This window comes from Neltuma alba, unplaced genomic scaffold (genome assembly GCF_004799145.2).
Source record: "Neltuma alba isolate B1F8T4 unplaced genomic scaffold, ASM479914v2 tig00010374_pilon, whole genome shotgun sequence".
Taxonomy (NCBI): domain Eukaryota; kingdom Viridiplantae; phylum Streptophyta; class Magnoliopsida; order Fabales; family Fabaceae; genus Neltuma; species Neltuma alba.
Window position 1 is genome coordinate 61678 of NW_021635279.1, and position 70811 is coordinate 132488.

The following is a 70811-nucleotide window of genomic DNA, read 5'->3' on the forward strand; positions in this document are numbered from 1 at the left end:
TTTTTTTCAGCACTTAATTGTAATTCTCCGAGTAATATAATAGGGACATGTTATTCCTAAAAAAAGTTCTCCTCGATGGGAGGGAGCATATAATATTTGGACCTAACGTTTTATCTTTAGATTTGTCAAATATTTAAGAAAAAGTTGTTTGTTCTAATATTGATTTTACTTAAAACATTTTTCATTCATAGAACTAAAATTAATGTTACAACAATTAATTTCATGTGTATATTATTGCACTTGTCAACATGTAGAAATTACAAGATACTCCCTCCGATTCAAAATATAAACTAAACTTTGTTGGAGGGGCTTTTTTTATAAGATAACATTTACTTTCGTCTAAGCATTTAATGAGTTTTTTTTTCAATTTTATTCCCAAATATTCTCTTTTCTTTTTAATTCATTTATTACATATTTTACTTATTCTCTTTATTAATAAGGGCATATTTGGAGAAAAAATATATGCCTTACATATTTATTGTTTTAAACTGATTTTAACTAATTTCTTGATAAACATAAATGGATAAAGTTTAACTTATATTTTGAACTGGAAGAAGTATAATTTTAATTTATTTAATTAATTATTCCAAATCAATTAAATTGCATTCTAAGAATTATTTTTTTTAACCTTGGCTAGCATTCTAAGACTTAAAGTTCTATTAAATCCTAAACTTTTTTCAGTCCAAAAGAAAAATCCTAACGTTTTAATAGTGAGAAAAGAATCTCTAATGTGAAAAGTTGAGGCAATGAGAAAACCCTTCGAGGGTGGGAGAGAATTAAAAAGATGCTTATAGAAAACTCTTCAACCTCAAATCAATTAAAATAAAAATTTGGGTTAATATAATTTTTAGTCTTTTAAGTTTGCCCTCATTTTGGTTTTGTTCTCTCAAAGGACAAAATGATCTAATTTTTTATTAGATTATAAAGATCAATATTTTAAATAAAAAAAATTTGAATATCCAAAACCTTAGGATTAAAACTTGATGGACCAAAACCAAAATAATAGTAAATTTGAAAGATCAAAGTTTGTATTAAACCAAAAATTCATTAAGTCAAAATATAAATATAAAATATGTAAAACAAATATGTGAGGTGCACAATAAAATTGTGTGATGCATATATTATATACGTGCGTACGTGTTGGCATTGAAAATATTTTTAATTGTTAATAATATCACACAAATCATCCAAATTACTTGAAATTGTCTCATCTTTCTAAAAGTATATTCATTTAATACTTTTTTCTGTTTCATTTTATTTCCTAATTATTTCAAACACTTGTTTTATGAGATATTTAATATACATGCACACACACATATATAGTTATTACTCCTCTAATCATATTTATAAGAAAGTAGGAGAGAAAAATTTTTCATTCTATTTATAATGCAGAAAGAAAAAAAATTTATGTGAATATATAATTTTACCTTTCATCTATTATTATTTTGATTTTATTCATATTTAGTTTATTATAAATTAAATAGAGATAAAATTGAAATGTTGTTGAATTTTAAATGAGAATTAATAAAATTTAAAATTTATATTAGTGTTAGTAAAATATGTTAAAAATAATTTATAAATAGATTGAGGAGAGTATAAAAATTTGGTATAGGATTAATTAGAGGCTCCCAGTGGCTTGGTGAGTGCCAGGTAGATCAGATACACTCTCGTCCCTCTCCATGTGCACTGGCTGGATTTGGAGAGAGAGGTGAGACAGAAAGCACTGGGTCCAATGCAGTTGACGCTGAATTTCCATAAAAAGTAGCAATCCCAGTGGGACTATGTGAGTGAGACAATAAAAATAACAACATATGTATATAATACCAGTTTTATATTATATTGAACACTATATAATGTTCTCCGCCATGTGTGGGATCTAAACCTCCCACATGCACCCTTCATACCTAATAAAACAACTCTTGCCCTCCTGGGATGATGCTTCTCTTTTGCAGTGTCTAACTTCCCTCATTTCCTGGATCCTTCACTGCCCAAATCCACATTTTTCAATCTGGGTCTCTTTTTCCCGAGAAAATATTCCATCTTTGACATGAAAGTTTCCAACTTTCTGTGTCTCAGCTAAAGGGTCGGTTTCTTCTTGTGATGTGAGAGAGATGGCAGAGGTGCTTCAGCGAGGGAGGTCCCTGGCTGAAACGCCCACATATTCTGTTGCCTCTGTGGTCACTGTCATGGTCTTCGTATGCTTCTTCGTCGAACGGTCAATATGCAGATTTGGGAAGGTAAAGGGAAGTAGTTTTTCTGTTCTTAAGGTTATTGCCTGAGGAATAAAATGCTAAATATAGCTATTTACAGTTTAGTTCCTGTTCCTGTGATAGAACTCTGAGAGAAAGACACACAATGTTTAACTGCTAAAAGCCAAAGTGAAAATGAATTGAAGCTTTGTCCAGTGATCTGGGCATATGTATGTTCACATGCCATTTCTCTAGTTGCTGAGAGATTCTGGGAAGTTGGTTTTATGTTTTTCAGATATATTACTTTAGGAAATGCTAAATCTATAATGGTTAAACTTAAAAGTTGATGGAGGGTCACTCTCTATTTGAAAATTTTCCTTGTAGCTTATATCTACCTCTGCTTGCCACATCTGGAACGTGTGATTGGAGTTTAATATCAAAATAGCAGTGGACAAGAAAACTGAAGACTGAAAATAGCTGTTAAACCTCATGAAAGTATGAAGTGTTTTTTTTCCCTTGGCATGCAGTGGTTGCAGAAGACAAGAAGGAAGGCACTTTATGCTTCACTAGAGAAAATTAAGGAAGGTAAATACTAAATAGTGCTTTAACCCTTCACAAATACAAGAATAAAGATTGAGAGTTTGAATACTCTACATCTTATTATGTAATCGATTTGGAATGATCCGAAATCCCTAAAGTGACTTTACATAAAGTAAGGAGAGAGATGGACACACAACAGTTGGCTTACTTTTTATGGGGCCTATGTGTCAAAAGTGGGATCCACTGTTATGTGTCTATATCATTTTTCATTATAGGAAACCTTAGGATTCCCATGCTTGAGAGGATCCATGCTCGATTTGGTAACCTTAGTAAAATATTTTTCCTTGACTGTGTAGAGCTGTGGAGTTGATATATGATTTTGTCTCTTATTGAAATTGATTCTTCCTGCTAGAGCTGATGCTGCTTGGGCTAATCTCTTTGTTGTTGGCACAATGCGCACGGTGGATCTCTGAGATGTGTGTAAAATCGTCTCTTTTCAACAGCCAATTTTATATTTGTTCTGAGGAAGATGGCCTTGAAAAGAATGAAAGAATCATGCTTGAAAGTCCATTCCCTTTCGCTAACAACACTGATACCTCGAAGGAACTTATTACCAGTGCATTTCATCAGTGTCCTGAGGTAATATCCTTTTCTATTTGGCGTTGCTTTCTCAGTGTGGTATACTAATCACGTGTTTAGGAAAATTGATTTCCACTGAATAAAAAGGTGCTTGATGCACTTAACCAATAAGTGGGATAGCCAGCAGATTGTGGAGGAGGTAATCACTTGATGTACTTAAATGAAGTTGCCATGAATTGACAGCACAGACACAGAGAGAGAGAGAGAGAGAGAGAGATTTTAGAGCCAGCTGAATAGAGAGGGATCAGAAGGAAAAACTGAGAAAGAATGACAAGATTAGGTGTGAACTGTCTCAGAACAAATGGAAAGGACCGATATAGATCATCTCTAGAATAATCCCCTGAATCATACAATCAATATACTCCCTCAGGTCCTTATTACAAGGCACCTTCTAGAAGAGATGGATGGTCCTTATTATGAATCGCTTGATAGGGTGTTAATTAAGTTTTCCCAATATCACTCCTATTTAAAGTTATTAAGAATGAGAGATAACGTAATTTAAATTTGAAATTTTTTATTTAAATATAGGTAAAATCAGAAATTTATTCTATTTTCAGATAAAGTTAATGATGTAACTACCTTTCCTTGGTTCTGGTGAAGTGGTTAGAGGTGCTTTATAATAGAGAGGAAGTATCAACATATACATAAAATCTATAACAAGTCATGCTATCTACAAACCAAAATTAGTGTAATTCATTCTTTGAACTCCATACAATGATAGAAACATGGATGATTCCCTTCATTATGATTCTTCTTTGTTTTAAAAAAATCTTAGATAACTCTCTTCATTATGTTGGAGTCACCTTTGATTAATCAATACTTGAGATCTTGTCTTAATTTATAAATAAATGCAGGGGCATGAACCATTCGTTTCATATGAGGGTCTTGAGCAGTTGCACCGATTCTTGTTTGTGCTTGGGATCACTCATGTTCTGTACAGTTGTCTGGCTGTTGGTTTAGCAATGAGCAAGGTCAGTAGTAGGCATCAAAATTTTTCACTACTGCAAAAACCAATTCTGTGAGTACTCTTACATTCACTAGTGACAATAACAATACGTAGCACCTCATGTGAGCCCCCCCCCCCTCCTGTTTTTAATAATTTTTAGTATACTAGGCACAATAAGAATCATTGTCTTCATCAAAGAGCCTTGTTCCAACCCCTCAGTTTCTCTCCGCTGCATCTCCCTTTAATGCACCTCCGTTATAGTTTTGAATTGTTCAGATCAAATATAGATTTATTTATATAAAATTGAAACCATTAAATTCAATCAGCTAGTCCACCTACTTCTTTGGGTTCAGTGGCTTTTTTTCTTCATGTCTGGTCATCAGGTCCATTATTTCTGTTGCTGGTCAATAAATACTCTTAGGTTCCATTTGGTATTAATCATTGAGAATGAGAAGTAAGGATTGGAATTGAGATTGAAAAAACCCATTAAAAGAGTGTTTGGTATGAGGGATTACTTGTTGCTTGGGATTGAGCAAACCCATATCGGTGGAATTGAGAAATATCATGGGCAGAGGTAGTATTTTACTATCCTACCCACATGAGTTTGCTTAATTCCAAATAACAAACAATCCCTCATGCTAAACACTCTTTTAATGAGTTTTCTCAATCACAATCTCAATCCTTATCTTTCATTCTCAATGGTTCATACCAAACAAGACCTTAGAATTTAACAATTGATTACATCATCATGCCATCTGACCATTGCTCCTCTGGTTTATTTTCTATTTACGATGTGTTCTCATAGATCTATAGTTGGCGAAGATGGGAAAACCAGGCCAGCATTGCAGCTGAAGGAAATCTACCAGGTACATTAGCAAATGAATCGCTAAAATTACAGAAACCTTCATTCTGCATTGTGATTTAATGCTAGAGCTTTTCCAGTTTTCTGTAATATTTTTCTTTTCTGGTTTATCTTACACTAGAAGATTTATGTTCTTTGTCAATATGACTACTTTTTCAAACATGGAGTCCCAGTGTTTCTCTATGATGCGTTTAATCATCATTATTAACATTTTATTAATTTTATTTCACAGAAAAGAAAAACAAGGTGATGAGGAGACAAACAACCTTTGTTTTTCATCACACTTCTCATCCATGGAGCAGGAGTCCAATATTAATATGGATGGTAATGTATCATCAAATATGAATCATGCATACTCTGAATCTTTATCACTTGTAAACTTTTTGCTGACTTCTTGATGTTTTGCATTGCTTAATTAGCAAATGATCTTTTATATTCCTGGAATCAAATACTTTGGTTTGGAAAGTAATAATTTTCAGAGGGTGCCAACCTCACTGGAAAAAATTTTGCAGCAACTTTTCTGCTAAATATCAGACTTATACAGGTTCCATTTGTTATAAACTGTTGGTAATTTGTAGCTTGCTCTTGCAGCTTTGTTTTCTGCGCCAATTTCGGAGTTCCATACAAAAATCTGACTACCTTGCACTTCGTCAGGGTTTCATCACTGTAAGTATCTAATTTGTTAAGAATATTTTCTTTTTTGTTCTGATTTTTTAATGGATTATAACAAAATGATACATACCTTGTGGTTTTTTGTCTTCATCTTTTGCTTCTCTTAAAGAAACCTATTTAATCATAAGTAGTTCACTGAGTGGCCATCTTGCTTTCTGAGAAAAGAAGGAAATAGGCTTAGATTCAGCTGCATTCATAGCATATAATCATCAATTTGCTCGTCTTTTGGATAACTGAACTTTGCACCAGTGACTAACTTGCTTCCTGCTTTGAAATTTACAGAAGCATAAACTACCACTTTCGTATAACTTTCATAATTACATGGTTCGCAGCATGGAAGACGAATTTCATGGTATTCTAGGGATAAGGTAAGCATTCTCATACAACAGTTTTCTTCTTTTTAACTTTCAAGTGATTTTGCAATGCTAATATCAATTTCTTATGCTTTCTAATGTCAAGTAAAATGTACGGGTGCGGGAGCACAAACATAAATTTTCGCTGCGATGTTGAAACAGTTCACTAGCTTCAGTTAATCAACATATAATTTAACATAATGAAGACTTCCAAACGATCCACCTGTAACATAAAAATATTTACAAACATTAGCAAAGTGTTTCTATTATGCTAAATGAGCAGCTATTATTGATGAGATGAATAAAAAATAATAAGAACATACCTGTAAACAAAAAAAATGAATGACTACAACATGCAGTGGAAAATATCATCAGCACTAGAAATTGTCAAAACTTTCCTGGAACAAGACGTTCTTGGTTATTGTCAGGTGTTTTTTAACTTGAAATCTTACTAACACTGTAGATCAACAGCAGTGACAAGCAATTGATGATTCAACATTTCCTAGTAGTAGTGTGATCGTAGCATTAACAATTGCCATTGTTGACTTGCAGTTGGCCACTTTGGGGTTATGCCATAATCTGCATTTTTGTGAACATTCACGGTAACTTCTTTTCTCCCAATCCAAATCTATTAGTGGAAATTGTTCTAGTTTGAGCTTAAATTTCTCAGATATTAAAATTCCTAAATCGCAGGTCTGAATATTTACTTTTGGCTCTCTTTTATTCCTGTTATTGTAAGTATATTCTGGTTTCATTTTTCTTTTCTAAGTGGAGCTAACAAAACACAATAGTTTCAATGAAACAATCTATCAAAATTTTTATTACAATCCATGTCTGATTATTCTACATGTAAAAGCTTGTCATGTTGATAGGGACAAAACTTCAGCATGTTGTTTCCACTCTAGCACTTGAGATTAGGGAACAAACAGGTCCATCAGATGGGACACAAGTAAAGCCACGCGACGATCTATTTTGGTTCAACAAACCTGAGATATTGTTATGGTTGATACAGTTTGTGATATTTCAGGTAAAAGTGTGTTCAAACTTAAGATTTCACATCGTATCTTTTTCAGGTTATTCTACATATTTGGTTCTTATTTTCTTCACTGTTCATGCAGAATGCCTTCGAAATGGCAACATATATATGGTCTTTGGTAAGTTTTAATCCTTCAAGGGGGTGTGGCTATGGCTGCATATTTACATGTGTATTTTATCTTTCACTGCTAGGATTAATCTGTTCTATAAATCTTCTTATCTATAATTTCCCCTTGAACTTCTGTTTGTATAGTGGGGTCTCAAAGAACGATCATGCTTCATGAGAAACCAATATATGATCATCATACGGTTAGCATCCGGGTAGGTACACTTATTTTAGAAAGTATAGTGTATAGTTTGTCTTGGCCATCTCTTGACATGAACTTTCCAGATTCCACAATAAATTAGTTGCAGCACCCCCTCACATTTTTCTTATTATGGAACTTGCAGTCTTATTGTTCAGTTCTGGTGTAGCTACATGACAGTACCCCTGAATGTCATAGTTTCACAGGTTGGTTTAACTTTCTCTCTAATCAGTTCGTATATCTAAATATATGAAAATCAAGAAATATAACATTTTCAACCATTTCAGTCCAAAGTTTAATTTTTTTTTCCCATTATTACCTTTCGTTATTCATGGAACTTTGACTAATTCATTAAAGTTTTTTAATCAATTGTATAATCATTATTCTGTGGTGTTCTCCCCCCGTTTTTTGGGATCAACTGTGTTCCATCGTGTCTGAGATTTTATTTGGCCAGACCCAGAAATCCATGTGAAAGCTGATTTTTTTTTTTTTAATTCTGATATATCTGTATACAAGTGGAACACACATGATCACTAAGTCAAGACAGTCTTATTGTTTAACATGATGAATTTCATATTGTACAATATTACAAGAGGTGTCCCTCAATTAAGCATTTCATCTCGTCAGTTATTTCTATCCTTTCTTCAAAATGGTCACTCTGAAACTTGCAGGATTCCAATCCAAAACTAATAACAATAACTAGTTAGTCCAGAATTCTTACATTTTTCTCTGACGAATCACTCCAGATGGGATCTCGCTGGAAGAAGGCGGTGGTAGCAGAAAGCGTTAGAGAATCACTACATAGTTGGCGCAAGAGAGTGAAGCAGAGATCCAAACACGATTCCGTGCACTCACATGCCACAAGATCAGTGTGTTCCCTGGAATCGACCATTGACGAGAAGGACGAGATAACGGTGGTGTCCGGAACCCTAACACGGAGCTCGTCGATGGAATCGCTGAATCAGATAACGGTGACTTCGGTGGATCAGCTCAAGATTGAGGATTCAAAGAAGAAGGCTGATGAGTACCTGTCTAAATCAATAGTAGATTTTGGTCCACGGCCACAAGATAACTACAATGATGATGATGATGATGGAGGAGGAGGAGGAGGAGTAATTTGTATTGAGAATGGCTATGGTGAAGAAAAAGTCGAGACTCTTCTTGATTTGTTTCAGAAGACGTGAACCGTGAGCAGTGCTTAAGATGTAGAGGACGAGGGAAGCAGTGACAACTATGTTCAAAATTCATCTTATTAAAATTCTTATTCATTAATCTAATTTTTATGAGTAAAAATCATTTAAAAAAACCCTAAAAATTAAAAAATTATACAGAGGAGCTGTTCACAAAAATTGTTATCAAAATTGATATTATTATTGTCAAAACTCATACTAATGTTGTAATAGGTTTCTGTTTATAATTTTTCTATTTCAACAGTTTTTTTTTTATGAATTTTTAATAATTAAAGTATTTTAATGTTTAAAAATAAGAAAAATGACAAAAAAAAAGAATTTGAAAATTGTTAAATACTAAATTAGGTTTGGTAATAATAGTTTATTTGGTATTGATAACACTAAATTTATCAATGACAATAAATTTTTATTAACATTTTTTATTTAGTATTTAGTAATTTTTAACTTATTTTTAAAAAATAACTAATTAATTCTTTCAGAAAATAAACTAAAATATATCAATTTTTGAAATTAAAAATAAAAAGAAAATATAAACTTTTAGTTTTTAAAGTCTTACTTAGTTTCCAATTTGGCCTCTATATTTTAATTAGTACTACTCTTGCCATTCTGTATCCCCCCCCCCCGGTTTTATAAAGTTAAATAAATAATCCTCATAATGGAGAAGCATTTGAGTTGAATTGATTTTGCTACTAATAATTTATTTGTCAGTGTTCTAATAATTATGGGTTTGCTTTTGATTAATGCTTTTTGTTGTGAAGGGCAGCAAGCATGAGGACTATTTATCAGACATTATGAAACAAACCTATCCATATTAATAACAATTAAAAGTATAAGTATCGAAATACAAAATAAATTAAACCTATCAGACTATTCAACATATTCTGCTTTAATATTAATTAAGTAATTTTATGATATTATTAAAGTAGATTAGTTTGTGGGGTTATGAGGAACTAAATTCCTTTCGCACACAATTTTCGTTGTTAGGAAAACTATTAATGAAAGCCGAGCACATAACGGGCATACACAAATATGGGCCTGATTCAAGCGGAATAAAATATGGGCATTTTGTCATCTAAGCCCAAATACTATATGGACTCTCCAATATTAGTCCAATGGATTACGTTTAAATACTACTTCCAGTCCCAAATATAAGAGCTAATTAACTAATTTGAAGAGATTAAAAAAAATTTAAGTTAGTTATTTGTAATAAATATGTATTGTCTTTCCTAAAATATCATTACTAATCAAGTGTATCGGTTAGAGCTACTATTGTTAGAAAGACTATCTTGGGAAAAAAATACATAAATATGATAAACAAAATGAATTGAGATCTTATATTTAGAACTAAAATAAAAGTCAAACAAAATCTGATAATAAGAACTAGAAGTGCTATATTTTAACAACAAAATTGGTCCAGCAAAAAAGAACTAATTCTTCATGACGAACTAGAATTTAAATTCTGAGTGAGAGAGATGCTCACTATGCGTAGCAAAAAAAAATATACTTTCCCTCATGAAAGGGATTAGTCCCCCGTCCGTATAGGTCTCTGGTAATGTGCTCACATTTTCGTACCAATTCCGCTGTTTAAACTTGGTGAAAATTTTGCTGCTACACATCTTATAGCTACTTGAGCCTAGGGTACAAATTATCTTGAACTTATGAGACTTGTAGATATTATATATGCATGTGCTTCGATAAAATCTGACACATTAAAACTAATGACACATTAAAAGCTTGGGTTCAATGACACTGATAGAGAAAAAGAGAACTACATGAATTTCCAGAAAAGTTAACGACAAGGAAAAAGCTGGAGGAACAAAGAAAATTGATATGAAAGAGTAAAACTAATGAGTAAGCGAAAACATTATTAGAGTTGCAACAATTTCAGTTGTTTCTTCTACTAGAACAGAAGCAGGTCACTGGATTCTTCTTCAGAAATACGAATTAAACAAAAAGGAGGAGGAAGAGGAGGAGGAGGAAGAAGAAGCAGCAGCAGCATCAGACATCAGGAAGAAGATATAACAGAGACACAATAATCGATTAACGACATTCAAACTTAAGCGGTGAGCTCCTCCTCCTTGTGAGTCTCAATGACGACATTAGACTGAGGGTAAGCGACGCAGGTGAGGACGAATCCGCCATCCATTTGCTCGTCGTCAAGGAAACTTCCGTCGGACTGGTCAACCGTGCCTTCGACTACTTTGCCGGCACAAGAAGAGCACGATCCGGCCCTGCAAGAGTAAGGAAGGTCGATTCCGAGTTCCTCCGCGTGGTCCAGAATGTAGACGTCCTCGGGGCACTCGAACTCTTGAGGTCCCTCAGGGGTTATGAGCTTCACCTTGTAAGCAGCCATGGCCGTGATTCTGCCGGTCTCCTTCACGCCGAACAGAGCCCGGTTGACTTGAGGAAAAGCGCGGAGGCTCACCGCCGACTGCTGTCGCCGGAGGAAGGAGGTGCTGAAGACGGTACCGGAGAGAGCTGGTGCGGTGGCCATTGACAGAGGGAGGGATTGGGCCAACTGTGTGATAGATAGAACAATTAGAATGGTGAGATCTGAGAGGGGACGGGGTTTTGAAGTGAAGTGGCATGGAAATCCTATCCGCCACGTGGCAGGACGAGGTTCGTCGGTTTTTATCAACTGTTATCGCCACATCTTTATTGGTGGTCATTGAGGTGTGTGGCTGCCACAAGCCCTTTTATCCCAAGTTCCTCACGCACTCAAGTGGCGTGACCCCAACCTTCCAAACTTAACATTTCAAAATTAATAATATGAGTAGGAATTAACCACCACACAAAAAAGAAAAAAAATGAAGGTAATTTAAGAGGTGTTTGGTATTCTCAAAACCGCGGTTTCAGAAATACTTTTTCGCAAAACGAGATAACCTCCTTCACATATTTATTTCGTAATCCGTAAAAGCACTTCTGAAACCATGGTTTGGTTTCTATCCAAACACCTCTTATTTCCTAAATTACCTTTTAGATTTGTTTCTTATTGAATGATACTCCTCTGGTCCTATTTATAGGGCAGAGAGAGAAGGTATTTTTTGGTCCTATTTATAAGGTACTGAGAGAATTTTTTGCATAGATATACAATTTTACCATTCATTTATTATTGTATTGACTTTGTTTATATGAAGTATAATGTATATTAAATAGGGATAAAGTTGGAAAGTCATTAAATTTTAAATGAGAGTTAAAGAAGTTTAAAGTTTTTTTTGGTCTGTGTGAAACGTGTTGGAAGTGCCTTATAAATAAGACTAGAGGAGGAGTATGTAAGCAATCTAGCCTGCAAGTATAGTGACTGTTTCAGAATTTGAACTTATCATCTCAAGTTATATGCCAGCAATATTTATCATTACTCCAACATTCACCCTTTTATATTAGATATTATCCCATTGATGAAAAATTCTCTTAAGACGTGCAATTAAGAGAGAATTAGTAAAAAAAAAAAAAAAGATAAATTTAAAAGATAAAATATATTAAAATCTTATATTTAAAATTAAAATAACTATTTTACGAGTTTTTATACTTAGGAGTAGGAAATTACTTAAGGAGGGTCATTGACCAAAAAAATCATTTAATAATTCACATGTTCTCTTATATTACTTATATTTTCATATTTTGGACCTTAGGAACCCTCTCTAAAATGATTGATATTGGATACCAAAAAGAGTATATGTAACTTAGACCCTTGGCTTTATTGTCGTGCACTTGCCGGTCATAGTAACTTTTAAAAAAATTATGACCATGCGATTTGATTGTTACATTAACACATTAAGGTATTAACTTCTTTGTTGATTGTTGATATTTTAAAAGTGGACTGGTTATTTCATGGACATGGTTCTTTCTCCTTCATTTTGAGGTCAACAAAAAGAAAAGAGGGTGATTAGTTATTGAATTAATAGAAATATTAATATTAGTTTGAAGTTTATTGGTTCGACTCTGATAAAATAATTATTAATATATTTTTATTTTATTTTATAGGAATATTGTCTAAAAATTTAAGGCATTGATTTTTAACAACTTTTCGTTAGTTTTTTTAACAGGTTTTTGACTTATTTTTATTTCTTTTGATTATTATTTTTTACTTTTTATTATTTACAGTGGTTTCAATTTTTCCAGTGTTTCATCAAATAATAAAATTACATTGGTTTCCATTCCATTTGTTTGATGGCCAAAAAAATTGTAATTTGTAATTATATACAGCATAATATTTGGTTTAATAAAATAATATAATATATAGGAAAACAGAAGAAATGATAAAATCATTCATGATAGACAGAATATTAAATTATTTATCTCTTTCGTTTTGGTTTTTTTTCCTGGCCTGGAAATACTTGGTATTTATTATTTGCACAAAATTTTAAAATTAACATCTTCATAAAAACATAAAAAATTGGAAATATTTTCGTTTTATTTAAAGTTGATAATATGGGTTGAACTTGCGGATTCAACCTGCTAACCTGTAAAAAATAACTCGCCAGTAAACAAGACTTTTTAACCCTCATCGCCAAGCCCGCCAACTCACGGGCTAACCCTTATTTTTTTAAAAAATTAATTATTATAATTATATTATTATATATTATATCCTATCTAAAAATTAAAAAAAATTATCTATATAATTTATTTGGCACTTTTAATCAAATATTTCAAGGAAAAAAATTTTATTATTATTTTTGGATTTTGTATAACAAAAAATATTAAAAAGTAAAAAAAATTCAAAAAAATAATAAATAAGTGCTGGCAAGTTATGGTTGGCTAAAAGCCAACCCGCCTTCAAACAAGCTTTTTTAGCTTGATCCATATGGGTTCAACCCGTCACGGACCAATCCACGACCCGCGGATTGGCCTATATTACTAGCCCTAGCTTTATTGTCTTACCTGCTGAGGCAGCCTAATTTAGACAACGCAAAGGCTCTCGATTTCATAAAATGGAAGGCACATGGGCTTTTGGTTGAAGGGCATTTATTTCTTTTTATCGATATTTCCCAGATTTTTAAAAAAATTGTTTTCTTTTAATACACTCTTTTGTGAATTTTTTGGGAAAATTAATGAGAAGGACCTAAAAAAATTAGTATTTATTAAGAGGGATCTTAAAATTGTAATTAATTTGAAGTACCAAAAATTAAAATATGAATTTACAATTACGAAATTATCCCTAGCCAAATCCTTATATTATCTCCAACACCCGTCTTAATATTTGACTGTTAGTTATCAATTGAAATATAAATTTATAATTACTAAATTGCCCCCATTTAAAATTAAAAAATGAACACAGCAATTAACCAAAAAAAAAAAATAGAGTCCTATTTTTCAACCATTCATATCAACATCTACTAGCCTTTTATTCCGCTATGGTTGGAAAAATTTCCGGCTTGCATGACTGTGATTTTGCCTTTCATTCTGATGTGGTTGGAAAAATTATTAGTGAAGCTTAGGTTACGAAGCAGTAGTATTTACCTGATTTTCATATTTTTATTAATGGAAAGAATTATATTTTTATTCATCTGAGAAGCTTTGTATAGGTAGCATGATTGTGTTCATATGTATGTATAGTTGGGATTGAATGAAGTTACAAATATATACTTTTATATTCATCCAAGAAGTCTTTATATTAGATGCTTTTAATCAAATATTAGCAAACCAGGATGCTAAAGAATTAAAATTTAAGTAATTATAACTCCTCATTAACTTAATAAGGAAATTTGAACAATATCATTGCATTATTAAGGAAAGTTGAACCAAATATTATGACATCAAACTGATGCTCAAAGATTATAGGTTTCAACGATACATGGTTAATATCAAGTAAATCAAGCAATTAAGAAAACATTAAAAAGTTAAAAGTTCACTTTAGCAAAGCATATATAAGCGATCCAGAACCTTGTCTTCTACATTGTCTCCATCACCATAAAACTCAATTTGAACCTGGATATATAATTGCACAAAATGCCGTGAACAGATCAAATAGCTTATCATAATGCAAACTAGAATATCTATGCATATATTGCACAATAATATTGACTTCAATCAAGAGCCTATGTTATTAATGAACTAAATATCTATCATATCCGCTTGAATTCTATGACACTACCTATCTTATTATCACTGTCAGTTCATATTCATATAAGTAATGTAAGTATATTACTAATGTTTACAGTTCACAGATTGAACATTGGGATAGAGGCCACGAGAAAATGGGGAAACATTCGATACAAACAAATTAAAGGAGGGAAAATAATACTCAGAATACATGTATGGTCTAATAAATAGTTGATTCCTTTTAATTTGTCTTCTTTGTTCTAGATTTACAAGAAGACAATTGCTATTGATAGAAACTTTGTGTGCATAAAAAAAAGATACGCTCTGAGAGAGAGAGAGATTAAGTTCAATTGATAACTAATCATCAAATTGAGATAGGAGGGTGTTGGAGATAATATAGGGATTTGACAAGGTATAATTTGGTAATTGTAAACTTTTATTTTAATCTTTGGTCTTTCAAATTAATTACAATATTTAAGACCCCTCTTAATAAATACTAATTTTTTTAGGTCCTTCTCCCTAATTTTCCCTAATTTTTTTATTTAAAACAATTAAACACACATTTTCAAATATGTCAACACTGAATTCAAATACAAGATCTCATCATTTTTATGCGAGGGCCTGCGCACTGTCAATGTCCCCATGGAAAGACACTTATATTAATTTTATGTGAGGTATCCAGCATCTTGAGATTTTTTTTAGATGTATCTAACGTTTTGAAGTGTTTTTTGATGCATCCACCACCTCAAAGTATTTTTTTAGTTAGATTCAGCACTAAAAAATTTTAGTGCATTCAGTACTAAGGCCAAAAAAAAAAAAACTTTAGAGTGTTGAACGCATCTAAAAAATATTTCGAGGTGCTAGATACACTATAAAATATTTTAAGATACTAAATGCACTTGAGAAGATACTTCGAGATATTAGGTTCATCTTAATCCTTAATTTTATTATCAACATTTTTATGTAAGTCTTTTATATTTTATATTAATGCATTATTTTCTTCCTTTTTTTCCTAACAAATATATTACTACTTGAGGCAATCTTGCTCGAAATATGAATACCCTTCTCAACCTGCATTCAAATTTTAATTCACTATATTATGAAGGGCCAGGCCTTTCACTAGATCCAGCTCCATTGATATTGATTCGGTTCATGACAGATGACAAGAAAAAACTGAATAAATTTTCTCTTTTTCTGAGAAGAATATTGTGCATTGTATTTATAACAACTCTTCAGTCTCAAATACATCCTTCGGAGAATTTGTTACGATCCATGCCATGCACATGCTATAATTGTCACCCCTAGTTAAGAGAAAATCGAGGAAAATGAAGGAAAACAAAGAAATGGCAATAATCAACCCACATTCCATGTTTGAATTGGAAAACGAATAAATTTACAGCCAGAAAGAAAAAATGCAGAACAAAAAGAACTTGAAAAATAAACATTCAAGAACTGTAGGGACTTAAATTGGAACGATATGATGATAATCATAATACAAAATTCATTCCCGAGACTTCATCCTCTCTACATACAATGATTGAGTAGCCAAAACCAAGTAATTAAGATTGAACGAGACATAAGAGCTTCAATGGGGCTATACAGAGGGGTGAAAATGCAACAGAGGTTTTTTGTTTCTTTTTTCAAGCTTTCCAGGTAGAACAAAAGTACAATATTTTTGCTATCTGTTCAGATTACAAGGACAATTTTCTTGCATTCTAATTTATGGCTTTCCATTACAGCCAGGGAAAAACATATGCAAGGCTTCCACAATCCGAAAAAGAAAGAATACATCACTTCATACCCAAAACCCAGTGAATCTACCTGTAACCCTTTTTTGGTCCCTTACACAAGACCAGGGGCTTCGTCAAAATTTGTTGTCTCCAGCAACAAACTTAACAAGAAGTGCTCAGGTCTCAGCTCACTGAAAAATCCCTAATCGCGTTTAATGTTTCTATTAATCATTCTGATGAACAAATTCGAACCGAGATAACCAACAGCCCCTGCACACTTAGAGGAGCAATATTTAAAGCCAGTTCTGCACGGTAAGAAAAGGACAGTCAGTATTATAGGTATGATGTTAACTTGGACTGAAAGGTGAAAACTTACCACATAGTACACCTGTTCGTCACAAAGGAAAGGGTAATAAGACAAATGTGTTCACAGCAAAAAAACTAGTAGTGCTTACAAGTTCACTGAGCTTCGACCAAATACATGAATGTTGACTTAAAAGACAATTCGAAGAAACAAAGGATAACAGACAAGCAACAATTAAGCACTAGCAGAGTTTCCAAATCATGACCATCATGAAAGAGTTAAAAGTGAAGAACCAGTGGACCTGTAAAAATCGAGAGAAATGTGATTATCTTGATGAGAAAACCAAGAAATGATCCACGTGGATGATCACAAAGACATAAGAACCACTTTCTAATCATATATTAAATTTAATACTTAATAAAAAATTGATTAAAAAAGTTTAATTAAATACTTAAAAATATTTAAAAATATTAATACTTAAAATAAGTTTAAGTATTTTTGTTAGTTAATACTTGAAAATTATCTCATTTACCATATTTACCAGAATTTGTTTGTTTCATTATTTGTCCTTACGTAATATAATATTGTTATACAGTAGCCTAGAAGGGATATAGGGTTAATGGCATAGTATGTCTGCATAAATTTGTAAGAATAAAGTGTTGCTTTTGCAAATTTTTTTAATCAGTTGCCCTTAAAATTAACCAAATGGATGCTTTTAGACCAAATGTGAGATTGATTAGAATTTAGAATCACATGCTGAAACAATTATATTCAAGTGTTCTGGTTTGGTAGTGACTAGCCAGGCTTTATGTGGGCGGACTTTACTTGTTAAAAGAGATCTTGAGGAAGGCTCTACTTGTCGCATGACGCGATTCAGTTTTGGTTTCTTCTTTAAAAAAAAAAAAACAATTATCATTTAAAAGATACTACCCTCCGTCCCTAATTATAAAAGCTAGTTCACTAATGTGAGGAAATTAAGAAAAACAAGTTAAGTTAGTTATTTATAATAAATATATGTTGTCTTTCCTAAAATATCATTGGTAATTAAGTGTGTTAGCTAGAATTATCATTCTTAGAAGGATTATCTTGGAAAAAAATATATAAATATGAGAGACAAAATGGATTGGGATCTTATATTTAGGACCAAAATAAAAATCAAACAAGGTCTTATATTAGTATGACACAATTTATCACATGGGGATATTAATCACTTAGTCCTATTTCATTTAAACTTGAGAAAGATATAGCTGGCAGAAAATAAAGGTTTGCAACATTCCGTGTACTCTTGTTCTTAAAGGGAATATAGGGGACAAAAATATTTATTTCCATTATAAATTATTTTCTACCACATTTCATCTTTGCATATTAAATGGATGCTTTTATAAATGACTGCAATGACAATTCAGAGCTCCTTAGGGACAAAAATTAAGCATTTTAGTTTCTATATATTATTTTATTTTATTTTTGAAAAAAACTACATATGAATATTTAAGAGAGGTAAGGTAAAATGTCTTTTCCAAACTCTTTATGTGATGCTTCATATGGGGGAATCACATTTGTGCCCTAAATATAAATAAAAAGGTCACTACTATAAACTCATTTGATTTTATAATATTTATATATATAGATATGATATAATGTAATTGTGCATTTTTTTTATGTATAATACAAAAACAATTCTAAAGAAGAAAGCATATTGTCCATGGCTTGTGAATATGTAAGCGGAATTTGAATGTCTATTTTTTTTTGCTGTACATTTTTACATTAAACCTAAGTGCTATATTTTATAAAGTAAAAATATAATTGAGAATTATTGAAGCATTAATAATCCAATTATGATAATTTATTTTATTAATAAATCTCTACTGTGTGTGCAAAATCTATTTGATTATCACACGATTAATTATATTGCATTAAAAAAAAACAAGTGGCACTGTAAAACGCATTAGCATCTAGAATCTATAATTAACCTTACTTTGAAATTTATTATTCCTCTGTTCCTTAATATAAAACCCATTTAACTAATTTGATTAGATTAAAGAAGTTAGGTAAGTTAGTTAATTATAAAAAAGTGACACATTTTCCTAAAACACCATAATCATCTTTCTTAATACCTCCTCTCCCTCTTCTACTTGATTATGGTGAGGGAGTATCCATAGGGGTAATTTAGAAAAAATTGATAAATATGAGAAATGGGTCTTATATTTAGGACCAAAATCAACTCAAGAATTGGGTCTTATATAAGGACCGAAAGAGTATAAACAAAATAAGTATGCATTCCCTTGCCAAACTTTTAATCTTATCATGGAGGCTTTTTTAAGATTCCAATTTTTTATTCTGTTTAAAATTTTAATTTTATTTTATATAACCTGATATTTTGTTAAAAAGTAATAATGTATAACAACTGAGCATTCCTTGTATCAAAAAAACAACTGAGTGTTTATTCTTTTGATTCTGAATTTTTTTTGCCATGGCTGAAATTATTTTTTTTAAAAAATTATATTTTACATGTGAATAATTTATACTTGTTGTTGGTGATAAAATCATTTTTTAAAAAATTAATATTTTTCATTATGTTCTTTGGCAATACTAAACATGGCTCAATCCAGTAAAGGTTCATACATACATGATACAACAAACAGTATTTATCAATTATCAATATATATAATTTATAAAAAATTGCATAAATAACTAAATATATGAGATGTCAAAAAATCATGTTCCAAATAAGAAGATTAATTATTATCTAAATTTTATTTATATATGAAAACCTGTTTTTTTTTTGCCAGAAATGAAAAATCTGTATTTATATCTACTTATGATCTATAAGTAATTAATTTTTTTTATTAAGAATACTATGTAATTCTAAAGGAAATTGGGGCTTATTCATCATATGGGAAGTATCATATAGTCGTTTTTGCCACCAGAATCATATAGTTATATATATATATATATATATATATAAATAAATATATTTGTTGATATATGCCGTTGCCAATTTTTTTTTCCTTCTGCTTCCGGTTTAAAAAAAAAAAGCTACTATTTTTTGTCTTAAATATAAAAACTAGTTAACTAATTTGAGTAAGTTAAGAAATAAGTTAAATTAGTTATTTATAATAAATATATATTTTCTTTTTTCAAATATCTTTGGTAATTAAGTTTATTAGTTAGAACTATCGAGGACTATTTAAAAAACAAAAACATAAAGTGAATCAGAATCTTATATTTAATATCAGAATAAAAATTAAATAATATCTTATATTAGGAGCTGAGGTATTGCTTACTTTTTTCCCAAAACGATCAGAGAATTTCCAGTCATTATCATTCTCCTGTGCTTTATCATGTCGACGAAGGTGCAGTGAGATATTCTTTCCTCTTTTAATTTTTGTTTTTTTCCCCTAAACTTTTAGTTTTATTCTTATTTTTTATTATTTTACGCAAACACTATTAATTATAATTTGTCTCTTTCTTTCTCTTTCTCACGTTCCACTGCAAAATGTGCCCATAAGCGAGCGTTAAAGTTGTTTTCATTCTCATTCCCTCGATGGAATAAATCGAAGTTTCACCTTCAAATTCCCCACACGTTTCCTTGCTTGCCTTCGAAACTCTCCCAAATTTTACACCTTTTTTATTTTTTTGTCAAAAGCATTTGATGTACCTTATTTGCCATTTGCCATTTCAGATTTTTCGTTTTTCTTCTCTTATTCGCGCTTTCTGATCTTGTTTGCTGTTCGGGAATCGGAATTTTCGTTTAATTTTGAGGAAGCGAGGAGAAGAAAGAGGGAATGGAGAAGTACGAGCTAGTGAAGGACATAGGATCTGGGAATTTCGGGGTGGCCAAGCTGATGCGAAATAAAGAAACCAAGGAGCCTGTTGCCATGAAATACATTGAACGAGGTCACAGGGTACGTACAATTTCTATACTTGAATTGAATTGTTCAGTTGATATGCAAGAGAACTGAGGAAATACAATGCCTTTTCAAGTCCAGTAGTTTGTTATTAGGATAATGTAACGTTAATACGTGCATGATGCATGTCATCGTGTGATTGTATCATTTTTTTGTTTTGCATTTCTATGCGCCCTTGTCTGTGCCGATTTGATTTGTGTTTTCGTATTGATATTTCCAGATCGATGCAAATGTAGCCAGGGAAATCATAAACCATAGATCTCTTTGCCACCCGAACATAATACGGTTCAAGGAGGTCGGTACCTTTGCGTGGTTGTGCCTACATATCTTCTTTTGGCCACGACTATTGGCTGGACTCGACTGCTACTTTTTTTCCCCAGGTTTCTAACATGTGATTTCAGTTTTGCAGGTGTTTCTGACTCCGACACATCTTGTAATAGTCATGGAGTATGCAGCTGGAGGAGAGCTTTTTGATCGAATTTGCACTGCTGGAAGATTCAGTGAAGATGAGGTTTTTCCCCTGTTTTTAATAAATTATAAACGACCAAGGAATTATTGTGGAGCTCCAATTCGTAAATGATAATTTTCCATTGTTTGATGAGGGAAGGTAGCCTGAAGAATAAGAGCAAATGGTTCATAAATCATGACATGTAACAATTAATTCTGAAAATTTGCAGTTTTCCAACAGCCGGTGGATTTTCATGTTGTATTTATTAATGAAAAATCCAACTAAAAATCTTATGGTGTTATTTAAGAGGGTAAGTTAGCGTCAAATCTTTTGAAAATACTGAGGCTTAATAATATGTGTGTGCATCTGTGTATGTGTGAGAAAAGTTGGTATCCAATCTCAAAGAAATACATTTTGAAGTAGTCAAAGTAACAGAATTTTACTAATTATTAAATGGGAAGGCTCAATTAGTACTTAAGCTTTATGGAGAGCCATTCATTGCTTGTTGTTGATGCCTCAATGACAAAGACTAGCCACTTATCTGTCACCTTCCTCTGGCTTTCTGCTGGCAACCAGATGCAGGAAGAGTTATTATTTTGTTTCTTAATTCTTATTCTTATTGTATTCTCTGAAATATTTCAGGCTAGATATTTCTTCCAGCAGCTCATCTCAGGAGTTAGCTACTGCCATGCTTTGGTATAAGATTTGTTAAATTGATTGTGCGTATCAGAGTGTGTCAAATACTCTGTTTCATTGCCTCATCTCTTTGGTCATTTTTCTATGTAATCTTTCTTCTTCGCAGCAAATCTGCCATCGAGACTTGAAGCTGGAGAATACCTTGTTGGATGGCAGCCCTGCTCCGCGTCTGAAAATTTGTGATTTCGGTTATTCTAAGGTTTAATTATGGCTTGATATTACATTGAATGTTCTAGGGGTGTAATGGACCATAACCACTTCTGATCAGATTTATTTTTTATAGTCATCTCTACTTCATTCAAGGCCAAAATCAACAGTGGGAACTCCAGCCTATATTGCACCAGAGGTTCTTTCACGTAGAGAATATGATGGAAAGGTATCTAGTTTCTGTTATGCAGAAGATTTAGTTCGTGACAGAGAGCTTTGACATGCCTGCATGGCACATGGACTCACACAAACACACATGGAATTCCTCTTATAAAATATAAATATACGTAGGAATATGATGGATGATAAGAGTTTCTTTTGTCCAAAGGAAGAAAAGGTATATCCTTCTTGTTGCCGGTATCATGAAAGGAAAGAAAATAGTTATTTAGAATGTTATTTTTTAAGTAGACGCTATCTAGCATTTTTCATGTCAAGATAGTTTTAGTTCTTGAGGTATTTTAGGTGTAAATCTGCTTTAGGCACATTTCTATCAAATAGCGAACTCACTTTTTGAACACTTGAAACCGTCTTTTATGGCTTTTATAATGCTTCTTGTGTTCCCACTTCGTCAAGGGATTGTCTGTGCCCCAGTTTTTTCATCCTTTCCATCCTTTGTGGCTTGTAAGTAGCCCCAAGTAAATTGAATGAAACACATGAAAAGCTTATACGTTGCTGTGAGCCCCATTGTAAAGAATTAAAAATGTGTTGGCTGTTTGTAGCTCGTAGCCTCCTCTTTTAATATGTTTACTCATATATAAAGTTTTGACATTGTGTGACGAAGTTTTATAAGTATGATGCTGTCGTCACTGAAATCAATGTGCAATCAAAGTGTCTTGCGTTTGAGTGAATATATTTTATTTGCATGAGACGAAACAAGCAACATTGCATGCAAAATGAGTTCAGACTTACAAATACTTGTAGATGTGCATGGTGTTTGATGACTCTGAATCTACATTTCACTGGTACAATGTCATGAGCAAAATATACATGAAAAAAGCAGTTGGAAACTTATGATGCTCATCACATTTATGTTACTTACTGAAGCATGGGTGCGTAATGGTGCGATGTTCAAATGTTCTCACAAATTTATCCAGATAAAGGAGAGGGCTTTTATTTTGGTTGCCTATGATTGTTATGATTTCCTTATAATCTTTTGACTTGATCATATGATTTCCAGTGTTTGCATTATAATCAGCTATCCATGTTTGGCATAGGAAAAGATGGATATTTTTTATTTTTATTAATATAACTGGGGAGATTCGTATTGCTAATTACTTATGATGTTGTCAATGATGATTAATGTCTCTCTCCATCCATGCATGACCTTAATGGGCCCTGGAAGGAGTAAATGTTGCTTGATAGGTTCTTCTATTCTGCTTGCTTGTTTAGTTGGCTGATGTATGGTCCTGTGGAGTAACTCTTTATGTGATGCTGGTGGGAGCATACCCGTTTGAGGACCCAGAAGATCCCAAGAACTTCAGAAAAACCATAAATGTAATATTTCATTTATTTTTACCAAATTTATATAACATTAAGTAATGTGCACTCTTGCTGATTCTCTACATTCTTATCCAGCGGATTATGTCCGTTCAATACAAGATCCCAGAATACGTGCACATATCTCAAGACTGTAAGCATCTGCTATCGCGCATTTTTGTTGCAAATCCAGCAAAGGTATGCATTTATGTTAGTTTTGTTTATTTAATAAGTGAATCTCAAGCTATGGCATGAGGAAATACGTAATATCCCTTCTAGTATTTTCATAATTGCAATCACTTATGGTTGACTTGGTTTTTTTCCTTTTTTGGGTAGATTACCCCCGCCTCCTGGTACTTCCCTTAAACTAACACTTATCTTCCCTCTGTTTTGAGAAGCTACAATAAATCTCATTCGGACATGGGAGGCATGTGAGGAAGTAGGAAAATCCAGGGTAGTTTCATATATGAAAAAAAAAAAACCTTGTAATTATTTGCTGTTAGTTTTTTTCAATATAAATATACTAAATGGGCATTTCTTACTGCCCAACACAACATCATTAGGTCTTCCAAAATAATTCCTCTACATGTGATGTAGGACAATGTAAATATTACAGATAAAGGAGGCAGGAAATGTTTGAGGAAATAAAGGGAAGGGGGGAGAAAGTCAAGTGAATTATTTTATAAATGTTCAACTTTAGTAAACAATCAGAAGTCATAACCCTAATGACTAATGACTTTATCTAGAACTTAAAGATAACTCCTAGTATTTAAACATAAAAGATAATATTAAATTTCAATTTTAATAAACACAGTTAAATGTATTTATACCATTTGAATAAGCCAAAGCAACTAAAACATTATTTTTTGTCAAAATGAGTTGGTTTAGTTGATAAAGACGCGTGTTCAAATCTATGTATAGGGCACCTTGTTGTTGCTTTGGTTTTGGTGATAAGCTTCCAAGATCCGACATAGTTAATTTCAATTGGAAAAAATAAAAACAGTTCCTAATCTTTAATCCTTATGAATATGCATTTCTTATGCTTATTATTAGTTCCTAATTGATAAATAAATAATAATACCTTTCTAATTCTCTTCCCATTCTTCATTATCATTTGCTATGTTATTATTGGAGAAATTGATGCTCCTATTCTGTAAAACAGGGGTTTAGTGTGTTGTATCTTTTATTTTTATTTATACATTGTTTTTTATTCAGAAAAAATGTTATTATTAGAGAAAAGGTTTGTCCTTCCATATAACAGCGAACTGCAAATAAGTTGTTTTTTTCACACCATATTACAATTGTATTGCAGCGAATAAACATGAAAGAAATCAAGTCCCAACCATGGTTTTTAAAGAACCTGCCAAGGGAATTGACAGAAGCAGCCCAAGCTGTCTACTACAAGAAAGAAAACCCAACATTTTCTCTTCAGAGTGCAGAAGACATTATGAAAATTGTTGAAGAGGCCAAAACTCCACCCTCTGATTCCAAGTCAGTCGGAGAGTTTGGCTGGGGAGAGGAAGGAGGTGAAGGAGGAGAAGAAGAAGACAAAACAAATGAGGTGGCAAATGGTGAGGGAAAGGAGGATGAAAAGAGAGTCAAGGAGGCACAGGCCAGTGGCGATGTTAATGTAAGCTAAAAATATATTCAAGATGTTAGATAGTTAATTTGATTTTTTATTTCCATTGCTCCTGGATGGATGACTTGAAGTTGAGGGTTTTCCCCTCTGTACAAAATTTGATTTTCTGCATAGGACCCATAGTTGAATAAATGACTGTAAATTTTTCGTGTTGTAGAAGGTTGTGATTTGTAACTTCATGTTGCAAACCAGACTTTGTGATCTTGGGTATGAAAATAAAAATGGAGGTGTGTTTCATTTGTTTTCCTCTTTTGTTCTCTGACCTTTGGTCCTCTCGCCATGGACTTGTAATAATTGGGTATGATATTCTTGTTTCCTTTGGTTTTGTTTGGGGAATATTTTGTTTCTAGAGTGCAATGGAACATAAAGAAAAGAAAATTAGAATTAAGAAGTTAGTTTTGAAGATGAGAAATGCCTCTATGCTCATATACTAAAAATGTTGATAATAATAATAATGATAATAATAATAATATATAGTTACTTTGTAATAAATATTTCTTATCTTAGTTTTTTGTGTAATGAGAAGAACACTATTAGCATAGCATGACATTATCATAATCTACAGCAGAATCAAATAGATGTATCTTTTGGAAAACAAAACAAGTATCTTTCAAGAATTAAAATGATAGAGCACTTCCAAGAACCCAAATTTTAACCTTGATACTACTTATATTTTTGGAGAGTTAAAGGCCTGTATAAATGATTATATGTAGTTATTTAATTATGATTTACAAAATACGAAATAAATACATAAGACTAGTTTTATCTCAACTTATGTGAAACGTGTTTATAAGTTATTTTAATCATGATCCCAAATAGGACAAAAATGTTGGTTAGCTTTAACTTGCATCCATGAAAGTATAAAATAAATTTATATTAGAATCATAAGTAAATTACTAAATGTATCTTTTGGAAAACAAAACAAGTATCTTTCAAGAATTAAATGATAGAGCACTTCCAAGAACCCAAATTTTAAGCTTGATATTGCTTATATTTTTGGAGAGTTAAAGCTTGTTTGAAATGACTTATATGTAATTATTTAATTATGATTTACAAAATATAAAATAAATACGTAAAATTAGTTTTGTCTCAATTTATATGAAATGTGTTTATAAGTTTTTTAATCATGATCCCAAATAGAACAAAAATGTTTGTTAGCTCTGCTTGCATCCATGAAAGTATAAAATAAATTTATATTAGAATCATAAGTAAATTACTAATTTTTTTGTTAATGAAGTTTGGTCAAAAAGGTAAATACACAACACATAACACGTACGTGTGAGTTTAAATATCATTACTAAAAAAATTGCTGGTATATAATTTGTAACAATCATTATATGCATTTTTTTAAAACCGTAAAATCTGCCAAATTTTGATGAGTTCTTCACTTTTTAAATCGCATCAATCAAAAATTTATTCTTTATTGTTGCTTTGAATGAAAATTTGACCATATCTGATAAAATATGTGTAGTACGAAACATACTAAATTTTTTTACATGTATTTATATATTATTTAAATTTTTATAATTTAGCAGATATATATTTAAAATCTTATTTTACCATATATATGTCGGCTTTATTTTAATATATTTTATATTTGCATTTATTTATATATTATTTAAATTTTTATAATTTAGCGCATATATATTTAAAATCTTATTTTACCATATATATGTCGACTTTATTTTAATATATTTTAGGTACACACATATATGCTTCATATATGTGCATGCATGTATTAATACCTAAGCTAAAGGGGATTTTTTTTTTCCCTCGGCACAAGGGGGAAGGTCAGAGTTTGATTGATTCTAATGAATGTGGCAATAATGATTCCTAAGGAATGTTGATGGTGGATGATCAAACTTATTCTATATGACAAAGCAATTTGGATTCCTTAGAAATGGGCTTCCTGGAATCCAACCGAACAATCCCTTAATTTTGATGAAAGCATCAATAAAAGTAAGACTGAAATATTATTACTACAAAGATTTTATGCTTTTTTCCCTCATCAATAAATGGGCTTCCTGTTATTAAATTGATCTTTTCGTATCGAAGCGTCATTTTTCCGAAATAAAAAAACACCTAGTATTGCTTTGTTTTGCAGAGTATTGAGCATTGCAGGCATACTTAGACTTTAAAAGAATCATGTCCAAAGAATCTGCCATTCCATGTTTCTATTAATGAAGTTACTGAAACTCTTCTAATCTTTCGTCCATCCAAACTCTGAGCACAAATTGCAAATCTCAATCTGCAAGCATTGCTCCCATATCTGCAGAACTTGTGCTCATTTCTTCTGTAACACTGCCTTGCTTAATATAGTGTGCAAATTTTTGGTTTCTGTCAGAATACACTCTCTGTCAAATAGGGCTGAAACAACAGCAACACCCTTCAAATTTGGCATGCCGGTTTCCATTACAGCACGTGCATTCGACGGTCCAATGCCGCCAATTGCGACCACGGGCAGTTTAGAAGCCAGGCATACTTCTTTTAACCCATCTACACCTATAGTGTTATTGTTTTCCTTGGTGGTTGTGGGATATACACCACCACTACCAATGTAATCAGCACCATCAATCCATGCTTGTTTGGCTTGCTCTGGTGTCTTGCATGATACACCGATTATCTTTTCAGGACCAAGAAGAGTTCGAGCAACATGTGCCGGCATGTCAGACTGACCAAGATGAACACCATCGGCATCACAAGCAAGGGCCACATCAATGCGATCATTTATGAGTAGAGGCACCCCATAGGAACGGCATATTTTAAGGCATGCTTTGGCTGCATCCAAGAACTCTCTAGTTTCGGCATGCTTTTCCCTGTAAAAGAATAAGCAGTGTGCTATGAGATATAATTTTATCCCAACTACCCCAACTACCTGTGTTCTTTTCTTTTCTTTTTCTGGGCCACACCTAACTTCCTAAGTTCATGAGATAAACAAACAATAGTCAAACATGAATCACAGACGATACTTCAATGAGAGTGACTCAACAAGCACTTCAACGTGATTGGGATGCTAGAAAACATTCGTCTCAACCTTCTTAAGTTGGCAAAGCAAAGCCAGAAGTACGATTCAGAACCTAGGGACCGTTTGAGGATAGGAGTATTGGCTGAATGAGATCCATACATGATGCTTCGCAAAAATGAAGAGACTTGGTGGAAAAAATTATCGCATATGTGAGCTTGTCTACATGATATGCAATTCAACAATACCAAAAGGAGATAATATAAAGCTTAAGAAGCACTCCCTTGACTGAAAATATTTGATGTGAATCACGCAAAGAGTGAGTGAGGGAAAAAGAGAGGATAAAAGAGCAAAACTAGGGATAAGATAAAAGAAAGCTGAAAACAACAAGGATACTGACAATAGATCAAAGAATAAAGATCCGCTGTTTTTTGTTCAAGTTCAACTATTCAGACCCGAAATTACATCCGTCCAGAAGGGATAGGCAAAACAACAAGAGGTATTTGGTCATAATTCACGAATCCATGACCAAAAAGAAAAAAGAACATTTTCCTTATGATTTATACTCCACACAGATTACCAGATCTTTAGGATAGTTGACTGGGAATATTAAACCATAGCCAATGATATCTACTACGAAATAAAGATGGGAAGGAACCTACTTTTCTGTATCACAGTGATTATATGACTCAAAAAGTAAAGCACACTACAAGCATTAGATGACAAACCTTAATTGAACAATGGTAGCGCCTCCTTCTACAGCAGCTTTAACAGCATCGGAAATGGAACGGCCCCACTTTCTGTTCATGCCTGAATCCGTTACAGCATATAGCAGTAAGTCATTTGGATTGAACTTATCCTGTCTGCAAGAATTCTGATTGGCATTTTTAAAGGCAAAAAAATGATCAAAAGGGCCTTGGGCTCCATTTCCAATCACAATGTCTTTGCTGTAATCCAAGGCAGTCTCGATGAAATGTTTAGCCACCTGACACAACCCAAGAGGAAGAAAGAACTTCATGGATTTTGCTATATTCAAACATGTAACTGCCCCAGCACAGGGAGGACAACTTGCAAAGGCCTCATTAAACTAACATGAACTATCTTCATCTACAACACTTGCAAGAGCTGGGGATGGAGAATTCCTAGAAACTTGAAGGCTGGGTTCAACTGTATTCTTCACAATACAATTTTCATAGAAAGGTACAATCCCATTAATTGCATCAGCGGATGAGAATTATACTGACTTCAAATTTCCTACATTCTAAAACATACTAACCTGGAATTGTGCTACAGACGATACTGTTTTAGACCAAGGTGAAGCCATTAAAAAAAAAAATGCCAGTTCTCCGTAATAATTGATTCTAAATATCCATTCCCCCTCCTTAAAGCATACCCACACAAAGCATGCAAGTATAAAAGAAAACCATTTGTAAATCAATCACATGTTGGAAAGTTAAAGTAGATCGTTACAGTCATGCTTATTAAGACAAAAATAAATTCTGTACACTCAAACGTTATTTGGTTAAGATTCAACTCCAAAGCTAAATATGGACTCACTAAGTCACTATGATCATGTGCAAACATAAATAAATGGTCAACAAGTCAAACAAACAGAATATTAATAAATACGATATCTCTGGATATAGTGGTTAACAAACTGACCCTAACAGCTTCAAGTACCGAGGAACCTTTCGCCAGTTCTGCAGCTATGCATGATGCCAGAGTACAGCCAGTACCATGAGTGTTGCGAGTATTCACACGTGAAGAACAGAGCTCATAGAATCCCTCACCTGCAAAACTCAAGACCTAGAGATGGAGTTAATTTTAAACATGAATTTGGGCATACATCTTTGAGAAGGAAAAATAATTTTAAAAAAAAGAAAAAAAAAGGGAAAGGAAGAAGCTGCATCTCAGATTTAACGGCTTCAACCTTACCATCGAATAATACATCAATGGCGTCTGATGAATTGGGCAGGTCACCACCTTTGACAAGTACATTCCTGAAGTGAAAATAAATTATTTGCCAAATCACACTGTTCTTAAATTAGAGTACCCTACAATTATATTCAGCACCCCTCTCAATGACAAATATGCTTATACATCTTAATTGATTGTCAAGAAGCCAAACCTTTTTACATACACAACATTAGATACTCAAGCTAGAGTAAAATCATTGTTGGACGTCATACTTTTGAAAACAATTCAACAAATTACTCTATGCTATACACTTTAATTCACGCTCATATGAAAACTTTCAGTAAGAAGACCAATATGGCAATTCATTGTTATAGATTTGTCCTACCAGTAATATACAAATGGCTATTTTATTTTTCTCGATTTCACATTTTTGTGAAGCATTAAATAATTCTTTATAAGTTCCATGCATTATATCTCGTAAGCTCAAGCAGTACCAAACAAATGGTTTGATGTCCAAAGTCTACCTCTCATGAAGTGGAACTCTATGTACGAAGTAAATGAGCATTCATAATAGATGAACGATAAATGTTGATGCAGCAACTAACCTAGGACCCATGTCATGTATTAATTTTGCAGCAGCACGCATATCAGAAACTGATCTCACTGGCACGCCACCAAGTAAGACTGATGCCTCTTTTATATTGGGAGTTACAATGTTGGCCAAGGGAAGAAGTTCCTCCCTAAAAGATAAAAGCAATAACAAGCACAATAAGTTTCCATTCATTTTAAGGTAAAGTTAAAATAAATATAGACGCAGATTTTATCCTTTTATCAGGTATTATAGAAATACGATGTATGTATATTTCATGCCTTTTCTTTTTTTTTTTTTTTTTTGATCTTATACTTCATGCCGTAAGGATGTTTAGTAAAAGTTCAGGATCAGCAAACTAACCGAAATCCAGCTAGGACAGATGGACCAGCAAGTACATCTCCACTGGTAGATACCATGACAGGATCAACAACCAGAGCTGCCTTCAGCAACAGAACTAAGTCAGTCAGAAGCAACTCCACTCTCCAATAAAATAATAAACATAATTGTCACCCAAAAAAAAATAATAATAAACATAATAGCAATTTCTGTAAAAGTGAATACCCTTGACAGGAAATTCCCTGAGACTCTGACAAAGGACCCTCACTATGCCAGGAGACGGCAGCATGCCTGTTTTGACCTAGGCACATAACATTTAGTTTAGGAGGGAAATAAATCAGCATTTGAGTAACGAATACCTCACGTCATGTCAAGAAGAAACAGCTACACAAAAAAAAAATCTTTTATTTCAAATTTTCACAATGAAAGAGCATTTAAATACAATCATAACTTAATAAGCCACTGGGTTTAAAAATTATATTTCAAGATTACCATATAATTTAACTTTCACAATATGCCCACAAATTCATGACAACCATTTATTCTACTTCACTCTTGGAATGCAAACATTTGCATACAGGCGGTAACATCTTTATGCTTGCTTTATCAAACCTTTCTTTCTCTGTTTGTCACCTGTTTGTTCCTTAATTCTTTGGATACTCAATCCTATGAGATTACAACCAGCAAAATACTTGCAGCTAACCACTGTAGCACTCAGTATTTTGACTTACCACATCGACATCCATGTCAGAGAGCACAGACTTAAGCTGCTCAGCCACAAAATCCTCACGCATGATGTCCACCCCCTAACAATTTTAAGTTATTTGAGGATGGTTTTATCAAAAATTAGTGTCAAAAAGTAATTAAACTAAGCCAACTTACTAATTGTGTAGCCTAGTAAAAATATTTAGCTTAACACTTCTGTTTCAATTAACTTTATCATATAATATTTGCGAATTGTGAATTAAATTCTTGCCTTTTCTTCTTTAATTCCTCAGAAATGAACGTAAGCAAAAGCAATGGAATTAATATGAAACTTCAACCTGGACTCCAACAGTATTCTGTGCAGTGACAGCAGTGATCACGGTGGAACAGTAAACCATCCTAGCAGCACAAGCCTTCAGATCAGCTTGAATACCGGCACCACCCCCGGAATCAGAGCCAGCAACTGTCAGTACATGAGGAACTTTCATCTCTCGTTTCTGCATGGTTGCTGAAGATCGATCTGCTTGCACGTTCAAAACCACCTTCCTTGGATTATTCTGATTAGTTGTTGAATTATGAAACAGGAAGCTTGAGCTCCTTATTTGTTTAAACAGCAGGGGAGGAAACTGGATTGGATTTGGCTTGCGACAGCTCTAGAGAAAGAGAATAAATGAGGGGAGGAACGCAAAAGCATGAAATGTAAGCCTCAGTACACGGGAAAACGGAAGAAAAAACAGAAAGAAAGAAAATAAAGCATGCTCATCAGAAAAACCGTGACGTACAAAAGTAAAATGTTACTCTCCATTTGATTACTATAGAACTAGATGCTTCAGTCTTCAGCACTGAAATTACACATCGTCTAGTCTAGAAAAAGAAAATGCTTACGTAGTACTAATACTAATTCCCGAATGACAATGGTTTTGACTTTATTTTGGTTGCTTATTTCACAATCCATGCGTTCCTCTCGTCTACCAGCTGTCAATTTCTTACCGTTTACAGTGACGGCTCCAGAGAAAAACAAAGAAATGGACAGCTCGCCCGCCTTGGTTGATATCAAAAGCACAGAATTACATATATATTATCTCTACAAGCTCAGCTAAATTAAGCATCAGAATAAGGGGCAACAAAACAAGAGGTTGATACAGTTTCCTAGGTTCCTTCGTATGATCATTTTCCATTATTTTCCGAAGAACCAAAAAACTAAATGAAGAGAAGAGGCGTACCTGGGAATGGAAGTGCGCGGGGAGGAGCTGAGCGGAGGCCATGAATTTCCGACTGAATCGGGTCAGAGTTTTCAATTTCTGACTACTTTTTTGTTGACTGCGACCCGACCCGACGCACGGCGTGATGATGTGAGCCGTTTTTTTTTGAAAAAAAGGTTATACTATCATAAATACTCCTCCGGTCCTTAATATAAGATCCATTTAATTAATTTGATTAGATTAATGAAGTTAGGTAAGTTAGTTAATTATAAGAAAAGTGACATATTTTTCCTAAAACATCATAATCATCTTTCTTAATACCTCCTCTCCTTCTTCTACTTGATTATGGTTGAGGGAGTATCCATAGGGGTAATTTAGAGAAAATTGATAAATATAAGAAATGAGTCTTATATTTAGGACCAAAACCAACTTAAAAATTGGGTCCTATATTAAGGACCGGAGGAGTAGTATTTTTCAGAAAATTATACTACTTGCATGAATTTTTATTCAACTCAAATATTACCTACAATCCTAATATAAAATCTTGTTTATAAATTATAAATAAGGTCTGATATTTAAAACAGGAAGTAGTACTAAATTTACTAAAATGACTTGTAAAATAACCTAAATTATTATATACTCTACTTTTTGCCCGGTACTGTATATTCTGCTATATTAATGTTTGGTGTTAATTATAATTGTAATTTTTGGTTACATCTCCGTTTTTTTGAAACCCACTTAATACTATTTGGGTTTTTTAACTCCTCAAAATCAAAGTTAAAACCTCCCTTCTATTTTGAAAACATATATAAACCTCATTTACAATTAAAATATATGTTACATAAACCTTTCTTCTATATTTAATATTAAATTTCTATCCATCCAAATCGTTAGTTGACCGTTAAGTTTAATTTTAAATTATTTCTTTGATCAAAATGCCTCTTTTTAACTTAATAATTATTAGACATTTATATTTTGCAATACGTATATTTTATAAATTTCTAATATGTTACAAAATTTATTAATTTTGATCCAAATTATAAAATTTTATAATTTTAATATTTTATCACATTCATTAGAAATTATTTACTTTGATTTCTTTTAAATTGTAAAAATGTATTCTAAATACATAGTTTTTGTTTATCGTAGAGTTTAAATAATATAAGTTTAAAAGGTTTTATAAATTATTTAAACTTATAATTCAAAATTTTTGAAGACATTTTGTTACAAAAATTTATAAACATGTTTTGTCAATATATATTTATTGAAAAAATTAGTTAAATTTTTAATCAAGTCTTTTATGTTCACCTTAAATGAATGAAATTTATATGACTGTAAATACATAATTTAGAAATTTATTAGAATAAAGGGTAAAATAGTAAGTAAAATTTATTTTAATATAAATTTCAGTTAAAAATAATGTTTTTAGAATGTTTTTAGAATATTCCTAAGGGTGTTAACTTATTGGATTAAACTATATATTTTTAAAATAAAAAGAGAGTTTGTATAATTGATGCAAATTAAAAAAGTAGTCAGAATATTTTACTCAAAAAATAATGAAACACATTTTACATCTCCCGAAAGACCTCAAACAATAATGAAACACATTTTACATCTCCCGAAAGACGTTGGATAGTTAAGAAATTTTAACCATTTAAACGTAAGGTTTTAAATTTGAATTCGTATGGATACAGAAAACATCGAGGAAGGAAATTGCCGCTTTTTTTTTCCCCTAAATTATATTACCTATTGATATCAACATTAATGTTAATCTCAATATTATCATATTGAGCTTAAATAAAGGGAAAATTAGGGTTTGTTCGGTCTATTGTCTTGAAAATAATTTTTTTATTTTAAAAACACAAAAGCAAAAAAAATTGTTTAATAATTAAAAAAATAGTAACATTTTTTAAAAAAACTAAAAGCTCAAAACAACCTTTACATATCTTCTTGTCTTTGTTTTTATGTTTTTTTTTAAATTGGAGAAATTATTTTTCTCTTCTCATCTATTATCCGTTACCTATTATTATCGATGACAACTACCACTTATTTAAGTGTTATTTTTTGTTTTTTCAAATGTCTTTTTTTAAAATTATTTTCCGAACAATTTTTTGTTTTATTTCCAAAACTTGTTCTAAAAAATACTACCTCCGGTCCTTAATATAAGATTTCGTTTGACTTTTATTTTAGTCCTAATATAACACTGCAATTCACTTTGTCTCTCATATTTATACAATTTTTTTGAAGATAATCCTTCTAATAATTGTAGTTTTAGCCAACACACTTGATTAGTAAGGATATTTAAGGAAAGATAACACCTATTTATTACAAATAACTAACTTAACTTATTTTCTTAATTTTCTCAAATTAGTCAACTAGCTCTTATAATTAAGATCAAAAGTAGTAAGAAGCAGCCTTATCCCACTAGGTAGAGTTGGCTACATAGATCGCATGATGCTATTATACTCTATCAACAACCAAGTTTTTAGATATGTTATGGACCATAAGATCTCATTGAGCGTTCTCCTTGGTTTTCCTCTGCCCCTTTTTATAAAGCTCCAAGCTGTATAATCTACCCTTCTCATCGCACCTCCAATGATCTTCTTTGTATATGCCCAAACCATCTCAAATAATATTCAACCATTTTCTTTTTGATAAGCACCACACCTACTCTTACTCTAATATTTTTATTTCAACTCTTATCTTTTCCTATATAACCACACATCCATTTCAACAATTTCATTTCTACTACCCTAACTTATAAGCTTCTCAGGTACTTTCTTATCACAAATAACTCCTATAACCTTCCTCCACTTTAACCACTCAACTTGTATTCTATAAAAAACATCTCCCTCAATTTCATTATCCTCACATATAATGAATTCTAAATATTTGAACCTTGACATTTGATGAATAATTTAATCTCCCATCTTCACTTCCAAATCACCACAATTGATTTGCCTCCCCCAAAATTGAGAGCTATAACTTTTTTAGGAAATGGGATTTTACATTAGTTTTCCCTTAAATAAACAATAAAATAGAACCTTCAAATTATAGTGAATAACTAATCAAAATTTTAGAGACTAAAAGATTAATTTTCCTTTCCATAAACAACGGAATAGAGAGAAATACAAGACATCGACCAATTGCGTGCATTGTTTGACTACAACTACTCTGCTGCGAATTTTTAAGGATGTCTTTCTAATGGCTCCGCAAGGAATTTCCTTCTAATGGCTCTAAACAAGAGATGTTCGGGGGGAGCCACCCCCGGAAATCAATTTGACATGAAACACAAGTTATAGAAAAACACTGGAGTTGTCTTTCAAGATTCGTGTGACCCTTAAGGCAGAGAGAGAGAGAGAGAGAGAGAGAGAGATAGAGGAAAACCTCAAACAATTCAGAGAAATAACATTCTTAGACAAATATATACATCTCATTACTATACACTAAAAGAATTCAACAAGCTCAACAACAATCGATATCACCTATCACTTTACAACCCTAAGATACAGTGACAACTTCACGCTGCTATGTACAACCGTATTTTATTATTCCTGTACTTCCTGATTATTATTATTACTCATGTTATCAGTCAAATATTTATACCATGGTCCATGAACACTTACGGATATAGTGGCAGCCACAATCAAAACTTCAGCAGCTTTCACCACCCTTTCAGTCAGTAAACCAGCCCCTACCTTTCGGAGGGCCATTTCTGCTAACTTACTACCCTGGACCCCATTTCCGCCAAGCACGACACCTCGAACGGCTGTATAGACTGCATTGGACACCCTCTCAAACACTGCATCTCCAGCCTGTAAGCTCTTTGGAAGCATCCTGGCAGCAACTACCTTCATTTTCTGTAGTTTTCCTGCATCAATGTCTAAATCGCCACCCGCAGAGAAATCACAGATTACTTCAACGATATTGTCAACACTGACTTCTTGATCCCGGTCCAAGAGATCTGCAAGTTTTTCAGCACACTTTGATACTATGCTTTCCATTCCCACGGTGCTACCTACTGCCTTTTCACTCACAAGAATCTGGCGGCAAATAAGGATGCTGCAATTCCAGATAAAAATGTTCACCACTTAGAAACATACACAACATACTCTCTTAAATAACGGTTCAGATATACGATTTTTTGCGCACAATTTTTTGTGCCGCTTACCTAGTGGAAATAACAATAATCCTCTGAATTTGAGACTGAACAGACCTCAGCCTGAATAAGTTAAGTGATAAAGTTTCAGGTAGATCTTCTTGAGTCAGACCAGATATACCACTAACTAACTCTAGCAAACCAAGCCTCACAACTAGATCAATTAATTCTCCTCTGCATTCTGGCAGCTGATCACCTGTTCAAACACACGGGCATGTCTCAGAAAATCATGAACTAAAGCAACAGATGTGAAAATAATAGCTCTAAAAGCAATTTTTTCTGCTAAAAATGTTCTATCCATCTACTGATTTTGAACCTGTAGTAGTTGCATCAGCAGCAGAAAAGGCTGTTTGGCTGCCAGTTGCTTTAGACAGAATCCTTCCCCCAGTTCTGAGAGTGGTGGAAGGCAGGCATCCCTGGGAGGAGGAGCTATTAACAATTCCCAAAGCTGAGGAGGAGTTCAAGTGTTCTTCCCAGTCCTGATCTTTCGATGTCCTAACAGATGAGAGCCATCTCAGCGTCGAAGGCAAAGAGGTTTTAGCATCAGATGGAGATCCATAACGGTTAGCAAAGGCATTCTTAAGATAATCAAGACCAGCAGGTCCCTTTAACAAAGGCTCCATTAATCTTATGCGGGCTTTGCTTACTTCTTTCTTAAGAATCTGTCATAAGAGCTTAGTTAAACATAAAAACAATTAAGGAAAAAAACAAAATCTAGGAGGTATCCAATCTCTAAAACATACCTGAGTCTGTTCTAGGACAAACTGCAAGCCCTTGATTAGAGCCATGACACATGAATTTTTTGACTCGTCTCTTAATTGGCATATTTCATTCAACTCCAGAAATAAATTATGGTGTTTGGCCTTGATTGTCTCCTCGTTGGCTGGAGCGGAAAGCTTTTGCAAAGTGACCAGTGAAAACTCCAGAATCTTTCCAAGGTAATCGACATCCAGGTTACCACCTGATTGCAGAACCTTCAGAAACAAAGAAGAGAGACACGTCAGAAGTGGAAGAGTTAAGATTCAATATTCCAATTTAGAAACTAAATAATCATCACACACCAAAATTATAGACAGGCTACTACCTGGGAAAAAATGTCTAGATCAATTGCTGATAGAATATCCTCCTTCCAGCTTTGAGGAGCCATCTCACAAATTTCATCCCTGACCTCTCTCATGAGTTGAACAACTCGATCATAGTTTGGTTGTTCCTGATTTATGGATTCCATGATGCTATCCCAGAAAGCCTTTTCCATTGTCTGCTTTATTTTTCCCTGAAAACACACAAGCAAATCAGGACTCAAAAATTTTATAGACTGCCATCAGCAGGTGCATTTTCTATATATTTCTGCGTGAGAAAATTTATCTTCAAAATGACTCTAAAAAGATAACTTCTGGACATAGACATCCTCAAAGGCCAAAATATTATTTCAACAAAAATAACTGCCAGATGGTATTATAACAATAAAATTACAATGATGCACCAACCTCGATGCTACTTTGGCAGTGATCAGCAATACCTAAGCCATCAGAGAAACTATGGTGACGTTCATGGAGAAACTCATTCACAAAGAGTTCGTTCTCAGTTACCAACTTCTCATCAGAAGAGCCCAGCTGACCATCTGAATTGATTCTACCTGCAGACAAGCTGGACCCTCTAGGCAAAGAAGGTTCAGACTCATTAAATAGGGAGCGAACCACACGACTAGGCTTTCGGTTACTCTCAAGTGGAGTGTTTAATTCTGTGGAGCTAGCAACAGGTGAAAGAGAAGGTGAGAAGTTGAATGGGCTTGTGCTAGTACTTTCATTTGCTTTGAAGAATTTAGATCGTGTTTCAGATAAAGCACTCTCCATACGCTCAATGCCAGCATCTCCACTCAGGTGCTGCACCTTTTCTCTTAAAAGTTTTTGATCTTCAGAGACCTGCATCAAGAAATATATGTAAATAAACTTACACAAGATATTTAACAGAACCCCTTTTTGTTACATGACAGCCACCTCACCAGAGCTCAGTCACAAATAGAAACCTTTTGAAGAAAAAAAATCCGATTACAAAGGTGCTTAAATACATATAAGAGGAATAAAATGTTCAAGGCAGGAGACAAGGCATGGAGAAAAATTGGATAATAAAAGAAAAAAATTCATCACCAGGAAGAAGAAGAAGAAGATTCTGTAAACTGGTATTCAATAAGAAAACTCAGAATTGACATGGGTAATTACCTGATGCTGAATTGCTTTCATATCATGAGTAAGCCTATCATTATCTCCTTCTGGAGTCAACTTGCAAGTTTGAATCATAGACGCCTCAAGTTGGCAAGCTGCCCTAACCAAATCCTTCTCTAATAATTGAGCATCTTTGACCTTCCAGACCACAAAACAATGCAAGTACGAGCACCATGCTCTATCAAAAGCAGCAAGCTGAGACTTGAAGGTGAAACGTTTTAAAGTTGCTGAATCAGACTCTTCATCAGAACTCAGTACAGGCCCCTCTAGTATAATTTTTACCAACAACTCAAACATCTGGACAAATTCTTCGGCAGACTTAGCTAGAGAAATCTCACGCTCTCCCATTCCACTGAAAACAGCGTCTGGATGGCCCAATATCATATAAGCACAAAGAACAACTCTTACTGGATACCTTGATGACCTAGCTGGGTTCCTGTTTGATTCCTTGACTGAGCTTACTCTCTTTGTCTCCCTGCTTCTTGTAGAACTCCTAGGAGTCACCTTCTTTTTTGGGGTAGCAACCCGTTTAAGCAAGTGATCAATATTATCCAAACTAGATAAAATATTAGCAGGGTCAACCACTCTTGATACTTGAAGGCGGCTCTCAACCCGGTCAAGTAAAGCTTTTGTCGTCTGAATTGTGGAAATTGATTCAATCAGACGGGCAAGCTGCTCAAAAGGCATTGACTTGACAGATTTCTGATTAATCCCCAGAGCATCATAAGCCTTTGCCAGGGCAAAAGTTGTTTTCGTCAGACTTCGGAATTGCCTCCAGCACCTACAATGAGCAATGATGTTTAGGTTGATGATTTTGAGTAATTTCAAGCAAATTTAGAGGAAATAATTGAAGAATATAATAGCTACACGGAATAGGTGAATGATGCAAACCAGAAAGAAACTCAATAGGAAAATTCACTATACTTCAGTTTCGAAGAACAAAAAATTAAGCTCCAAAGAATCTTAGCACATTGCTTGGCATAAAAAGTCATCCTAGATTCTAACACTAGCAACCAAAAGATTCTAATTTAAATGCAAATAACCTTGCTAATTTTCTGGAAAGAATCTCTGCTTGCTTTGGCATTCTATTCCAATTCTCTCGCACGTGACCACGCAACCTTCCTCTGTGCCTGAGATATTCTGCTCTTTGCCTTTTTGCCTAATTAATGAGTAATACCGTGAAACATGAGTAAAGTCATGGACAATCAAAGACAGTGAGTGACATAAGAAAATTTTGAATGCAAACAACTTCAAGCAACTATTATACCCTTTGTAATCTATCTTCCAACTGGTCCTTCATTTTCCTTCTCTCAATCTCTCGCTGGTTGGATACAGACTTAGCTATGTGTTTCACTTGTGACACTCGAGCATGTGCCCTCTTCTTCTCTGCTTCCAGCAATCCAAGTCGCTTTGCTTCAGCAGCAACACGTTTTTGGTGAATTGCAGCACGTACACGCTCCTTATATTTGCTCTCTCGAGCCATCCTGCGTAACAATGATTGAGATGATCTGTCTCTCAAGGTAGCCCTTCTTTGTCTGCGAGCCTTGAGTATAAGCATCCTATTAACCTCTGCCTGCTGAACACGAGATTCCACTTTTGTCCCAAGCTTCACACGTTCATTCTCATAACGCATTTTTACTCCTGTCTTAGCTGCTTGCCGCAATTCATCTAACCTTGCCAAGCGCCTCTGAGACTTTGCTAAAATGCTCAGTCTGTAGATTTGCCACAAAATTAGCTCAATGGTCCAAATAAATCAAAATCCAAATTCCATTGGCATATGAAAAGAAATCTTGTTTAACTATTAATTATTCCTGAATAGAAGCAAATTATTTATAAACATATTATTCCAACTACTTTTATCATGAAATGACCGTAAAGAGTCTCAAGCTTAAAAGACTATCCTATTTCTCGGTATATGAGAGAAACTGGTATAAACCAAATAAGTCTAACCAAGATAGGTAAATCGCAGCGTGGAGAAACTTGGAAACTGTGACTTTAACAGTACTGTACATAAATATTTATTACGGTAAACTACAACTATAACGTCGGCTATTCAACATCGAGAACCAACCTCTTCTGCTCGGCGGCTTGCAGCTTAGCTTCTAGTCGCTGGCCAAGATCCTCCTCCTGAGATGAGGACCTGGAAGGGCTTCTTGGTTTTGAACGTGCCTTGCACGAGAGTGTCTCATAGTGCTTCTGCAACAGGTAAAAGAAAGAGGGCACTCATGAGCATCCGTCTGAAGGGGAAAAAATTTGGCAAAGCGAACTTCCAAAATCCTCAAACATGCCTTGAAATTTAATATTTGTTGAAAGATGAAAATTATGGTTAAGGCAACATTGGGAAAAAGTAAGAATAATTAAATTTAAAAGGGTAGAAGTATATATGACAAAAGAAAAAAGACTTAGGATTTATGTAAAAAGGAAAAAAACATTACAAAGGAAAAACGAGGGAAGGAAAGAGAAGAGGAGCGCCCCGGGGGGGCATCCGTGTCGGGTGGAGGAACCATTGCATGCCATCAGTACAGAAGTTCTATTTAATTCCAACAAAAACGAACGCCGCGATACAAATTTAAAGAATTGACGGGAAAACATAACAAAAACGAAAATTCAGCATTGAAAACCATGGGAAAAGCACCACCGTGAAGGGGGAAACAAATTTCGAACGGAAAAGCATCCTCTCCTACCTAACATAGAAATAACCTTGTAAACAAAGCAAGGGAGACTATGAAAAGAACTGACGCGGAATGAAAGAAAAGGAAGAATTACTTTTCGAAACTGATTGATATTCTCCGCTCTACCTGGAAGCCGATGAATCCAATAGAAAAATAATTATGATCTTGGTGCTTCATAATCACCAAACTTTCCAAAAGAGAATTCATCATAACTCCAAATCACGAAGCGAAAAAAGCGGAAGAAAACACATAATTTTGAAGCCCCTCCAGTGTTAGTTCCTAAAATCAGTAAACTGCTTCACCAACCAAACTTAACTATTCCGAAATAAGAAATTACCTGTCTTCGAAGATCAGCATCTCGAAGCTTCGCTTCAATTTCCTCAACAGTCCTCGGAGACTTGCACTCCACATCAAGAAACCGTCGCCGGAGCCTCCTCGGAAGCCTCTGCGGCGACAAACAAGAGTTCTCATCACCGGCCGGGAATTCCATAGCAATCCCACCACCAGCGGTTCTGCCCGCCGATAACTCCACTCCGGCAGCCATCCGTCAAAACGACGCCGTACGTGCGCGCGTGAGTACGTGGTACGTACAAATCAATGTATGAACAGTGATCCACAAGGGAGACGAATATGAGGAAGGTGAAAACGATGATGAAGGGACGATAGACACAAATATATATACAGAAGAAATATTTCGAAATGATTATTAAAAATTAAAAACCGAAAGGTTGCGACGAGCCGACGAGTGGACACAGCTTTTTGAGCTTGAGTAAGAGAGAGAGAGACTAAAAATGCTTTTGTGAGAAAGAAGAAGAAGAAATGGAAATTGGAAGTGAAAAGCGACGATGGTTTGGTTTTGATGGCTTTACACTAATACAATACAAATTTTCTTTCTTTTTCTCTTTCATTTTCGCATTTCCTGTTCTTGTTTTGGGTCACATTTACTCTGAGTTTTTTCTAAGAAATGAAAATCGTACCTTCTTCCCGGAAAAAACCAAAGAATAATCCGTGCGAGAAATTGCTTGTTGGGAAGAAAGTTGAGAAAATTGATATATAAAGATAAATAATTTGTATCGAAATATAAAAAAAAGTAAAAAGAATTTAAATTTGTAGAATGCTCACAAATATACTTTTAGAAAATATACATGATTTCTTAATTTAATTTAACTGGATGTTGATTTGTATTCCTCCGTTTCTAAATATAAGACCCATTTTATAATATAAATGTTACACTACAAAATGGGTCTTATATTTAAGACCGGAGGAATATTTTGTAATGACAATGGTAAATGATAACTTTATATTTTATATTAATACTTTTATAAAAGGGATTAAGTCCAATTTTGTATTGTTATTATCTTATTATTTTCTCGTTATTGTTGGTTTTTTCAGCTGATTTATTTTTTAAAAAATTTATAAAGTTTTAGAAAATTATGAATCCCCATAACACATAAAATTATATGTAGTTATTGTTATTATTTACACATTACCTCCTTTTTTTTTATCATAATTCATATTTTTTTACACTTATTTTTATAAAAAGTTCGAACATACATTATCTCTTTCTTTTTTTATTTATGAAAGTTGTTAATTGACTGTGGTATTTACTATTTACTTGTAAACAATAAGATTATATTTCATACCCAAAAAAAATTTGTCACAATTTTTATAAACATATAGATGATATTAAGGCTTTTTTATCGGACTACTATAAATGGTAAAAGAAAACAATAAAATGCTATAATATTTAAAGTATTTACTGAAATACTATATTCAAAATTATTATTTATAAGAACTAGTTTAGAGTTATACACAAAGCGTTATCTAACAAAAATAAAATCGATTTCACTATTTTAGCTTGCGTTTAATTTTCTTATTGATTTATATTAAAAATAAAATAAAAATGGACTTGTCAATGTCATTACATCATAACATCAACATGTTTTACGGGCGGAATGCTCCTCCTTTTCCCAATTTATTATATGAAATGAATTTACAAATTAATTAATATGGTAAGATGACATTTTTGGCATACAATTTTTGTTTTGAATTCTTATTAAATGAAATAATTCATAAATCTGAACATTTTTTTGCCAAAAAAATTCTAGCATATTATTCATGTTATATTCTAGTAAATTGATTTGGCATAAAGTGGTTAGTTGATTGTAAATTTACGATAACAAGTTAATATTAATATTTTCAAACATGACATATAAGATGGTAAACATACCCAAGTCATTGAATCCTTAATAGTACTCCCTCCCATCTTAAATATAAAAAATATATAAAATTAATTAAAAGAACTTTTTTAACTTTAAATATAAGATTCCAGTTCAATTTATCTTTTAACTTTATAATTTTCATTGTAAATTGTCTATCTTATTTCACATATTAAAAGGAGATTTTATTCCGTTATAAAAAAAATTAAAAGAATATTTTAATAAAATTAACAACTATTTTTAAAAATGATTAGTTTAACTAATTTCATTCATTTCCATTAATTGAATATTTATCTCCCACGTCTAGAATCAAAGAAAAATAATAAAAATAATTGAAAAGGCTTGGGAGATTGCATCATAAACAAGGATGTGAGTTATGTAAATTTTTTTTTGGCTGTCCACCCATTTCACCGGAGCTTTGCTCCGACTATATCTGGATCCGACGCGCGTCGCGCACCTGATTGTGGTGGGTGAGTCTCTCAACGGGAATTTCTACATACGCTGAGACTCAAACTCGAGACCTCGCTTAAGCGATACCAAACCGCTTACCACTTGGACCAACCCCCGTTGGTTAAATTATATTATTAACATTCCATTGTTGCAAGCACAAGCGTCTCCAATATATGAACCCATGTGGCTAATCATGGCCCATGCCTTGTGGTGATCAAGCATTGCCTTTCATGGATATCATTCATTATGCTTGCACGTTATCTTAATATGCATTCCCATATTTAATAGTATAATATTCAATTCTCGATTTGACCTTTTGTATTTATTTATTTAATTAAACAACGCAACTTTCTTTAAATATTGATTTATTATTTGCATTTTGCAATATAATAATCATGTACAGGATAAATTTTTTTATATATATTTAAACCTTTTTTCAAATATGTATTTAAGGGAAAACTTATGGAGATCTTAAGGGTTGTATGATTTTTAATTTGCTTTCAACAATGAAATGATGATACTATGAATGTAATAAGAACGTAATAAGAACGTAATCATCTAACTACAATACAATTGTTAGTAATTAAAAACTAATTTATCAAATAATGGAATGAATAAAATTGAGGGCTAATAATGTTATTTTGAGTACATAAAATTTAATCTTATTTTAATTTTGTTCGTAAAATTCGAGACCAGTGGTTTTAGTCTCTAACATTTGATTGATCTTATTTTGGCTTGCTTAAAAATTTTGTTCATAAAATAACATTTTTGGTTCCTGAGATAAGGTTTCAATAACCAAAATCATTGGTTTCACATTTTAATCATCCATCAAAACTAAAATAATATCAAATTTTAGAAACTAAAAAATAGTATTAACCCTCAAATTTATTACATACCTTTTTTCACTTAAGAAAATGACATAGCTAATAGTCTGTTGTATATATCAATTCATTGTGGAGTGATAAAAAGATATGATTGTTTTTATATATATAATTTTAAAATTAGATTATTTCTTGTTGGAATTAATATATTGTTTTTCTTAAAGCATGGATTAAAAAAATATTAAAAGATACATGACTCATGTGATGCTTAGAATTCTAATGCTGGTTCCCATTCTCCTTCAAGTGAGCACGTTTCCCTCATGTGTATAATGACTGTTTTAGACCTTTGAATTAGTTTTAATAACACTACTATATTTTTAAAATTTTTAAAATTTTAACAAGGGTCACATGTTCTCAGTGGTTACTCAAGACTATTGGAATAAAATTTAAAAATAAATATTTTACAAAAACCAAAATGCCAGTAAATGAAAATGAAAATTTATGTCAGCTTTTAGAAAAAGGATTTGATAATACTAAATATTAGATAATTGTATTAAAAAGGACTGCTTTTATTAATGTACTTACAAACATACGCATATACAAAAAACTACCCATGAGTTAATTAATTATGCAAATTATAAATCTTGTAGACATGATCTTTATTTAAGATTAATCACATCGATTCAAAATATGCGCACATGTAATTAATGTGAGAAATCTTTATGAATATTCAATATAATGAAAATATTTTAGCTAATGATACTATCTATAGATCCACGGTCGATCCTTACCAAATATTTACCAATTATGAGAATGCACCAATTTTTTAATATCGATTGCATTCTATACCTCCCGTCCTTAAGACATAATTAACTAATTTAAATAGATTAAAAATGTTAACTAAATTAGTTAATATAATATTTTTTTTAAAACACCATAAGTGTCTTCCTTAATTTCTTCTCTTACTCTCCTACTTGAAAAGAAAATATCAATAAAGTTAACTTTGAAAAAAAACTGATAAACATGTAAAATAGATTTTACATATAGAATCAAAATCAACTCTCTAATTAGGTTTCATATTAAGGACTAGAGGAGTAATATTCATTTCAATCCTTTAAAAAAACAATGCAAAAAATTTTAGTCAAACTATTTATGTCCTTTATGGCAAAAAAAGTCTCATATACAACTTCATCTTTAATATAAGAGTTATATAACTAGTTTGTAAATATTAAAAAAGTTAACTAAATTAATTATTTATAATAAATGTGTGTAATCTTTCCTAAATTACTTTTGCTATCATATGCATTAGAACTTTTGTTTAACAGAAAGTCTTTCCTAAATTACTCTTGTTATCGTATGCATTAGAACTTTTGTTTAATGAAAACTTTTTAATATATACAGTTGTTACAAATATTACTTTTAATGAAAACTCTTTAATATATACTACCTCCGATTCTAATTATAAGAGCTAGTTGACTAATTTGAGGAGATTAAAGAAGTAAGTTGAGTTAGTTATTTGTCCTAAATAGGTATTGTCTTTCATAAAATATTCTTGCTAATTAAATATATTGACTAGAACTATCATTGTTAGAAGGGCTACTTTGGAAAAAATGTATAAATATGAAAGACAAAGTGGATTGGAATCTTATATTTAGGACCAAAATAAAAGTTAAATAGAGTCTTATATTAAAGACCGGAGGTAGTATAATTATTACAAAAATCACTTTAAAAAATAAATAAATATAATGAACAAAATAGATTAAGATTTTATATTTAAAATTAAAAACAGCATATAAGAGAGAGGGGAGTGGTTTGCAACGCCATACATGTGAGAATATATGCATTTGAGTAGCGATGTGGGGATTAAATTTAAGTGGTTCAGTTCTGGTCAAAAAAAAATTTTAGTGGTTCAGATTTTTTTAATTAAAAAATAAAGAAATCTGGATGATTAAATTTTAATTTCGAGATGTTTGGTGAAAGATAAATTGTGCAATTAATACATCTATGATGTAAATTAGATCCATGTGGCATGTGGGTGTGGATCTAGTGTTTTCCAAACAATGACCTAACCATATCATCCATTATCGAAATCATAATCATAATCAAATAATTCACCCCCAGTCTCAAGCTTGATCAATATGGCTTCGATTAGACTTCCTATGCTTCCTAACGTGGTTAGGTTTATGACTTTCTCATCGTTTAATTTGACTTTCTCCCTCAATTTGTCGTCTCCATGATAATTAATCTGGGGCCCACCAAAATAAAAGAGGGACATATAACACTATTCATCCCCATAAGAAATTTGAAAACCCACCGCAATGTTCCGTTGGGAGTTGTTCAATTTTCTAAAATCGATCCTGGATTTCGGCCACAAAATACTACTTTTAATTATAAAAGCCAGTTGACTAATTTAAGGAGATTAAAAAAGTAAGTTGAGTTAGTCATTTATCCTAAATAAGTGTTGTCTTTCCTAAAATATCCTTGTTAATCAAATGTATTGATTAGAACTATCATTGTTAAAAAGTCTACTTTGAAAAAAAATGTATAAATATGAAAGACAAAGTGGATTAGTATTTTATATTTAAAACTAAAATAAAAGTCAAATAGGGTTTTATATTAAGAACCGGAGGTAGTAGTTATTTTTGGGTCTAACCGGAGATTTTTGCATTAGTGTTTTAAGAAATAATTAGAAATAAATATATAAAAAAATTAAAGGAATTTTTTTTAAAGTAATCATAAGGGAAAGAAAACGGTTTTACAGCTCAACCCGAACAGTCATGGTCCGACTCAAAAACCTTTTTTTGGTAACAAAATTTTAGGCAAGCGGTTGGCACAAACCAAAGGCAGAAAAATTAACTTATGGTTTACAGAGACGAGTTTAGATAGGAATGTATATGTATCCTGTTGATCCTGATCCTAGCAGTACTCACGTTTCACTTAGCCGCGAATGTGTCTTCTCAAATGCCGTAACGATATTAGGAATCAAACCTTCTCTTTTTTATTTGAGGGTTCAATCCTTTGACCACTGTTCGACTCAATTTTAAGAACGCTTACACAGTCTTCGTTTATTATTTGGAAAAATATTTTTCTTCTACTCAAATTAATGAAAATCATGTAGAAAAACTAGAATAATTATTCATAGACAAGAAGGGTTTTTGAATTTTTTAAATTGAAATAAAAGAGGTTTAAAATAATTAACATAAAGAAATTTTCAAAAAAGCCAGCGACACCCCCAGGCAGAGAAAAGCCAGTGATTATGTGGATCGATTGATTATAATTTACAATATAAAATTAAACTTAACAATCTCATAACCTTCAGGATAAACAATGGGTAAAGTAACATTATGATCTTATTTTTTATGTATATTTAACATCCTATTCTTATTTGCAGTGCATCTAACAGCCTACTCTTATTTATATTACATCCAATACCATGATATTATTTTTCAAGTGCGTTTAATATACTAATGTTTTTTTTCGTTATGCTTCCACTACAACTAAAATGAGGTATTAAACACACATGAAAAATAAAATCCCCTTGGTATATGCTGGTTACTATTTTTATTATACTACCTCTGGTACTTAATCCTACCTCATGTCTTAATTATAAAACATCATTTACAGACTATAAACAAGATTTTATAATTAGGATAAAAGATAGTATATACTAATATTTTTTTTTTTGTTATACTTGCACTATAACTAAAATGAGGTATTAAACACACATGAAAAATAAAATCCCCTTGGTATATGTTGGTTACTATTTTTATTATACTACCTCTGGTACTTAATCCTACCTCATGTCTTAATTATAAGACATTATTTACAGACTATAAACGAGATTTTATAATTAGAATAAAAGATAGTATATACTAATATTTTTTTTTTTTGTTATACTTGCACTATAACTAAAATGAGGTATTAAGTACACATGAAAAATAAAATCCCCTTGGTATATGTTGGTTACTATTTTTATTATACTACCTCCGGTAATTAATATTATCTCATGTTCTAATTAGAAGACATCATTTGCAGATTATAAACGAGATCTTATAATTGTTAAATTAATTATTCGTAGTAAGTAGATGTTATCTTTCATAAAATTTTTATTAATTATGCCTGTTTAAATTATAAATTAACAGTAATTTTTAATATATATAATTACTATAAGAATTATTTGAAACAAAATAAATAAATATTAAAGATAAAGTAAATTTAGGTTTAAAATCAAATTAAAATTAAATTAACGGTTATATTTATCATTTATATGACTTCATATGGATGTCATGTCCCCGCAACTGCGAAACGGCCAGAGAGGGAGGCGCTTTTCAAGCGTGAGTTTGCCACGTCATAAGAAAATCCCACGCTCGGCTGCGAAAATGATACAAGTACTCGCCTTCTGCAGCAATTACGTGTTTCCCTATACAATCGTCCCCGCTTACAGGAATGTTCGAGGCTTCTAGCTCTAGCCCTATAGGGCTGCATCCACAGCCTTCTCAGAAAGCAGGCTTACGTGTTAGTCACACAGCAAGTGGGATTATCCATATTTTTGTCTATATTAAAAAACTTATAAAATGATAAAATCTCATAAGAAAATTTGAAATTATTAAATCTTAAATAAATTTTTTTGACAAAAATATGTTCCTTACGTACATGATTCACCCTCACTTCCCACCTTGGGCTGCATCCACAGCCTTCTCAGAAAGCAGGCTTACGTGTTAGTCACACAGCAAGTGGGATTATCCATATTTTTGTCTATATTAAAAAACTTATAAAATGATAAAATCTCATAAGAAAATTTGAAATTATTAAATCTTAAATAAATTTTTTTGACAAAAATATGTTCCTTACGTACATGATTCACCCTCACTTCCCACCTTGGCTCAGTAGGCCTCTTGTTTTTCTCACAGTACTTATAAATTTAATGTTGTCAAAACCTATTAAGAAAATGTTTGGGTCTTTGGGAGCTCAGCACTTTAAAAAAAATTATTTTTATACAAATTGAAATAAAATTCTTCTCACATATTTATTTTAAACTCTATAAAATCACTTCTAAAATCGCGATTTTTGTTTTTATCCAAATACTCCCATAAACTGTTGTTACTAAACCTCATTTAGGATTTAGTAATTTTAAGCTTTTTTTGTAATTTTTTTAAAAAACTCTATTTATTTTAAATTGAGATTGAGACTAACATAAATATTTTTTAAATATTCGATTTTAATTTATAATTAAATTTCAAAACTTATAACAAAAATATAAACATATTTTATTGAATATTAATATTAGTATTATATGACATTTATATCACAGGAGTAAATCAAAGATAGTTAATTACTGAAACATTCATTAAAAGATTTAAACTTAAAAGTGACAAATATTTGAATAATATTATGCCACATTATATAAAATTAATAAAATGTCTTAAAAGATACTTTATAATTAAAATAAATAGAAGAGCATCCTCCTAAACTATTTCTAAGGGGCACCAGTTGGTATAATTTTGCTCCTAATATATTAAAATTAGCGTAATTTCTTTTTAAATTAAGCGACTTCAAAATCATTCCTTTTCCCTCCCTTCAATCCCATCTCACCCCACATCCCCCAGCCCACTTACCTATCTCTCTCAATCAGTGAGACTATTTTTGCTCCCTTACAAAATTAACTAATTAACTCTTCTATTAAAAACAAGAGTTTTAAAATGTAAATTTATTTTGAAAGTTTTTATTCAAAAGCATACTCAAAATTTTTTTTAACAAATATGTTTTAAAAGTTTAAAATCGTAACAATATTGCTCTTTACTTTAAAAATACTATCTGTTAATGTTATTATTTTAATAATTAATAATATTTTTAATAATAAGAAGCAACATTGCTGTGCTTTTAAATTTTGGAACAAATTTACTTTAAAAAAACTTTCAAATATTCAATATTCTTAAGTAAAAACATTTAAAACAAATTTGTACATTAAGAGAGTATTTAAATAAAATCAAAACCATACTTTTAAAAATAATTTTATAATATATAAAATAAATATGTAAAAAAATTTATTTTAACTTATAAAAAATACTTTTACTGTTTCCCAAACACCCCAAATTTGAGCAGCTTCCTTTGTAAAACGGCTCAAAAAGCACGTTGTGAAGAGGAGAAAGCAGCTAGGGGTGTTCACAGTGCCCAGTAGCCCGATATGCCTGCCCGGGCCCGAAGAAAAAAAGCCTAGCCCAGCCCGAAAAATGCAGCCCGAAAGAAAAAAAATACTTCTGGGCAGGGCTGATCAAGGGCAGGGTCGAGCCCCGGGCAGGGTACCCTGCCCTGCCCGGAGTATATGTAATAATATATAATATATAATAATACATAAAACTTTAAATTGATAAATTATATTAATATAATATTTTAATTTTCCATTTTTCCCTCTTTTCCCCGTTCGGTTTCGCTCTCCCTCTCTGATTCATTTTGATTTCAAATCTCCAAATCGGATTTGCGCCCTAGCTGAGCTCCTCCCTCCTCTCGCAAGCTTCTGCTCAGTGCTCACTGCTCACCGGTCACCGTCGGTTCGTTGTCGCCTCGACGGTAGCCTCCAGTTCCAAGGCTCCAGCTCGGTTCAAGACTTCCACGGTTATTTCAGATCTCCAACTAGCTGAGCTCCTCCCTCCTCCCGCAAGCTTCTGCTCAGTGCTCACTACTCACCGGTCACCGTTGGTCTGTCGTCGCCTCATCGGTAGCCTCCAGTTCCAAGCTCCAGCTCGGTTCAAGACTTCCATGGTTCCACTCAAGCTCAGCTCGCCGAGACCCTCAGACGCCGACCAGTTCCAACTTCCAAGCTCAACTCACCGAGCAGTGACATCACCTTCGTCTTCGCATCCTCTCAACCTCAACTCACCAAGCCGCCAACCAGTTCCAAGCTCAACTCACCGAACACCAGCAACGACTAGTTGACCACCTCCGTCTTCGCATTTCCTCAAGCTCAAGTCACCGTGAGTGCTCACCGTCGGTCTCTTCCAGGCTCCATCTTCCTCTATCAACTCAGCTTTGATATTCGGCCAGTGAGTTTATTTTCCAGGCCGTTGCATATCGATTTTCTGTTTGGCTGGAAAATTGTTCTGTTTCTATGTTCTAGCTTTACTCTTCTCCTCTGTATTTTTCATCAAATGGGACCAATTCAGTATCATTTATGTGGGAATTATAATTGCTTGCTGATCATTTATCTGGGAATTATAATTATTTCTATGTTCTGTTTCTACGGTCCCTCCCATTGCTTTTGATGTTATAGATCAGATAAAGATTTGAACAAGGATGTCATTGGAAAATTATTTAAGTTATAATAATCAGTAGTTTAAAAAATATGCTGTGCGTATCCTGAAGATGTATGGACAGAGGTAGCTTGAAGTAAGTTGAAAAATTAGCAAAGAAATTACTTGCATGCTTCTTGTGTGGTTTAAGCGAAAGGGAGATATATGGGTTCTTTAAAGACGCCAGTGCCATGTTGGGAATTCATCACAGGTCTACACCAAAAAATTGGTGCATCCTTTAAAATCTAGAAGTACATTTTTTTTTATTGTTTACTTTCTAATATATTAAACTTTGTTATTTTTATTTGTATTTTTTCAAGTGTTCCATCCTTTTTTGGAAATTATGGAGATTGATGCCAAGTGCAAACTGTTCAATTTTCTAAGCTCTAATTACAATACTGAATCTTGTTTTGAATGGATTATTGATGTTATTTAATTGGATGTTTGTTAAGACTTATTTTAGATTATTTCTGGATGATTTTAATGTCTTAAAATATAAAATTATGAAATGTGATTTTCAGGTATGGATAGAATTTTTCTTTTTTATGATATGAGCAGAGCATCGGTTTTTGGGCAATAAAACCCGCCCAGCCCAGCCCTGTCCAAAATGGTTCGGACTTCCATGGATAGGGTTGCTATGTAGCCCGCACATACTTTGAGCTGGGCATCGGAGAGAGGTCTTGTCCTGTCCAGCCCTTCCCACTTGCAGGCCTAAAAGCAGCCACGGATTTTCAACCATAAGAAACGCTGGGGTCAGTGGGGCCCGCCCGGGGATGCCGTTTGCCAGAATTTAAGTGGCGTATGACCTCGCTTACGCGGACACCACTGTCCTTTTAATAACCAAAAAAGACCACACAGATGACGTGGCAGCGTGTGCAAGAATTTCCACTTTTCCGCTAATGTAGGTTGACACGTGCTTGTCCCCACCTATTTCCCTTCATTTATACCTATCATCCACCTATTGTTTTACTCCTATTTGCCCCTTTAATTAAATTATTTTCATGGTCCTTAATTTGTGGGCATCCTTCACCCTGCAATTTTATTTTTATTTTTTTAAAAAAGAAGGATAATAATTAGCACTCCCAGGAATTATAAGATTCGGGTAAGGTGGGATGTGGACTTGGATCCCATGGAATATATATGGATGTTGATTGGGTTAATATTCCCTCCCCCATTTTCCCAATTTTGGTGGACCGAAACCTTAGCCTGTGATTTGTTAGGTCTAGTATACGAACATTATCTTGTCTTCAATTTAAGCATGTTTTTTTATTTTAAAATTTAATATTAAAATTAGTTGACTAGTAGATTAAGAAAATTAATTAAATTGTATATTTGTATTATCTTTTTTAAAATACCTTTACTAATATATATTAATTAGAACCATCATTTGATAAAATAATTAACATATACAACTACTATAGGGACTATCTTGAAAAAATACGGATAAATATAAAGGAAAAAATAAATTAAAATCTTATATTTAGAATAAAATTAAAAATTAAACTAATTCTTATATTAAAAACTAGAAAAAATACCATATTTAGCCGGTTTTTGCATGTAATAAAAAACCATTTGACTTATTACTAATACTCGGGTGTCATATCAATTACTACCCTGATCATTAATATAAAAATGTTATTTTATTAATTTAAGTAAATTCATAAAGTGAAATAAATTAGTTAATATAATAAATGTAACGTGATTTTCTTAAAATACTAATGTACTACTTTCGATTTTTAATATAAGAGTTATTTGACTAATTTGAACGGATTAACAACATTTATTGAGTTAGTTATTTGTAATAATTATGTGTTGTCTTCTCTAAAATATCTTTACTAATGCCTAATCATGTATTAGCTAAAACTACCATTTGATTAAACTTTTAACATGTACAATTACTGGAATGACTACTTTGAAAAAAATGAATAAATATGAGAAACAAAGTGGATTAAGATTTTATGTTTAAGACCAAATTAAAAGTTAAACTAACTCTTATATTAAGAATAGAAGATAGTATAACATCATATTGTCAATGGTTAGTTGCTTTAGCAGTAATGCCACTTATTATGTTTGGACAAGGTCTTGGATTTGAATTCGGCGTTAACATGTTTGTGTGTACGTGTGTATTTAAATTGCATTAAATTAAAAAAATTAGATTATATAGTTAAATTCATTTTAAAAAATAATAAATACAAGGGAAAAAAGAAATTAAAAAATTATATCTAAGATAAAATCTAAATTCTAACCCCTCTTATATTAAGGGTAGGAGGGAGTAGCATTTTATTTGCATATGGCCAGAATCAATTTCTTTCGAAAGAACTTTTTCTAAGAGGTCAACTCTGTTTACAAAAAATTTAAAAACAACGTCTGTAACTTTATGTTAATTTTGCATCATTGGTTAGTTCTGAAAGGATTTAAGTCTAAACTTTGCATTTTGAACCTTAAGGTTGGGCTTGTGAGAAGCAAAGCACTTTGAGTTTATTCCAACCTTCCCACAATTTATTTTCAATGAATAGACTTTATGTCCTTTTTTCGCCATAAAAAAAGAGAATCTTTTTGTGGAAAAAACAATATTCCAATCACAAGCATAGTATTATTATTAGGATCAGATGCAATTAATCTTGAACGTTAAGTTATTCCAACATGGGAAGTCACTGCTAAAATTGTTCATACCGTTTTATCCGGAAAACGGTGAAGGAATATTAAATAAAAAAGAAAATTTCACTTGAAGAAGAATTTTCTAAATTAAAGCATTTAAACAAAATGATCTTTGGGATTACAAAGTTTTCATTTCTCGTCTTGAATATTGATTTTCCATTAAATTTAAACTTTTAGTCTTTTGAGTTTTAGAATAACTTTAAAATTAAGTTACGTATGTCTATTCTTAATTTCATTTACAATGTATAACAATCTCTTTTATATCTAAATAATCGAACTGAATTTTCTTTGGATTTTACTGAAATTATATAAATGCCTTTTGTTTCTTTGAAAAATATGGAAACCTTTGCTCGAATGAAAACTAAATTAATCATGTATCCATTGAGTTATGTTGAAATTATCAAATTACAACAAGCCCCTTTTTATTTCTAAAAACAGAGATATTATTTAAAAGTAATAATGGACATACGTGCACTTTTAACTTAATTTTGAGAGACATATGCAATATATTATTTATTTTAACTGACAATGTATATAAATTTTCAGAATAAAAATTTACTCCTCCGGTCCTTAATATAAGACCTAATTGTGGAGTTAATTTTGGTTATAAATATAAGATCTATTCTTATATCTATCAATTTTTTTCAAATCACCCCTATTGATACTCTCTTAACCATAATCAAGTATGAGAGAGCGGTAGGATATAATAAAGATGATTAAGGTATTTTAGGAAAAACATATCATATTTATCATAGTTAACTAACTTACCTAACTTTTTTAATCTAATCAAATTAATGAATAGGTCTTATATTAACGAGTGGAGGAGTATCATTTTAAAAAAATTAGAAATTCAAACAATGCTTTTTAAAAACATTTAAAGAAATATGAAATTTTTTAAAATAAAAAATAGGAGGACACAGTTGTTTCCGCGTCTTATTTTTTTAATTCCTTTTTTTGGTTACATGACTTAAGATATTGTTTTCCCAAAAGCTTGTTATTGTGATATTCTTTTACGCCATTGAAAGGCAAGGCCTCAGCTAGAGGCGTGTACGCAAGTTAGATGCATTATTATTTTGAAATATAATCATCAAATTAAAACATTAATTGAATTGCGTGACTGGCGCAAAAATTTAATATTGAAGAGTGTAATTTAATTAATAATAAGGGCTGATTAGTCAATTAACGATACCTATTTATTTTTTTGGAAAGAGAATTGCTTAAGAACTTCCGAGTCTTTTAATTGGGGAAAGCACAATTCACATTGCATTTTTTTAAATTAAGAGGTTCTAATAATCTAAATTATGCTATGCTAGCATGACAAAGCCCAACTCGGGTTGGTTAGTCTGACCAATAAACCAATTTTTCTATCAGGTCTGGATAAAGATTTTAAATAGGGTGATAATATCAGATTTAATATTTTTAAGCTTCAAAGTTATCAAATTCGCATGATGAGTAACTAGTTTTGAACTTTGTGATAATTATTTAATAAATTTATTTATTTTTGAATGCTCTAAACCAATGGGGGTGCCTTTGAAATCACCCGATAAAAAAAAAAAAAATTGCTCTCCGTTGATGCACAAATGGATTTGTACCCACCGTTCCACATAATTCTTAAATTTTTTTTTTAAGGCACAAGTATCTTGTTAATAAAAGAGAGTTCCAACATTAATTTGTCACGTCATGAGAAATTAGTTCTTTTCGCGAGACTTAATCCTGTTGGTACATATTTCTTAAGATTTTTTGTCAGGCATAGGTATCTTATTATTGAAAACAATTATGTTCAAAGTATTATTAGGCACTAAATGTGAGTATATTTTATAGCGGAGATTAGGAATTGGTTTGTCATGTTGTGCAGAACTAGCTTTTTCCAATAGATCTAACATTGTTATTTATTTCTTAAATTTTTTTTGGCTACACATAGATATTTTTTTATTGGAAGTATTTTTTTTGAAGTATTATTAGATATTAAATATAAGAATAAAATACACTGATTACCCTTATTTTATCTTAATTATAGAAATCTCCCCTTAATTTTGAAAACATATATAAACCTCCCTTACAGTTAAAACATATGTTACACAAATCTCCCTTCTATATTTAAGATTTTATTTCCATCCATTCAAACCGTTAGTTAACTGTTAAGTTTGACTTTAAATTATTTTTTAACCAAAATGCCCTTTTTAAATAAATAATTATTAAGACATTTATATTTTCCAAAAAATATTTTTATAAAATCAAAAAATAATTATCTTTAAAATTTTTAATATGGTATAAAATTTATTAACTTTGATCTAAATCATAAGATTTTATAATTTTCATATTTTACTTTAAATCACAAAATTAGTTTATTTTTTAATCAAATCTTTTATGTTTGCCTTAACTGAATGAAATTGATGTAACTTTAAAAATATAATTTAAGAATTTATTAGAATAAGGAGTAAAATAATCAATAAATTTTATTTTGATATAAGTTTTAGTTAAAAATAATATTTTTAGAATATTCTTAACAGTGTTAACTAATTAGACTAAATTATATGTTTTTAAAATAAAAGAAAGGTCTGTGTAATTGATACAAACTAGAAAGATAATCAGAATATTTTACTTTAAATATGAATATCAAATTTTAATTTATTATGTTGCGAGGGATTAGTCTGTTTTACCAAATCCTCACAAGGTGGCGAAACTTGGTTATTTCTCAAAGCTGAATGAGCAAAATCAATGAAAAATACTTTTGGGCTTAAGTGGACCCATTTTCATCTGGGCCTAAGTTTATTGGGTCATGTTCAGGCCCAATCATCTCAAAGGCTCTTTCCAATGGACTATTTCTTAGACTGGTGCCATATGAATGAGTTATATCCTAATAATGCAAAACAAGCTTGCTGCTGCGAAAGATGGTTTACGGAGCACGGCCCTAGCTCGTGTCCTTCCTTCTTTTGTTGGTTTTTACTAAGCACAGGCATAAGAGTTCATGTTAGATACACTGTTAGACATTAAGATCCCGTTTGATAAGAAGCATTAAAAATTAAAAACAGAGATTGAGATCAGGATTGAGAAAATCTATTAAAAGAGTGTTTAGTATAAGAGATTGCTTGTTATATAGAATTAGCCAGACCCATATATTCCACAATCCCACCTTTATAAGTTTACTTAATCCCATATAACAAGCAATCTTTTATACTAAACACTCTTTTAATAGATTTTCTCAATTCCAATATCTATTCCTAATTTTCAACGCTTCATACTAAACAGGATCTTAAAGTCTCATTTAGTATGAAACATTGAGAATAAAAAGTAAGGATTGGGATCGATATTGAAAAAAATCATTAAAAAATATTTAATATGAGGGATTACTCATTACATATGATTAGATAAACTCATGTAGGTAGGATTAAGGAATACCACCTATTTGCCTAATCCTAAATAACAAGTAATCTTTCATACTAAATACTCTTAAAATTAATTTTCTTAATTTCAATCCTAATCCTTATCCTTTATTTTTAATAGAGCTAAATGTAGTTACGTGTCCTATTAATTAGTTGTATTAAGCCAAATGTAACAAAATTATATGCTGCTCGTATTGGTCTGGGCTTTATTTCCACTTACTCGTGCGTCATAACCATGCATGGTCATAATGAGTAGTTATGTTCTTTGTATGCTTGGGTTCATAATGTATAGTTATTTTCTTCTACAACAGCCAAACCGTTTCTTAGCTTCACATTACACGAGATATGGAATGTAGTGTCTATCCCTTGTCCTTGTATCAACAGTGAGTGAATTGATCTGGATTAATTTTTATCCTTCAACTTTTGTGAATTATTACTTGACTGTATTGCTTTTAGATATTTTGCCAAATTTCTTACTCCTCTGATCCTAAATATAAGACTCATGTTTTATATTCACGATCAGATTATAAGTAAATTGTTATTTTTAACCATATATTAAGAGAAGCTAACCGTGCATCAATACTTTAGCTTGTCAAGCTTTATCATTGTGGATATTTCCATTGCAGGGTATAGAATCATTCTCTTTAAAAGTTTTGGTCCAAACCTTTCAGTAGCTAACTAGTTTTTGTGTGTTTTCCGCTGTTTCTTATTAAAGTAGTTGTGAGAATTTGTTAATAGGCTTAGAAATAATTTTTCACTGTACATGCTGCTCTGGGAAAGATATTGGGAAAAAAATTGAGTGCGTGCAAACTAAATCATGTGAGCCCCTTTTGTTTTCTAATTTCTATTATGTTATATCACCATTACAGAGAATCCATTCAGATAGTTGTATTTAAAACAAAAAGGGAACCCTTTCAGCTCTCCTACAGGACACATTGAAAAGAGAGATGGTTTGCCAGTTTTTGCCAAACCACTTTGGCTTCTTGCTTTGGTTTTATAGTTACATTCCATGCCTTTTCCCTCACTGGTCTCCATCATGTTTTGGTTTGCATTGTGTAGTTATTTTCTTTTGAGTAGGAGCCAAAGCGCTTGTTGGCTTCCCCTCTTCAAATCCAAACAATAATCATCTTCAATCCAAGACTATATGAGATATCAAATGCGTGTGCCAATTCAAATCAAGTTTTGTCCTTTGCTATGGAAAATTGTGCAAATCCTCTTCATAAGGATGATTCATTGTCTCTCATCTTTCCTTGCTTGTGTATCAAATGAGCAATGAAGCATATTATTCAATATTCATGATTCATGAAAAGTATGATTTGTAATATAGTTTTTGTATTATATATATATAGTCATAGATGGATTTTTTCTTCATTTGTTACCAATACAAAAATCATTTTTTATATGATTATCTGATATGCAGTATTATTGGATCAGATTTGAGTATTATAAAGTCCAATTAGTAGTTTGTCTTGTGATATCCCATTTTTTAATTCATATGACTTAATGATATTACAATATGATATCATTGAATAGACTAGGGTTTAGAAAAGCCATTTAAAGTTATAAACACTTAGGAGTGAGAAAAAAGCATCATAGGATGTGGAATTTGGGGGAGAAATTATAGCTTTTGTGCAAAAAAGGCCTATGTCTATTGAAGGACATAGTTCCTATATGTTGTTTGCTTTGTTCAATTTGAATGGGCTCCTATCACGAAAATCAAAGGAAAGAAAGAACTTTAGTACGGAGGTGAGGTAATTGGGACTCCATTGGGATTTGAATTTCACACATTCGGAAGTATTTTCAAGCATCAAATCACTCGTGTTTCAATCACGATTTCTACCATCCTGACCATAAGTTGTTGGAGTCTTGGAGATTGGTATGCTAGGATTTTGAATTTAATTAAAATGTCCTAATAGAAGTTATCTAACTGTTTAATTAGTTTAGTTTCACCCTATCGGGTGATTTGAACGATTTTGAGAAGGATTTGATGAAAAATGGGAGTTTACATGAGATACAATGATTATACTAATTGATTATGAATTAGATGCTTTAAATGAATCTAAGGTGATTGAAGATCAATAGGCCTTGAAGATTATCATGATTCACATACCAGGTATGTTTGAGTCAAATTCTAAGGTTCTGTTTGGTATGAAATATCGAGAATGAGAGGTGAGGATCGAAATTGAGATTATGAAAAACTATTAAAAAAAATATTTAGGGGGGTGTTTGGATAAAACCAAACCAATGTTTGGATAATAACTTCTGGAGAATAGATTTTTGAGAAAATAGATTTTGTGAAGAATAAATTTTGATAAAGTGAGAGTGTTTGGATAGCTGTTATCAGAAGCATTTTTTTTATATGTGCTAATTACTAAAAATGATATAAATTAATATGATAATTACATAAAAGATGGATTTTATAATATATTTTAATTTGAAGAGATAAAATTGTTAATAATATATTTTTTACCAACATAATTAATGATATATAAGACAATGTAATTAATAAATAATTAATATTTGTATATATGTTTATAAAATATAAGATTAAATATGTTCATAAAAAAATAATTGAGGGGTATTAAAGTCATATTATCGTTGAGATATATTCTGACAGGTATAATCAAACTCTCCAATTTGAGCCAGAGGCGGAATGGATTCACTTTTTCTGAAACCATGGTTTTGAATCCAAAACCATGGTTTTGGCCCCAAACCATGGTTTTGAATCCAAAACCATGGTTTTGGCCCCAAACCATGGTTTGTTAATTTTACCCCCTGTTTGGCAACTTTTTTACCCAAACCATGGTTTGGGATGTTACCCAAACATGCCCTAGTATAAGTAATTGCTTGTTACATGAGATTAGCCAAACCCATTGAGACGGAATTGGAAAATACCACTGCCTATATGAGTTGGTCCAATACTATATAACAAGTAATCTCTCATGTTAAATACTCTTTTAATATTTTTTTTAATCTCAATCACAGTCTTTACCTCTTATTTTTAATATTTCGTATGATATGAGACCTAAATGATGAATTTGGAGATGTTGATGGATTGGTGGAATTTCAAATGAATTAGTTAAATTGTTTAGTTTCCAATATAAATTATTAAAATGAAGGATAATATTAGAAAATTAACTTATACACAAATAACTAATTTAACTAATTTTTTTAATTTTTGATCAAAATTAATTTTCATAATGAATTAGTTATTTAGTTTCTACATCAATATTAGATAGGGTAGAATATTGTGATTATTATATTAAATTATACTCTCTTTTATCTTAAATGTAAAAATTGAAAGTTTATTTTGATCATCAATTTTTTTTCAAACTATCCTTATTAAATTTTTTCCCAACAAACTATCCTTATTAATTATCAATATGGGCAATTATTAAAGGGCACATTTGACCAAACATTGTCAAATATATGAATTTTTGGGCCACAAATAAAAGAATAAGAGAAAAAAAAAACCATCAATGGCCATTGGCCAATTCATTTGCCGGTTTGCGTCAGGCCAGCAAGCAGCCACAATATTACGGATCCGGATGTTCTCAGCGGCCATTTTCTCCCTTTCCCTCAGAAGCTTAATATCCTACCCGTCCAGTTGATCTGACGGCCTGCATGAAGACATCTCATGAAGCTTTTTAGAATCGCATCCGAACCATCCATCTTGATATAATCTGGTCGTTCATTTACGTTGTGTTTGACTTGACGGAGGAAAAGGGAGGAGAGGAATTTTAATCAAGAAAAGGGAAGATGAGAAAAGGAAAGGATAGCTACAAACGGGACTGGAGGGAGGGGAAAGGAAGAGGAGGGATTTTAATGATCTCTTATTTGGATTGATTAGAGGGGAGGGAATAGAGCAATTTTAATAATACCTTATTTTGTTCTAATAAAAAATTAACTATTTTAACCTCATAAAATTTAAATGAATTTTCTCACTTTTTTATTTTATTAAGATATAACTGTATATATAATGCAATTTACCAATTTTAAATTACAAGATACAGTTACACACTTATTAGATATCCAGATAAAAACTCATGAGTGATAGATTTCAATCAGAGAAAAACTTTCAAGGTGAAAGAAAAGACCGATGGCCTCTTGGAATTAGAAGAAGAGGGAAAAAAAAGTTTACAAATGCTCTCTAATTTTAAAGACAATTATCTCAACAACCTCTTGATAGATATTCAAAAGAACTGTCTTATGTAGAAATGTTTATGACTGATTAGGAGTTAAAAAATAGAAAGGGTATATAAGGAATTAACATATTATCTTTCATCTCCCTTTCAAAAAACCTCACTTTTAGAAGAGAGACTAGAAGGGAAGAGAAGGAGAAAAGAGTCCATCCCCGCTTTAAAAAATATTTTAACCAAGCTCCTCTCTCCTTCTAAAAAATTATACTAGCCAAACAAGAAGAGGGGAGCAACTTCCCTTTCCTACCCTTCGAAAATTCTGTACCAAACATAGTGTTAACTGTGTATTCTGCGAAATCCCTTCAGGGTTCAGAGGGCCATTTTTCGTCGAAGTTCCACCCCCGGGCAATGCAGACAGGAAGCTCTGTCGTCCAGTCACCCATCGTTGGAAAATATGAGAGAATCTCCATAGCTTTGCTGAAAGTAGTTTATTCAGGTATCTACATTACACCTCTTCCTCCATATCTTTCCCCTTCTTTTCCATCTCTCTCTTCCTCATTCTTGACGGCTTGAATACCCGAGTAAGTAGAGGTTCTTTCCAGAAAATTAGCAATGTTATTGCATTTAAATTAGAATCTTTTGTATGCTACTATTAAAATCTAAGATGACCTGTGCTGCTATGGGCGTATACGCTAAGCAATTGTGCTAAGATTCTTTAAAGCATAATTTTTGTTCTAATTTTCACAGTTTCTTTTTGGTTTGCATCGTATGATAATTTCATGGAACTATTGTATTCTTCATTTATTTCCCCCCATGATAAGCCATGCTGGTTTTGTATTGGAGAACTAATATTCTAAACGAAGTTTGCAAAATTCCAATGATGTGGATGGGTTGAAATTATTTGGCTGGATTAGCATTATTTCATTGCTTTACTGTTTCCCGTGGATATTTCTATATTTATTGAATCAAGTTATTTGGCACTTTGTTGGATATCTTCTATCTCTTTCATGATTGTTTTGGAAAATGGAGAGAAGATGCGCAGTGCTCAATCAAAAGCATGATAGCAGAGCAAATTAGTCAAGGATTGTTTAATTTCTTCCTCTATAAATATGGAATGAGATTTATCTAGCTAATAAATAGCATTGTACAGCCTGATTTAACAAAAAAGGTTCAGCTTATGATAACTCATAGAGTTTAAATCTATTTGAGAACAATAAGATGCCCGTGAAGTAACAAATAAAGATTCTATATATATTTTTCAAACTCTTTGCCTGTACCAGCAATACATGAAACATGGCTCGAGAGCAAACTACATATACACGAGACAGTTTTGTTGTATGAAATATATGGCATTACAACTTTTTTATGACCACATACTAACATCTACATTGCTCTTCTTTAATTTCTTCCTTCTTGTTTGGTGAAGGTGCATCTTCAATAACAACTTCAACAATGTCTAATCAATTCCTAGCAGGTGAAGGTCCAGAAGGTCCATCTTCTATAGCCTCAACAATATTTAGTCAACATGAGAGATAATGTAGCTACCACCTGTAATAACAATTCAAATTCCAGCACTTCAGTCATTCAATCCACCGAGTTGTATTTTGTATGACATGACAGCAACTTGTATTTTCTTTCATAGGACAACAAATTCTGTTTTGTCCATTATGACAGCTAGTTCAACACGTGTCAAGTTCTATTTCATTAAATACGGAAGAGAAAGCTATGTTTTGTTCCATTGGTCATTTCCAGAGGTAGCTTTTCCAGCAAACTTGGTCTCCTAATTTGTTTAGGAGATGTGTAAATCATTATTATTTGGAATCAATCTATCTATAGTAATGTAACTTTGTCCGGTGACAATATCACAAAAGCTCTCATGGCGGAACACCCTATGGTCTAAATAAAGATTTACTCTGCAACTCTTAAAAGAACTTAAAAAAGCAATAAGCAATAAAAAATTCAGACTCACTCCTCTCCAACATCTCTGAGTATGTTGGTTAACTGGCTTGCAATTCCTAGTCTCTTCGATCATATCTTTAAATGACTGCATAAACCAGAACAGAAGGTATTGAAGGTGCACAAAATTTGTGGAAGCCAAAGTTGTGGATGGATGATTATTGTTATCTGTAGATTACATTCACTGCCAATATATTGACTCTAACTGATTGTACGTAGAAAACCGGAGAAAATCATGATACGCCAACTAACAACTCAACTAGAAGGTCAGAATAACATCTCATTTGATTTTGTTGAAAAACAGAGAAATCATGGAACTGCGGGAGTATAGAGAGATACAAACAAAACCAGAAGATCTCCTTCCACCAAAATGATAAAAGAAAAATGGATAATTCACCAACATAATTTTTCCATCTAAACTAAAAGTGACAACTTCGCTCATCTTAAGATCGAGACAAACTTGCGAACGTAATAGTTGCAACAAAAAGAAAAATGCAGATTTCCAGAAGTTTGCAAGCTATTCCCAAACCAAACTTGCTAAAGATACATTCCGACTAAAGGTGCATATGAAAATAATCAGTCGGAAATTTAAAAAAAAAATTGTAAATCAGAGGGATGAAAAAATTTACTGTCTTCAGGCCCGTGGAGATGCACATAAAACTCCTACATGCCATCATTAATCATCTCCACCCTGTAATCGCTCATCCTCCGGATTTAATTGATCCAACCAAAAAAATTCGAACAAGAACTTCAAATTAATCAAATGGAAAGGGGAAAAGGAAGAACAAGAAAAAGCATAGTTCAACAAGGGATGGAGGAATAGTTGCGGCAAAGATATGGAGGAAGAGTTGTAATGAAGACACCAGACCAAATAAGCTACTCTCAACAAATTCTCTCATAGTGCCCGACCATGGGTGACGACAGAGCCCCTGTTTGCACCGCCGATGGGCAGGGAACTTCACGAGAAACGGGAGTGTATTCGTGAAAGAAAGCTATAGGGATTTGGCAGAATATGAAATTGAATGAGCGGCCAGGATCATAACAAGACGAATGGCTTAGATGTGATTTTGAATGCTTTATGACGTGTCTCTTGGTGAGAGTTCGGATGAAATGGACGGTCAAGAATTGGAGATTCTAAGAGATGGGGAGAAAATGGCCGCTGAGAGGATCTGTTCCCCAATGTTACAAACCAACAATGTCCAGGTGCATTCCTCGTCAATCCCACGCCAAGCACAAAGCCTCGCGCTCATTTTCATTTCATTCTTCATCAATCTCATGATATCTTCCATCACCATGTTCTTCCACTGAACATCAAAGATTAGGGTTTGGATCCCCTCGTTCCCCCACTTTGTGTTATATTTTCAATGATGCGGTTTCGTTGCTACATCGAGTCCATTTACAAGCACTGTCACTGCACTTTCTTCAACTCTCCTTGTCGTTGTATCTGTTGCTGTTACTGTTGTGCTTAGGAGATATTGTGGTTGTCGTCGCATTTACTTGTACATATAAGTTTTGTTTCATCAATCAGAGAAGAATTTCACTATTTGTGCATATAATTTTTGTCGTCGGATCGGTTTTGTTTTGGTTTTTGATGGACATATCCCGTCCTCAGTCAAATTTGTCCCTTGGCTTTTCTTCTCACGCTTCGCCATCTCAACGGACCCAGATAGCTGACGACTCCATCCCTCTTCAGCTCGACTCAAGCTTCCGCGATCCCACGCAGCCAGTACCTCCGGTTCCACTTCAGTTGTTGGAGCCGCTGGCGGATAATCACAAAGCGGAGAATGGGACCTCGGCGGTAGATTCGGATGAAGACGAAGATAGGGAGGTAAAAGAGTTTCGTATCCTTGGGCATTCGATGTGCTTGAAGAGGCGAAGAGATAGCGAATCATCATCGTCGTCTTCCAGTTCTTCCAAGTGGGGTTCGTTGGACCCCAATCTTGAGGCGCGGAGAGGGGCTGTTCGATCATGGGGTAATCAAACTCTACGAGCTGCGGACCCTGATATTTATGAGATAATGGAGAAGGAGAAGGAAAGGCAGTATAAAGGGATTGAATTGATAGCTTCGGAGAATTTTGTGTGTCGAGCTGTGGTGGAAGCACTAGGGAGCCATTTGACGAATAAATATTCAGAGGGAATGGCGGGTGCACGATATTATGGAGGGAATCAATATATTGATGAGATTGAAATGCTCTGTTGTGAACGCGCATTGGCAGCATTCAATCTGGACCCTAAAAGTTGGGGCGTAAATGTGCAACCTTATTCATGCACCTCTGCGAACTTTGCTGTATACACGGGATTGTTGTTGCCTGGTGATCGTATCATGGGGTTGGATACACCTTCTGGCGGGAACACTAGTCATGGGTACTGTACTCCGAACGGGAAGAAAGTTTCTGGGGCGTCAATATTCTTTGAGAGTTTTCCATATAAGGTGAATCCTCAAACGGGTTATATAGATTTTGATAAACTAGAGGAAAAGGCGCTTGATTTTCGTCCTAAGATACTTATTTGTGGTGGGAGCTCATATCCTCGAGAGTGGGATTATGCCAGGTTTAGGAATATTGCAGATAAATGTGGAGCCGTGTTAATGTGCGATATGGCCCAGATCAGTGGACTTGTTGCAGCTAAGGTGTGAATTGCTTACTCCTGGTGGTTTAATATTGCATTAATGGCTGTACTTTGCTCTTGGTTACTCTGGAAAGCTCATTCTGTGTCTCCTCTTTGTCTGCATCATAGCATCACGGTAGTGGCAGCTCGCATTGTTGGCTCTGCCACACTGGTTGTGGTTCATGGTTACACTTTTTAGCCATTTGCTCTTCCACCTGTCCCCATTTTATGAACGGCAAACACTGCAGAGTTTGCAGAAGAAGTTATCCTAATGCACCACTACGCTTTTATTGTTGTGCCTCCACTCTTGGATTGGCTGGAATTTATAACTGAATTTAATGATAAATGAAATAGAAAGTTAATTAGTGGAAAACAGAGGATATAAAATCAATGAAGTAGAAAGTTAATTAGTGGAAAACAGGGGATATAAAGACCCAAGTGCCAACAACCCACAAAGAAGAGTAGCATGAGCGCAAAAGAGGCCTTCAATCCTGGTTCAATCCTATTCAGGATGCTCTTTGGATGTTTGAGCATCCCACTCTATACAAAGCCAGCTAAGGACGACATGCATAGCATGCTCCATAATTGAACTATATCCTTCTTACAGTCAAAATCTTTCTAGTTCAATCGGTGGAAACTGCTCCATGTTTTTGAGGGTATGCCAACGCTTACCAAAAATGTGGAAAAAGCCTACATAGAATGCAACTTACTGCCTGATGCTGTTTAACTTTTAGTCTCTCTAAGAATGTCAAGTTTGAAAAGAAGTCCATGCTAAATACGGTTACAGAATTTAGACAAAGGCAATCAGCTTGCAAATTAGTAATATTAATTTGATTACTTTGATATACAATTTACATGTCACTGGTCTCTGCATGCAATTTTTGTCATTTGCTTCTGTTTTCTTGTGCTTTTGTCTGAGTTTCTACATTGGCAATTTAAGTGTGTGAGCTACATAATAAGCCATGCTACTATGGAATTCAGCATGATATTCAATACAGGTTAGTGTCTTTTTAATGAGAAAAAAATGCTTCATCAGAGTTAAGCAACATTACGAATGATGATGAAAATAAATCTTTGTGAAAGAAATTTACATGATAAAACAGAAGAGTCTCTCTTGAAATTTGAGAACCATCTGTATCCCGAATTATAAAAAGATTGTGGCAGATTCAGAATTAGGCATAACTTAAGTACCAGTTATTAACATTTTGGATTTAGTTTTATTAAATTGCATCAATGTAGAATGCTTCATTATTATGATATACAATCAAAATGTTGGAATAAATTTAGATTCTGGAGTATCAGATTTCTATAATCTATTGACATAATGTTATTGAATCCAGAGGTTTTGAGTACTTGCTGCTTGATATAGATTTTAGTGTTCAACATTTAAACTGATTTGAGGTATATTTCTATTTAAAGCAAACTTCCTGGGTATTTATATTCTAAACTTAAGGATACAGCTTGTCTAATTCCATTTTTGTCTTGTACTATTAACTAGTAGTTTGTGCACTTTCAAAATTGAAGAGACACTTACCAGTTTGGTTTTGTTGTCTTTTCAGGAATGCGTGAATCCGTTTGACTATTGTGATATTGTTACTTCAACAACTCACAAAAGTCTTCGTGGTCCTAGGGGAGGTATAATTTTTTATAGGAAGGGTGCAAAAGCAAGGAAGAGAGGGATACTTCTAAGTCAGGGATATGAGAGTGAACAATATGACCTTGAAGAAAAGATAAACTTTGCTGTTTTCCCATCCTTGCAAGGGGGGCCATACAATAACCATATTGCTGCTCTTGCCATAGCTTTAAAACAAGTGGCTTCTCCTGAGTACAAGGCCTACATGCAGCAGGTGAAGAAGAATGCCCAAGCTTTAGCATCTGCTTTATTAAGAAGAAAATGCCGCCTAGTAACAGGGGGTACAGACAATCATCTAGTACTTTGGGATCTAAGGCCTTTAGGATTGACAGGTATATTATATGAGTGTCGCATACAGATCTTTTTAGAATATTTTGCAAGTTGCGTAAATGTTTATTAAGTCTATGCATGCAAGTTATCTGCACTTAATTTTTTGGCCCCTCATGTACTTGTGTTACAACTTCTGATCGGCAAGATTCCAACATGGAAGAAGTAGGCTGATCCAGAAAAGCATCCTTTTGCCTTTAATGCTTGGTAGGAGCTTATTTAATACTGCAGCTATTCAAGGTTTGTGACTTTGATTTTGTTTATCTGTTATTGAAGACTTTCACAAATGGGACTGGGCCACTGTTGGGCAGTGACTTGATGTTTAAGTGCAAGGTCCGCTTTATCTTGAATATGCATCAAAATGTTCTACGTCATCTTACATGAAGGCATCTCATAAATACAACAATACATGTATCAATACATTCAGGATATCCTCATGCATATGGCATTTTGTTGTAGCTGTAAATCTTATTATAGCTATTCAGCGGAATGCCTTGTTCTCATAGGGGGCTTTTTTTTGTCCATTTTGTTGGTTGCTTCTTTCTGTATGATTTAATTGTGACAAATAGTTAATTTGAAAATTTTGTTTGTTTATAAACTGGGATAAGATCTGAGTATCATTTATTTATCTTTGCAGGTAAATTTTATGAGAAGATATGCGAGATGTGTCATATTACTTTGAATAAAATTGCTATCTTTGGTGATAACGGAACTATAACTCCTGGAGGTGTAAGGATAGGTGTGTGATGATTTATTACATTAAAATTGTTTAGCCTTCTTTTATGCTTGGTGTATTGACTGTACATTCTTATAGCTTTATGGCATCTTACTCAGGTACACCTGCCATGACTTCAAGAGGGTGTCTGGAGACTGACTTTGAAACAATTACTGAATTTCTTTATAGAGCAGCACTAATTGCAAATGTAGTGCAAAGAGATTATGGGAAATTGCAGAAGGTTGTTTTGAAAGGTCTTGAGAGCCACAAGGACATTGTTGAGCTCCGAGCACGGGTTGAGGCCTTTGCAGCTCAATTTGCAATGCCAGGTTTTGACATTTGAACATGGGAACACAGGGGCTTTTTGTGCATATGGTGGAGAGCTCATTGGCATCTTAGGCTGTTCTCAGGTCTATGCAGGTTATGATGCATAACAATGTGGGACAGACAGTACGCTGAACTGTGTACTACTGTTGAGGATTCTTCCAATAATCAAGCGTCTTGTCACCTTGGAGGAACCTTGTCTGCTGATAGCACTTGCAGCATATTGACTATTTCAAATGTTGGGAAAGGGCTTTTGACCAACCGCTCCTAGTCCAGAATAAGTTGGTACTGCAAGGTTAGATGCCTTGAATTTCTCCCTGGTGTTTGATGCCGAAATCTACGTTA

The 70811-nt window shown here is 32.8% G+C and overlaps 6 protein-coding genes and 3 long non-coding RNA genes across 12 annotated transcripts; 3 read left to right on the forward strand and 6 right to left on the reverse strand.

Moving 5' to 3' along the window:
* The first annotated feature begins 2111 nt into the window (after window positions 1–2111).
* On the forward strand, window positions 2112–8837 carry LOC114756170 (MLO-like protein 4). The gene is made up of 15 exons (XM_028945083.1): window positions 2112–2237; window positions 2717–2774; window positions 3142–3368; window positions 4223–4339; window positions 5120–5180; window positions 5409–5500; window positions 5768–5842; window positions 6131–6216; window positions 6754–6803; window positions 6895–6935; window positions 7058–7228; window positions 7320–7355; window positions 7490–7557; window positions 7687–7747; window positions 8288–8837. The coding sequence occupies exons 1-15, from the start codon at window positions 2112–2114 to the stop codon at window positions 8723–8725; spliced, it is 1707 nt and encodes a 568-aa protein (XP_028800916.1). The 3' UTR covers window positions 8726–8837.
* LOC114756175 (uncharacterized) lies at window positions 6185–8378 on the reverse strand. Its single transcript, XR_003741415.1, has 2 exons — window positions 8263–8378; window positions 6185–6424 (listed from the first exon to the last, which is right to left on the reverse strand). It is a non-coding gene; the product is annotated as an uncharacterized LOC114756175 (long non-coding RNA).
* Window positions 8838–10465: 1628 nt separating the features above from the next.
* On the reverse strand, window positions 10466–11264 carry LOC114756174 (ferredoxin). Its single transcript, XM_028945088.1, has one exon. It carries the CDS (start codon window positions 11223–11225, stop codon window positions 10788–10790), a length of 438 nt encoding a protein of 145 aa, XP_028800921.1. The 5' UTR covers window positions 11226–11264; the 3' UTR covers window positions 10466–10787.
* A 9087-nt stretch (window positions 11265–20351) lies between these two features.
* On the forward strand, window positions 20352–25428 carry LOC114756172 (serine/threonine-protein kinase SRK2A-like). 2 transcript variants are annotated; one of them, XM_028945086.1, is made up of 9 exons: window positions 20352–20712; window positions 20936–21010; window positions 21125–21226; window positions 21806–21859; window positions 21966–22058; window positions 22143–22235; window positions 23456–23560; window positions 23642–23740; window positions 24855–25428. In XM_028945086.1, the coding sequence occupies exons 1-9, from the start codon at window positions 20593–20595 to the stop codon at window positions 25179–25181; spliced, it is 1068 nt and encodes a 355-aa protein (XP_028800919.1). In that variant the 5' UTR covers window positions 20352–20592; the 3' UTR covers window positions 25182–25428. The 2 variants fall into 2 exon arrangements, with proteins under 2 accessions (XP_028800919.1, XP_028800920.1); XM_028945087.1 differs by lacking the exon at window positions 20352–20712 and having other exon boundaries at window positions 21117–21226.
* A 1749-nt stretch (window positions 25429–27177) lies between these two features.
* On the reverse strand, window positions 27178–32964 carry LOC114756171 (thiamine biosynthetic bifunctional enzyme TH1, chloroplastic-like). Of its 2 annotated transcripts, none has more exons than XM_028945084.1 (10): window positions 32917–32964; window positions 32032–32346; window positions 31720–31794; window positions 31214–31289; window positions 31013–31088; window positions 30666–30800; window positions 30079–30143; window positions 29806–29933; window positions 28872–29128; window positions 27178–27997 (listed from the first exon to the last, which is right to left on the reverse strand). In XM_028945084.1, exons 1-10 carry the CDS (start codon window positions 32956–32958, stop codon window positions 27466–27468), a joined length of 1701 nt encoding a protein of 566 aa, XP_028800917.1. In that variant the 5' UTR covers window positions 32959–32964; the 3' UTR covers window positions 27178–27465. The 2 variants fall into 2 exon arrangements, with proteins under 2 accessions (XP_028800917.1, XP_028800918.1); XM_028945085.1 differs by lacking the exon at window positions 32917–32964 and adding an exon at window positions 32684–32854.
* Window positions 32965–36368: 3404 nt separating this feature from the next.
* LOC114756169 (uncharacterized) lies at window positions 36369–42562 on the reverse strand. The gene is made up of 11 exons (XM_028945082.1): window positions 42286–42562; window positions 41348–41472; window positions 40544–40988; window positions 40320–40435; window positions 39274–40057; window positions 38542–38976; window positions 38139–38327; window positions 37798–38028; window positions 37371–37716; window positions 37067–37250; window positions 36369–36957 (listed from the first exon to the last, which is right to left on the reverse strand). The coding sequence occupies exons 1-11, from the start codon at window positions 42490–42492 to the stop codon at window positions 36444–36446; spliced, it is 3576 nt and encodes a 1191-aa protein (XP_028800915.1). The 5' UTR covers window positions 42493–42562; the 3' UTR covers window positions 36369–36443.
* Window positions 42563–42602: 40 nt separating this feature from the next.
* LOC114756165 (uncharacterized) lies at window positions 42603–51065 on the reverse strand. Its single transcript, XR_003741414.1, has 3 exons — window positions 51054–51065; window positions 46499–46501; window positions 42603–42712 (listed from the first exon to the last, which is right to left on the reverse strand). It is a non-coding gene; the product is annotated as an uncharacterized LOC114756165 (long non-coding RNA).
* Window positions 51066–64259: 13194 nt separating this feature from the next.
* Window positions 64260–65778, reverse strand: LOC114756182 (uncharacterized). Its single transcript, XR_003741416.1, has 4 exons — window positions 65724–65778; window positions 65490–65551; window positions 64874–65028; window positions 64260–64452 (listed from the first exon to the last, which is right to left on the reverse strand). It is a non-coding gene; the product is annotated as an uncharacterized LOC114756182 (long non-coding RNA).
* A 303-nt stretch (window positions 65779–66081) lies between these two features.
* Window positions 66082–70735, forward strand: LOC114756180 (serine hydroxymethyltransferase 7). Of its 2 annotated transcripts, none has more exons than XM_028945094.1 (4): window positions 66082–67489; window positions 69027–69432; window positions 70065–70166; window positions 70262–70735. In XM_028945094.1, exons 1-4 carry the CDS (start codon window positions 66452–66454, stop codon window positions 70483–70485), a joined length of 1770 nt encoding a protein of 589 aa, XP_028800927.1. In that variant the 5' UTR covers window positions 66082–66451; the 3' UTR covers window positions 70486–70735. The 2 variants fall into 2 exon arrangements, with proteins under 2 accessions (XP_028800927.1, XP_028800928.1); XM_028945095.1 differs by lacking the exon at window positions 70262–70735 and adding an exon at window positions 69704–69760 and having other exon boundaries at window positions 70065–70147.
* Window positions 70736–70811: the final 76 nt, after the last annotated feature.

Excerpts from the sequence above, each read along its gene's own strand:
- LOC114756170 (XM_028945083.1), top strand. The coding sequence starts at position 2,112 with ATGGCAGAGGTGCTTCAGCGAGGGAGGTCCCTGGCTGAAACGCCCACA. Across the intron at positions 4,340-5,119 it reads TTGGTTTAGCAATGAGCAAG|ATCTATAGTTGGCGAAGATG; the intron begins GTCAGTAGTAGG and ends GTGTTCTCATAG. Across the intron at positions 6,217-6,753 it reads CATGGTATTCTAGGGATAAG|TTGGCCACTTTGGGGTTATG; the intron begins GTAAGCATTCTC and ends GTTGACTTGCAG.
- LOC114756174 (XM_028945088.1), bottom strand. The coding sequence starts at position 11,225 with ATGGCCACCGCACCAGCTCTCTCCGGTACCGTCTTCAGCACCTCCTTC.
- LOC114756172 (XM_028945086.1), top strand. The coding sequence starts at position 20,593 with ATGGAGAAGTACGAGCTAGTGAAGGACATAGGATCTGGGAATTTCGGG. Across the intron at positions 22,059-22,142 it reads GTGATTTCGGTTATTCTAAG|TCATCTCTACTTCATTCAAG; the intron begins GTTTAATTATGG and ends TATTTTTTATAG. Across the intron at positions 22,236-23,455 it reads GTAGAGAATATGATGGAAAG|TTGGCTGATGTATGGTCCTG; the intron begins GTATCTAGTTTC and ends TTGCTTGTTTAG.
- LOC114756171 (XM_028945084.1), bottom strand. The coding sequence starts at position 32,958 with ATGGCCTCCGCTCAGCTCCTCCCCGCGCACTTCCATTCCCAG. Across the intron at positions 31,795-32,031 it reads AGAATACTGTTGGAGTCCAG|GGGGTGGACATCATGCGTGA; the intron begins GTTGAAGTTTCA and ends TAAAATTGTTAG. Across the intron at positions 31,290-31,719 it reads CTGACATGGATGTCGATGTG|GTCAAAACAGGCATGCTGCC; the intron begins GTAAGTCAAAAT and ends TTATGTGCCTAG.
- LOC114756169 (XM_028945082.1), bottom strand. The coding sequence starts at position 42,492 with ATGGCTGCCGGAGTGGAGTTATCGGCGGGCAGAACCGCTGGTGGTGGG. Across the intron at positions 41,473-42,285 it reads ATGCTGATCTTCGAAGACAG|AAGCACTATGAGACACTCTC; the intron begins GTAATTTCTTAT and ends TACCTGTTGCAG. Across the intron at positions 38,029-38,138 it reads ATCTAGACATTTTTTCCCAG|GTTCTGCAATCAGGTGGTAA; the intron begins GTAGTAGCCTGT and ends TTGTTTCTGAAG.
- LOC114756180 (XM_028945094.1), top strand. The coding sequence starts at position 66,452 with ATGGACATATCCCGTCCTCAGTCAAATTTGTCCCTTGGCTTTTCTTCT. Across the intron at positions 67,490-69,026 it reads GTGGACTTGTTGCAGCTAAG|GAATGCGTGAATCCGTTTGA; the intron begins GTGTGAATTGCT and ends TTGTCTTTTCAG. Across the intron at positions 70,167-70,261 it reads TCCTGGAGGTGTAAGGATAG|GTACACCTGCCATGACTTCA; the intron begins GTGTGTGATGAT and ends CATCTTACTCAG.